The sequence below is a fragment of the Ziziphus jujuba genome, chromosome 3, assembly GCF_031755915.1.
Source record: "Ziziphus jujuba cultivar Dongzao chromosome 3, ASM3175591v1".
Taxonomy (NCBI): Eukaryota; Viridiplantae; Streptophyta; class Magnoliopsida; order Rosales; family Rhamnaceae; genus Ziziphus; species Ziziphus jujuba.
Genome location: NC_083381.1, coordinates 8,550,521 through 8,622,609, shown reverse-complemented (window position 1 = coordinate 8,622,609; position 72,089 = coordinate 8,550,521). Strand labels below are relative to the sequence as shown.

The window sequence follows — 72,089 nt, the reverse complement described above, 5'->3', positions numbered from 1 at the left end:
GCCATACAAGCAAACATATATGTATAACTCACACTCCCTATGGCATATTAATAAATATTTAAGATCAGGAAAAATATATATCAAGGTTCATCAGCATGAACAATATGCTCATTACCTTGCAAATAAAAAGTAATTTCATGTTTAGGGAGTACTCAAATTGATGCTACGAAAAAAAGAGTATTAGCCACAATGAAGGCCGTAACTAGATTGTGGCCAATGCACCACACTCCTAGGAAAAAAATGGTTGCTGTTAAAGCTAATTATAGTGGCTAAAAGCTATTTAATGTTGCCAAAAATATTTTCAACAATGATTCATAGTGGCTAATTATACCGTGACTTATGCTCTTTTTATTTATTTATTATTTTTTTTTTTGGGGAAATGCTAGTTGTATATAAAAAAAGCTTGTAATTTTGTGTTTGCCTGCTTATAAAGAGAGGAATAAAGTTGTGCACTCATTTCAAAGTTTCTCAGAAGTCCCAAGAGAAAGCAAAACACCCATTTGATGCACAATCAACAAATTTCTGGAAAACTGCTAGAAAAAAAAAAAAGAAAAAAAAAAGGACCTATTTTGACCCTTTTTTGTCAAATAATTTTTATTCATTTTTATCCCATTTACTATATCTCTTTCACTGCCTTTACCTGTGATGAGTCAATTAATTTTGCTTTGAGAATTCATAATTTATGTTTTAAAGAATTAATTACTTTGTAGTATTCTCTAGTATGGGAAAGATGTGGTTTTCAAATTCAAAACATCACAGTTTAGGCTTATAAATTTCAACTTTTTGCATTTGGTCCAATTTGATTTTGTGGCCAACATTGATTAATCTATCCGGCATTTATTAAAAAAAAAAAAAAAAAAGCGTACACTAGGATAAAAGAAAAACAAATAGAAAATCCAGACCCCTATAAATGACCAGTTATTTAGTTTTGAATTTTTCTAAACCAATCACTAAATGCCGACCTTGTGTCAATATCTATTAATCTTTCGAACAAATCGTGAATCTGTATGATGCAAAATTTAATGTGGAGAAACAAATCACGAGTAATAATAATGATAGTGATGATGTCCATGGAATGCCTGAGAATAAAGTATTAAAATTGGAGATATACAAGTGTAATATTTATGTTTGGCTGTAGAGGAAAAGATGCGTCGGATAATATAATTCTAAGAAGTTTAGAGAAAACCGAAATTGCATTTTATGAACAAATGCAACTTTGATAAAATTTGCTTGCCCTCATGAAGTACTAATGTTGCCAGCGAACTTTAGATTGCAAAAAATTAAAATAGAAGGAAATCTGCCAATGATTTTGCCAACGTGATCAAAACATAATTTGACTAGAAGTTTACATTAAAAAAAAAAAAATACAAATAAATGTTTTTTATTTTGGCAATACTAATCCATGTGGGAAGATTAAAACTCAGATCATTTGGTAGAAAAAATAATAGTTTTAATTGTTGATGGAGTAAACCAAAATTTGCATTTTATGAACAAATGCAACTGTGACAAAATTTGCTTGACCTCATGATAAACTATTGTTGCCAGCGAATTTTAGATTGCGAAAAATTAAAATAAAATGAATCTGCTAATGATTTTACCAATGTGATCAAAACATAATTTGATTAGAAGTTTGCATTTAAAAAATACCAAGAAGTGATTTTTTTTTGTTTTTTTTTGGGTAATATTAATAAGTATGGGGAGGTTGGAACTACAGAAGTTGATGGAGAAAACAATAGTTTTTTTTATCTTTGGGTTATTCACATACCAACCTTGAAGATAAGTCTTATGTCATTGTATTTGTTGTTTTATCAAAGGATAAATAATTGAACTCCTTTATGTCTTTTTTACTTTTTATGTCCCAAAGGATATTTAATGTGACTGCTTGGAAGCTCCAACACGTGCTCCATAAGGGAAGAATCTGAGGGACAAATTAATCAATTTTGAAAAAGAAATTTAATCCTTAATTTCTTATTTAACAAATACTCACCTTTGAATCGAATAAGACAAACATTATAAAAACTTTCTACTGTTCTCTTCTCAAAAAAGTTTGCCGCTGGGAGCATTTTAAAGACTCTTTATTTGTCCAAATTTTTTTAATTTCTATAAAAGCTAGTGTTTTTAGAAAAGATCTCTAAAAGACTCTTTGCATTAACTTTTAAATATGTAAAGTTGGTTTTGGTTTTTCAAATACAGAGAGGTAAATTATTTTATTTCAAAATTATATGAATTTAGTTCAACGTAGCATAAGTTCCTATTTAAAATATTTAAAAGATAATTTATATAAAAATAAAGAGAAACTATAAGAACAAAAATGAGTATTCACTTAAGAATAGATGTTGTTTTGAATTATAATATCTATCATTTAAGGATAAGAATGCATTCATAAGTTGAAAACCTTAACATGCATATGTCTTTACCATAGAAACACCATTATATATCTTGATTGTGGAAAATAATTTTTATTCATTCTTATTCGCATTTACACTATCTCTTCTACGGCATTTAGCCTGTCATGAGTCAATGGCTTTGAGAATTCATAATTTATGTTAAAGTGTTTATTACATTCTAGTATTCTCCAGTGGGAAAATTACATTTTCAATTTTCAAATTTAAAACATTCCAATTTAAATAATAGACTTCTAGCATTTTAATCCAATTAGACCATTTTTTTTTCTGGCGGTGATTATTCTATTAATGAACAGTTATTTAATTATTTAGTATTGAATTTTTCTTAACCAACCGCTATCTACCGACCTTGTGTCAATCTATTAATCTCAAACAATTCGTGTATCTATATGATGCAAATGTAAAGAAGCAAATAACAAGTAATGGTGCACGCGCATCCTTGGAACCTGAAATTAAAATATTAAAATTGGAGATATTAGTAATATTTATGCTTGGTTGAGATGCATCTAATAATTCTAAGACGTTTTAGAGAAACCGAAATTGCATGTGAACAAATGCAAAAAACTACTTATAAATGTGAACAAATGCATGTAATAACATCTTTCATATGCAATTCCCTTTATTTTCCCTACATTTTCTATTTCTATACATTTTCATTTAACTATTCTTTTATTAATTTTCTTTATTTTAACATAAGTTTTTTTATTTTCTGTTTACTCAAGCATTTTTATTTTTTTTAGCTAGTATTTTCATTTTCATTTTCTTCTTTCTTATTATTTTTTCAAATCATGTTCTTTTTGTTTTCTTTTCATTTTTTTTTTTAATTATATCTTGGACTAGTCAAATGGGACCAAGTAAAATTAAGAATATCTGATTTATCAAAAATATAAAAGAAGTGTTTGTTACAAAAATATACAAATATAAAGTTAAGAATATCCAATTTATATATATATATAAATAAATTGAGTAAAATTAAGAATATCTGATTTTATAAATATATATATGTATTAACTTAAAAAAAAAAAAAAAGCTTGTGATTGAAAAATAATGATTAAATTGGTCTAACAATTAAAGTTTTATTTCCTTACATTTCTCCCTTCTATACAAAACAAACGATGCAAAGTTACTTTCATCATGCCAAACCAAACAAGAAGAAGGATAAGTATAAACTTTTTCCATCCCTTTGCTTTTTCATCGATCCTTCTTTTTCTACCCTTCCTATTTCCCATCATCTCTGTCAAATGAAGGAGGGATAAGTGTTATATGTGTTGTTTTATCAGGATATCTACAGGGATTGCCAAAAAGCTCCAACATGTGCTCCACAAGGAGAGAATCTAAGGACAAATTAGTCTAATTTTGAAAAAGAAATATAATTGTGGTTATTAAACATATACTTCTTTATATTCACCTTTGAATCAAGACAAACAATAGAAAACCTTTTATTGTTTTCTTTTCAAAAACTTTGCCGCTATTTGGGTCATAAAAGAAGTGTTTGTTACAAAAATATATAAATATAAAGTTAAGAATGTAACACCCCGTTCCGAACCATGTCGGAATTTTTGCACGTTGACCGAGGTTGACTGTTGACCGTTGACCAAGGGGTTAAAAGTTGACTTTTTGATCCAGTTGGAATTCTAGGTTGACTGAGGTACCGTTACGAAGTACATGTTGGCACGAGTTCGTAGACTGGTAGCACATTGAAAACGGAGCTACGGTTTGAAAGTTTTGAGCAAAACAAGTTGAGGTCCCAACTGTACAAGGGGTGCCAGAGTTGACTTTTTATTCATGCAAGGTTGAGCTTTGACTCATGCATAGTTGTGAAGTGCTCGTCGATACGAGTTCGTAGACTAGCGGCACGTCCGATTTGGACAGGTGGTTTGAAAGTTATGGACTTGTAAAATTTTTCAAATACCGTATTATTTTAATATTATTATTTTTACACGCATAACGATGTACCACGTGTGACTCAATGAAGGTGACTATGTGTCACCATGGTGAAATACCACATGTCAACCATGTTTAAAAATCAAATTATTTTTATTATTATTTTAAATAAGAATATTATTATTAATATTATTTAATTATTTCTTTCTTTATTTCTTTTTCTTTTCCTTTTTCTTTTTCTTTTTCTTTTCTTTTCCCCACGTGGGAAAACACCTGTTTTTCTTTTTTTCTTTTTTTTTCTTTTCCTTTTCTTTTCTTTTTTCCCTTCTTCTTCCCCGAAACACACACACACGCACAGTACCTTTCTTTTTCTCTCCCACCGGCCGTCTCTCTCTCCCCCGTGTTTTCTTTTTCCGGCCACCCATACTGTACATGCGCCGGCCAGTGACGTGCGGAAGGAGGAGGTGAGCTCGGCCACCAAGTTTCACGGCCAGCCGCCGCCGGACGCGCGCCGATCGGGCCGGAGAAGCCGCCGGCCGCCAGATTTTCTCTCTCCTCTTTTCTTGTGTTTTCCGACCAGCCCACTCCCAATTGAGCCTCCTATCCCCCTATTTTGGGTCCTCTGAATTCAAAAATGGCCTCCAATCTCAAAAATCCGAAGCGGTTTGCGAGATACGAGGAATTGAAAACCGGCCGAAACTTCCCGACCAAATTCCAGCCACCTCCGGCGGAATTGGGGTCGATGGAGACCGGATTAGTGATCCTCATTCCACGAGCTTCGATTCGGTATATCATTCGCCTATTTTGGTTAACGTTTGTGTTTGAGCCCCGGGTACCGGGTATTATTTACCCAAATAAAATATTAATTTATTTGACTGTCTGTGAATTTTGTTCTAGGAGCACCGGTGAGTCGTAGAATTGATCCCGTGGTGGATCATGGGTTAATTGCGTGCTCCACGGTAGTTTTTGGAAAAACGGTATGATTGGTTATTATTGTTTATTTTTAGATGCACTCATACAGTATTGGTGTTCTGGTGTATGGTGTATGGACACGTGGTTTAGCACGCGGTTATTATATGGTTTAGCGTGCGGTTATTACTTCACCCGTGAGTTGCCATTGGACCGTGGGCAGGCAAGGTTATTGTTGTGCACAGCCGCCCCCCTCCTTGGCCGGGTGATGGTTGTAGCAGCGGTACTGTCGGGACGCCGAAGTGGCCGTTGCAGGTTTCTCTCTTTAACCCCCCGCCAGTCGGTGCTCAGGACACTGGGTATCGGAGGGCATCACCGGTATATGGTGTGGTGCGTCGGTGTAAATTGCAATTAAAGTTTAAAACCCCAAAGGTGTTCAAAAAATTATTTATTATAATTTATTACATTTTATTTATATTTGGGGTATTTATTTATTTGTTTATTTGTTGTTTATTAATTTGTTTGGTTCCTTGATTCTCGGGGATTACGAACAAGGGTTTTGTGAAAAAGTTTTAAAAGGGGAACTTTTCCAACTGAGAGAATTGTAAGGGTTTTGAGAGAAATTATTATTTCCAATTAATTAATTATTTATATATCTATTACCGTGGTATTATATTGTATAGTAGTAGGGTCGCTCACTGAGATGATTAGCATCTCACACTCTTAAATTCCGTTCCCCTAGGTCCAGGTTGGAGATGTTGATTGTCCGGGGCGAGCCCAATGTCTCAGTTCGTTACCGAAGGTTCAAGAAGTTTTTCTTCCCTTTTTCCTCTTGAACTTGTATTGTTTCTTTATCTGTTATTTTATAAATTCCACAGTTAATTGTATGATGCTCTGTATACTGTATTGGACGTGTTGTTTTTATTTATGCACTAGGTTGCTGCTGTTGTTTTTCTTTTGAAGTGCTGCAATTTGTGGAACAATTTGTAGTTTGTGGGAGGAATAAGGGGATGTTTTTAGAAGTGTATTTCAGTGCAGATAGTTGTGGTAATTAAATCCCTTAGGGAAGGCTCTGTCGGATTTTCCGTTGGAAAGTTCGGTAGGATTTTCCTGGGATCAGGACTGTCTAGGATTCCGGGGAAGGAATTCTGGACGGGTCCTGACAAAGAATATCCAATTCATATATATAAAAAAATAAATTAAGTAAAATTAAGAATATTTGATTTTATAAATATATATATATATATATATATATATGTATATATATTAACTTAAAAAAAAAAAAAAGCTTGTGTTTGAAAAATAATGATTAAATTGGTCTAACAATTAAAGTTTTATTTCCTTACATTTCTTCCTTCTATACAAAACAAATGACGCAAAGTTACTTTCGTCATGCCAAACCAAACAAGAAGGATAAGTACAAACTTTTCCATCCCTTTACTTTTTCATCCATCCTTCTTTTTCCACCCTTCCTATTTCCCATCATCTCTGTCAATTGAAGGAGGGATAAGTGTTATATGTGTTATTTTATCAAAGGATATCTACAGGGATTGCCAAAAAGCTCAAAATGTGCTCCACAAGGAGAGAATCTAAGGACAAATTAGTCTAATTTTGAAAAAGAAATATAATCCTGGTTATCAAACAAATACTTCTTTATAGTCACCTTTGAATCAAGACAAACAATAGAAAAACTTTTATTGTTTTCTTTTCAAAATGTTCGCCACTATTTGGGTCACACAATCTGGTGTTTAATTTTCTCTATGAGTGGAATAGCTAATTATTTTGGTAGAAAAATGTTTATATCTCCAATTATATGTATTATCTTTTAATTGTCTCGAAGTTTTTATTTATTTATTTTTTATTTTGTATCTCATCAACATAAATATTATGTGTAATTTTAGATGTGGTTCAATATTAAATTACAAGAAGTACACCTACATGTTCATCCCCCAAAGTTGTAATTAAAAAAAAAAAAAAAAAAGAACAGACAATTATTATGTGTACTCTTTTAGATCTCTAAACATCCGTTTTACACTCACCCAACAACCTTTTTCCTTTTTTTTTTTTTTTTTTTTTCCTCTCTCTCTATTAAGCAACCCTAACAACCTTTATTAGCCAGTAAGAGTTTGGCATATGTTCATGTATTCTAGCTACGGTTATAAGCGTTCAATGCCTGAATCTTCACAAAGGTCAACTCAATTTCTTCCCATCCATAATACGTGCCATACAAAAAAGAAAACCAAATGTCGTTATATTCTTTTGGGTGAAATGTACTTTTATACCTTAGTTTGGAAAAGTTGCATTTTATGTCTTATATTTAATAATTTGCAGTTGAAATCTTCAAACAATTTTTTGTATTTTTGATGTAATGAAGTTTCTTTGGCAACGATGGATATAACGGTATTAAGAGCCGGTATCAAGAGCCTTGCCTTGGTTTCGTGTATCATTATGCCACATACGTAGCAAATGAGTTAGTAAACAACTTGGTGCCAATAATATTACTGTTTTTCTTTTTTTGAAATATTAAAAAATCTATCAAGATATTTGCTAAGTGATAATTTATCGTTAGCTTATATTTAGTTACATTTTTTTTTCATAAAAAATTCAATATGCATATATAAGTTATATTAATATTTCAATAATGCTATAAGTATCAAAATGCTTATAGAAGACAATTAAAATGATATGTGTTAATATATTATTGGTTAATATAATTATACAACTAAAATATGGATAAGTGAATCTTTAAATTAATGTCAAACAATTCATGTATCTATATGATGCAAATGTAAAGAAGCAAATAACAAATAATGGTGCACGCACATCCTCGGAACCTGAAATTAAAATATTAAAATTGGAGATATTAGTAATATTTATGCTTGGTTGAGATGCATCTAATAATTCTAAGACGTTTTAGAGAAACCGAAATTGCATGTGAACAAATGCAAAAAACTACTTATAAATGTGAACAAATGCATGTAATAACATCTTTCATATGCAATTCCCTTTATTTTCCCTACATTTTCTATTTTTATACATTTTCATTTAACTATTCTTTTATTAATTTTCTTTATTTTAACATAAGTTTTTTTATTTTCTGTTTACTCGTGCATTTTTATTTTTTTAGCTAGTATTTTCATTTTCATTTTCTTCTTTCTTATTAGTTTTTCAAATCAAGTTCTTGTTGTTATCTTTTCATTATTTTTTTTAATTATATCTTGGACTAGTCAAATGGGACCAAGTAAAATTAAGAATATCTAATTTATCAAAAATATAAAAGAAGTGTTTGTTACAAAAATATATAAATATAAAGTTAAGAATATCCAATTTATATATATAAAAAAAATAAATTAAGTAAAATTAAGAATATCTGATTTTATAAATATATATATGTTAACTTTAAAAAAAAAAAAAAGTTTGTGTTTGAAAAATAATGATTAAATTGATCTAATAATTAAAATTTTATTTCCTTACATTTCTCCCTTCTATACAAAACAAAGGATGCAAAGTTACTTTCATCATGCCAAACCAAACGAGAAGAAGGATAAGTATAAACGTTTTCCATCCCTTTGCTTTTTCATCCATCCTTCTTTTTCTACCCTTCCTATTTCCCATCATCTCTGTCAAATGAAAGAGGGATAAGTGTTATATGTGTTGTTTTATCAGAGGATATCTACAGGGATTGCCAAAAAGCTCCAACATGTGCTCCACAAGGAGAGAATCTAAGGACACATTAGTCTAATTTTGAAAAAGAAATATAATCTTGGTTATTAAACAAATACTTCTTTATATTCACCTTTGAATCAAGACAAACAATAGAAAAACTTTTATTGTTTTCTTTTCAAAAAGTTCGCCGCTATCTGAGCCACACAATCTGGCGTTTAATTTTCTCTATGAGTGGAATAGCTAATTATTTCGGTAGAAAAATGTTTATATCTCCAATTATATGTATTATCTTTTAATTGTCTCAAAGTTTTTATTTATTTATTTTTTATTTTATATCTCATCAACATAAATATTATGTGTAATTTTAGCTTTGGTTCAATATTAATTTACAAGAAGTACACCCACATGTCCTCCCCCAAAGTTGTAATTAAAAAAAAAAAAAAAAAAAAAAAAAAAAAAAAAAAGAAGAACAGACAATTATTATGTGTACTCTTTTAGATCTCTAAACATCCGTTTTACACTCCCCCAACAACCTTTTTCTTTTTTTTTTTTTTTCCTCTCTCTCTATTAAGCAACCCTAACAACCGTTGTTAGCCAGTAAGAGTTTGGCATATGTTCATGTATTCTAGCTACGGTTATAAGCGTTCAATGCCTGAATCTTCACAAAGGTCAACTCAATTTCTTCCCATGCTTAATATGTGCCATACAAAAAAGAAAACCAAATGTCGTTATATTCGTTTGGGTGATATGTACTTTTATACCTTAGTTTGGAAAAGTTGCATTTTATGTCTTGAGTTTAATAATTTGCAATTGAAGTCTTCAAACAATTTTTTGTATTTTTGATGGAATCAAGTTTCTTTAGCAACGATGGATATAACGGTATTAAGAGCCGGTATTGAGAGCCTTGCCTTTGTTTCGTGTATCATTATGCCACATACGTAGCAAATGAGTTAGTAAACAACTTAGTGCCAATAATCGTTTTTTTTTTTTTATTATTTGAAACATTAAAAAATCTGGCAAGATATTTGCTAAGTATTAAGGCGTCATTATTACCAAAATAATAATATGTCATTGTCTTATATTTAGTTACACTTTTTTTTAATAAAAAATTCACTATTCATATATAGATTATATTAATATTTCAATAATGTTATATGTAACACCCCGTTCCAAATCGCACCGGAATCCGTACACGTTGACCGAGGTTGACCGTTGACCGAAAGGGTCAAAAGTTGACTTTTTGACTCGGTGGGAATTTCGAGTTGACCAGGGTACCGTGGCGAAGTACACGTTGGCATGAGTTCGTAGATTGGTAGCACGTTGAAAACGGGGCTATGGTTTGAAAGTTATGGACGAAACAAGTTGCGGTCCAAATTGTCCAGGGGGTGCCGGAGTTGACTTTTTGTTTATGGGGAATTGAGCTTTGACTCATGCATGGTTGTGAAGTGCTCGTCGATACAAGTTCACAGACTAGCAGCACGCTCGAAACGGACATCCGGTTAAAAAATTATGGATGTTTGAAGTTTACCGGATACTGTCAGCTTCTGATTGGTCCACGTGGCATGAACAGTGTCACACAGGAGTTTTTATTTGTTAAAAGTCTCGGGGAAGAGAGAGAAAGAGAGAGAGGAGAGAGAAAGAGAGAGAGAGAGGACTGCCGGCCACCGGAATTTTTGCACTGTTCCGGCCGACCTACAGTACACGTGCGGGCCAGGAAGCTTGCCCTCCCCATTTCTGGCAAAACCTCCAAGTTTCACGGCGAACGACCGCCGGACGTGCCCGGAGCGGACCTCCGAAGTTCCGGTGAGTTTTTCCCCTCCACCGTCGGCCACCGCAAATCGACCCTTTTCCGGCCATTTTCCGGCCACACGCGCCAGCTAGCCTTGATCCTCTCCTCAAGTCCGGCCGACCCACCAAAAATCACGGCCATCGGACCACCAACGTGCCGGGATCGGAGCGTTTTCCGGCGATGGGCCGGAAATCTTCAAACGGTGATTTCTCCGCCTTCCGACCTCCGTTTTGCTCACCGCCGGTCCCGTTGGGTTGCTCTCCTCAAGATCTACAAGTCTGCAAAATTTCACGACCAACGGCCACCGCACGCGCCGCCGCCGGCGACGGTTGCCAGTGACCGTGGTGGCTCGCCGGAAAGTACTGTTCCGGCGAGTACCCAGTTTTTCGGCCAGCTCCAGTCCGCAGTGTTCGATCTCCTGAATCCGAATTCGGCTTCCGTTTCCGCCAATTCGCGACAGTTTGGGAGAATTGTGGAGCCGAAACTCGAAAAACTTTCCGACGAGATTCCGACCCCGTCGAGTCCGATCACCGGAAAGTAAGACCGAATCCGTGATCCTCATCACGTGAGCTTCGATTCGGTATATAACTCGTAACCCTTTAGATGTCGTTTGGTGTTCGCTCCCCGGGTATCCATTTGGGAATTACCTGAATAAAATATTAATATTTTTGGTTTGTGCACTGTGGTTGTTTAGGTGCACGCGCGAGTAGTGGAGTTGATCCCGAGGAGGATCTTAGTTGATTTGCGCTCTCCAGGTGAGTGACCCACCTTCAAAAATTATTTTGGGCAATTAATTAAATTTAATTGGTATTTAATTTAGTATTTAAATTATGCTCATGTGGTGTGGTTTAATTATGGTTTTAATGCGGTTTAATTTAATTTATTTGTTATGCATGAGCAAGGTATGTTTCGGTATTAATTTTACGTGGTTTCAAATGTGATTTCTCGAGCATAGTTGGGTTAAATATTTTATGAAAATATTTGGTTAAATTTTATAAATTATGCCCGCGGTATTTTTATGGTTGCATCTCGTATTTCGAGAAAAATTGTGGTTTGTTGATTATCGCTGTTTCGTACCGGGTTATTGAATAAAAATATGTGGGATGGTGTTTTGTGAAAATTTGGTATACTTCCCACGGTGGTTTTTGGAAAAAAGGTACGGTTGTTTATTAATGTTTATTTTTAGACGCACTCATACAGTATTGGTGTTCTGGTGTATGGTGTATGGACACGTGGTTTAGCACGCGGTTATTATATGGTTTAGCGTGCGGTTTTTACTTCACCCGTGAGTTGCCATTGGACCGTGGGCAGGCAAGTTGTTATTGGCCACAGCCGCCCCCCTCCTTGGCCGGGTGATGGTTTTTTAGCAGTTGGTACTGTCGGGACGCCGAAGTGACCGCTGCAGGTTTCTCTCTTTAACCTCCCGCCAGTCGGTGCTCGGGACGCTGGGTATCGGAGGGCATCACCGGTATATGGTGTGGTACGTCAGGTGTAATTGTCGGTGTAAATTGTAAATTGCAAATAATGGTTTAAACCCCAAAGGTGTTCAAAATTATTTATTATAATTTATTACATTTTAATTATATATTTGGGGTATGCATTTATTTAATTGTTGTTGTTAAATTATTTAATCCCTTGATTTTTGGGAGGTATGTACATTGGGTTTTGCGAAAATGTTTTAAAAATGGAACATTTCAAACGGAGCGATTGGTGAGAGTTTTGAGGGAAATCATTATTTTTCAAAAGTTATTATTATTTATTTATTAATTGTTGGTATTTGTTCTATTCTTTAATTGCTATTACTATTATTTTTATTATCACAAAAAGGTGTTCAGTAGTTCGGGTTACTCACGGAGATGATTAGCATCTCACACTCTTAAATTCCGTTCCCTTAGGTGCAAGTAGTGGTAGACGTTCTCCTGGAGCGAACCAAGTTTCCGCTGCTGTTGTGTTTCGAGAAGTTTCTTTGTACTCTTTCATTTCAGTGTATTATTTCTTTCAGCTTTGTTGTATTTCTGTTGTTTAGCACTTCTTAAAGCTCTGTATACTATTGGGATATTCTGTTTTATTTATGCACTGGACTGTTGTTGCTTTTGAGAAGTGCTGAAATTTGTGGAATCAGTTTGTAGTTTGTGGGAGGAATAAGGGGATGAGTATAGAAGTGTGTTTTCTGTGCAGGTAATTTGTGGTAAGTAAATCCCTTAGGGGAGGCTCTGTCGGATTTTCCGTTTGAGGGTCCAGTAGGGTTTCCCTGGGATCAGGGCTGTCTAGGGTTCCGGGGAAGGAATTCTGGACAGGTCCTGACATTATAGGCATCAAAATGTTTATAGAAAACAATTAAACTGATACGTATTGATATCTTATTGATTGATATAATCATATAACTAAACTATGGATAAATAAACTTTTAAATTGATAAATAAATAAATTAATTAAATAATCAAATATTAGAACATTATTTGCCAAATTTTTTGGTGAATATAGATTTGATAACTTTGGCATTATTATACTGTAAATGTTTTAACCAATAAAATAATAATTGATCACTTGTCATTGCTAAATAACTTGGTAGAATTCTTAGTACCTATAGCATTACTCTCATATCCCATTTGGTAAATAGAAAAGTTAGTAAGAATCTTTTTTTTTTTATTTTTTGAGAAAAGTGACAATTTTTCTGTATTTAGATATTTATTTAAGATGGAAAGTGTGAGCTCAAGCAATTAAATTCCTACCTATATATGAGAGCTCTTCCTATTTATGGAGATACATTTTAAGAATAATTGAAAATTAAACTATTTTAAAGATTTTATTTATAAAAAAAAACTACTAATTTTTCCTTAACTTATAACACAAAATTAATTTTAATTACTTGTAAATCATAATTTTCTTAGAATAAGAAGAAAATTAATTCATAGAAAATTAATTTTTGAAAAGTAAAATCCTAAAAATTAATTTTCCTCTAAATTTTGATATTTTTCAAATAGGACTTACAACTGAAAAGTTAAAGAGTTTTTTTTTTTCTGTTTATTTTACTGATGGTGGATTCAATATAATTTTTGGTTTCTCTATAATTGATTTGTTATTATATGTTTTTGAAAATCTTACATCCAAACAAAGTGAAAAGGTCTAGGAATAGGAAGTTGAAAAGAAGATAGAGAAATGCAAATATTTGCACTCATGATTTAAAATTCTTAATTAATATCAGTAAAACATGATATGCTCTATTTATAGAACTTTACAAAAACATGCCCCATAATTTTGGGAACAATTGTAGGATTATCAATACAACCTCATATGCTATATTTATAATCTTTTGCTTGTTTATTTTTGTCCTTGTTTATGGGTTTGTAACTTTTACACTGCAACATATGTAACAGATGTTTACTATTTTGGATTTCGATAGTCCCCTGTTTGTTTTTATTGTCTGTTTTGTTTATGCTAATCTTTATTGGTTGATAATTAGATAACTCATTTTCACAAACAAATTCTTATAAATTTCTTTGTCGTTAGCAAAAGAATAGAGCGACGTGTCACGTCCGGTTTGTCTGTAGCACTACTACCTGATGTGGGCAAAAGTAATAATCCAACAACTGTACATGGGATAGTGATTGGGCAAAAATATGTACGTTAGAGGCTGAAGGTTCACTAATCAATATGAAAAATCAATTATTTAGAGCCAAAAAAATGAAAATCAGCAGTAATTTGCAATTAAATTGGATCATGTTTTTTGACTAACAATGATTAACAACCGTATCATGAATAAATAGGTCACATGACGGATATTTAAATGCATTAATTTTCAAATTAAACAGTACAAAAGTGCAAAATTTTAAATTATAAGTTATTTATACGTATTTATCCCAACACACATAAACTCTAGTTTTAAAATTTTGGACTTTAATAATACTCTTTGTTTAAGAAATTACACTTTAATATCGCATATACAATTTACGTAACATAATTGTTACTACCTAATTAGTCAACAGTGTAAATGATCCAACTTACAATAAATTATAAATTCACAATTTAATTTGTAATTATTAGAAAATGAGAGCCTACATTACAAAATTGCAAAAATTAAAAGTACTAAAATATAATGAACACTAAAAAAGTAGCAAAACCGACAATCGAAGAAAAAGAAAGAGAGAGAGAGAGAGAGATAGAAAGAGAGAGAGTCAAATATGAAAGAAAAACATTAAAAACAAAAAGTTAAAAAAATAAAATAAAAGAACTAGTTTTTTTTTTCTTTTTTCATTTTCTTGGTGGGTAAAATTAAATTATTTATTATTATTTTTTTCATATCGGGTTCACTTTCACCAGAACAAAACTTTTGAAGAAACTATTTGACATGATAAAATTTTCCAAAATATATAAAAATAAAAATATATATAGGAACTAAAAATCAGATTAAATTGTCCATTGGTGCAAAAGAACCTTTTAACTAAATAAATTAATTTATCAATAAATAAATAAATAAATGAATAAGAGCATCTATTATATTTAATATAATTTTTTTAGATAAAATATCTCTTAATAATTATTTACATTCCTTATGGAATAATGGGCATTTCATATAGTAAAGTTTTTAACCTGTATAATCACAAACTCTATATATATATACACGAAACAAAGGCAAGGCTTTCCAAGCCGATCTTTTCTAGTTTATCAAAGTGCAAACTCTAACTCGTGATCAACTCCATGGCAACCGTTCTTGGAAAACATCTCTTTGACAAGGTTGTTGTACGGCAACTAAACTTTTTCTTCTTTACCATCATCATCACTCTACTGTTTCTTTGCTCCTCTAACTCTTCTTCAGATACAAGTAGAGAAGCTGAGGCCCTTATGAAATGGAAGGAGAGCCTTCATATTAACCCATCTCATTCTCTTCTCCCCTCGTGGCGTCTCAATTCCACCTCTGCTTTCGCTAATTCTTCTCGTAGCCCCTGCAAGTGGGTTGGGATCGTTTGCAACAAGTTTGGAAGTATCATCGAGATTGACCTTCCAAGCTCTAATCTTAAAGGTACGCTTCGAAACTTCAACTTCTCCTCGTTTCCCAACTTACTCAAGTTTAATATATCTAACAACTCCCTTTATGGAAGTATTCCCTCCCACATAAGCAACCTTTCCAAACTCATTTACCTTGATATGGGGTCCAATCATCTCTCTGGTAACCTTCCATCAGCAATAAGGCTTTTGACAAGTTTACGTTACCTTGCAGTGCCTAAAAATTATTTGAATGGCGCTATACCACCTGAAATAGGCATGTTGGAGTCTCTTGAGGAGTTGCATGCATATAATAACAACTTTTCAGGTTCAATTCCTTTGTCCATTGTAAACTTGACCAACTTAACAAAGTTGGATCTTAGTAGCAACTATCTCACCGGATCCATCCCTCCTGAGATTGGACATCTTCAATCTCTCACTTTGCTCAGTGTGGCTAATAACTACCTTATTGGCTCAATTCCTATGTCCATTGGACAATCTAAATCTCTCGTTAATCTTTTTCTGGATAGAAATCATCTTTCTGGGAACATTCCATACCAAATATGCCATTTGAAAAATTTACGTTTCCTTGCTATTTCTGACAATTACTTAAACGGCTTTATACCACCTGAAATAGGCATGTTGGTGTCTCTTGAGGTGCTCTATGCATATAATAACAATTTTTCAGGTTCAATTCCTTTGTCCATTGGAAACTTGAGCAACTTAATCGATTTGACTCTTTCTAGAAACAAAATAACTGGATCTATCCCCCATGAGATTGGAAAGCTTAAATCTCTTGTTAATCTTACTTTGTTTGATAACCATCTCACTGGCTCAGTTCCTGTATCCATTGGACAACTTAAATCTCTTGCTTGTCTTCATTTGTATTTAAATCATCTTAGTGGCTCAATTCCTGCATCCATTGGTAACCTTACATCCCTTGTCAACATCAGTCTTTTCAATAACAGCTTTACAGGATCGATTCCTCCTGAGCTAAACAACCTTACAAATTTGGATTTCTTCCAAATAAGCTACAATTTCTTGTCAGGATATCTTCCAGATAATATTTGTCTTGGTGGAAGGCTTAGATGGCTCGCAGCAAGTTATAATCAATTTAGAGGTTCCATTCCAAAAAGCTTGAGAAACTGTAGTTCATTAATCTTTCTTTCACTTAAAAGGAATCAACTAGCTGGAAATATGTTCGAAGTGCTGGGAACATACCCAAACTTGTATTACATGGACTTAAGCATGAACAAGTTTTTTGGGAAACTTCCAAGAAACTGGGGACAGTATCCAAAGCTCACTACTCTCAACATCTCTAACAATAACGTTACTGGTGGGCTGCCTCATGAACTTGGGAAAGCTACTCAGTTGCATAAACTTGACATTTCCTCCAATCTTCTAGTAGGGAAGATTCCTAAGGAATTAGGACAATTGAAAAAGTTATTCATTCTCAAGCTCAGCAATAATTCCCTTTCGAGCACTGTTCCTGAAGAAATTGGAATGTTAGCTGACCTTCAAATGCTTGACCTTGCTTCCAACAAATTGAATGGGCCAATTCCTAGACATATGGAACAGTGTTCAAAACTACTCCATTTGAACTTGAGCTATAACATATTCAATGGAAATATTCCCTTTCAAATTGGGAATCTGCACTTCCTTCAAAATCTTGATCTGAGTAGCAATATGCTTTTTGGAGAGTTGCCTTTAAAGCTTGGACATTTGGATAAGCTAGAAACATTTAACCTTTCTCACAACAAGCTGTCAGGCTCAATACCATCCACATTCAAAGACATGATAAGCTTGACATCTGTGGATATATCCTACAATTTGTTGGAAGGTCCTCTCCCAAACATCAAAGCCTTCAATGAGGCCCCAGTTGAAGCATTGCAACATAATAAAGGTTTGTGTGGCAGCAACACTAGTTTGAAGCCTTGCCCCGTGCATAAGAGGAATAACAGTGGAGCTACAATATTTTTAGTCATAGTATGTATATCTTGCACTCTATTTCTATTAGTTATCGTTGTTGGAATATTGTTTATTCGCAAAAAAAGAGAAAGGAATTTGGATGAGCAACCACAAGCACAAATGACTGCAACTTTCTTTCAAGCATGTAGCCATAATGGGAGAAAAGTACATGAAGAAATAGTTGAAGCCACGGAGAATTTTAGCTCTGAATATTGCATTGGAGTTGGAAGATTTGGAAGTGTCTATAAAGCATTGCTGTCAACAGGTCAAGTTGTTGCCGTGAAGAAATTCCATGAGAATGGAGGAGTGGCTGGTAAGGAAGCATTCAATAGTGAGACTAATGTGTTGACAGGAGCACGCCACCGAAATATCATTAAGCTTTATGGATTTTGTTCACATACAAGACACTCATATTTGGTGTATGAATTCATGGATAGGGGGAGCTTAGCCAATATATTAAGCGATAATGTTAAGGCATTGGAGTTGAAGTGGACCAAGAGGTTAAATGTTGTGAAAGATTTAGCCAATGCCTTGTCCTATATGCACTATGAATGTTGTCCTGCTTTAATTCATAGAGACATATCAAGTAAGAATGTTCTCTTTATGATGAATATGAAGCTCACATTTCTGACTTTGGTTCTGCTGTAACTTTAGATCCAGAGTCGTCAAATTGGACTCCATTTGAAGGAACCTTTGGATACTCAGCCCCAGGTAATTCTTCTATCAAAGTGGCTTTCATTTTATAATTTAGAATGCACGTATGGTGATATTTAGTAACCAGATAATCATTACATTTAACCCAAAAAAAAAAAAAAAAAAAAAAAAAAAAAACAAAACAAAACAAAACAAAAAGCATTTTAATCATTATGCTATATTTTTTTGCAAGTCAATGTACATAAGCCAATCAAATTTAGACTTTCTTCTATTCTGGAATGGATAGATGCATTCTGCAGCTTTACTACTTGTCAATCTATAGCTGAATTATTTGTTATACAAATCAATTTCGAAGCTAATATATTCTTATCCTTTTTGTTTAAAACAAAGTTTCACCTATTATTTCATCTATTGAAGAAAGATTTACTTGATGAGACCAGGAGAAGTTGAGAACATAATAAGTTCTTTTCCTATACTTGACCTGAAATGATAATTAATTGAACGAGAGAAGACAAAGTTTAATATAGAAATATATTACTGAATATAATATTAACTTAAATGTGTTTCTTTGGATCAGAGCTTGCTTACACAATGGAAGTAAATGAAAAGTGCGACGTCTACAGCTTTGGAGTTTTAACACTGGAACTGATCATGGGAAAACATCCAGGAGATCTCATATTGTCTTTGTCAGCATCAGCATCCTCATCATCAACACCAGCTGTTCATCAAATTCTGCTCAAGGATTTATTGGATGAGCGCCTCTCACCTCCAACAGGGCAAGTGGCTGAGAAAGTTGTCTCCATTGTGAACATAGCATTTGCATGTCTGCAACCAAGTCCACAGGCTCGGCCAACTATGAAGCAAGTAGCTGATAAGCTAACAACTCCGCTACCATCTTTATCAGAGCCTCTTGATGTTATAACATTGAAGCAGCTGCTTGATCCCCCAACTTGGACATCCTGAACGCTTGCAATCCTTCCTTGTTTCTTGTTGTGTGTAGTTTAACTTTCACTCTGTCACTATGTTCAATGTCTCTTGCTTTCTGTTATACCTTTTGCTTAAAATCCTCACTTTCTTGTTCTATTCTGAAGAATTCATAATGTGTCTTTCTTTTTCTTTTTTCTTTTTTTCTTTGATTGATTTGAATATAGGAAAGCATCCAAGGGACCTGATCTTGTCTCTATCAACATCATCATCTTCATCATCACCAGCTGTTATTGAATCACCTCCAATCTACCAGCCAAGTGCACGATCTTAGCCAACTTCTGTAACATCCAAGTTTGAGCCCCTCTGTACAATAATATTGTTGTAGTACCTTTTGAACCCTTAAACTTATTAGACTTCGAGATTATTTGCAATATTTAATGTTTCCTTTTGTCATATTTATCTACGTGTTTGTTATAATTTAGGATTTTTTTCTCTGTTAAGCTAGTCATGTCTTAGTGAGTCAACAAATTTAGTTTTTAATTGTTCCCTGGAGAAACTACATTAGTATGTTTTCTTTCTAGTGAACTATGCTTGTGTATTCCATATTTTTGCTTAGTGCTAATCCTCAAGCATTTTCATCCCTTTGTCAAAGCACTGGTTGTCTTGTTTTTCTTTTACTTTTACCTTTCATAGATGCGGATTCTTAAATTTATTATCAATATCTTTAACAGAAAATTTGTTAGTTTACCAAACTAAATTAATAATTTTAGATTTTAAATCAGATGACAGCTAGACAATACAAGGCAGTGCTTTCTTTGCAGCACAGAACGATGATAGGAAAAAGGTGCATGAGAACTTCGATAGCAAATTTGTTAGTTTCCTATAGCACATTTTCAGTTGAGAGTATGCATATATGTATTCTAAACTCAATTAATAATTTGAGATTTTATATCAAATGACGGCTAGACAGTTATAGGCAATGCTTAAGAATAGTCTGATATTGACCTTATCACTTTCGCTTTTCTTTTTTTTATTTGCATGGTAAATTGTTTTTAGACACATATTAGGTTGTTTAATATACCTAGATTTGTCATTATATTATTCCTAGAGTTTCTGAAGCTGCATTAGAATGGAAATAAATAAATAAATAAGATCTATCATTCTGTAATCTCTACAAAATTTGCTCAGAGACCCCAAATTTTGAGGGGGCACAATGGCTCATAACGGATTCTATTCTCACACATATCTGTGACAACCTATGCGTAGCTTTATTATTTTTATGCTTATATGCTGTACCTGACTTTATGTATTTATATGATGATTCAATACATCAATAAGATATACAGTTCTTACTACCATTGCTGCTCTCCTTTACTTCCTGTTTGTGTTCTTTATGATAAAAAAATGTCAGAACACTCTTGACTCCTACAAGATCATTTCTGTATCACACTAGAGTTCGATCTAATAACCTTTGCTAGCTATCCTTCAACTGGAGCAGCATTCCCTTATACAGCACAGTTGTCTAGAAAATGTCGAAAAAGGGGTGATCAAAACTCAAAACACAAGAAGAAAAATTCGCGTTCAGGATGGAACAAGCACCTCTTAAATATTCATATTAGACTCATCAAATTGGACTTTGTTTGCAGGAATCGGGTAATCAAATTGGTATGTATTCCATAACAGTTATTAACAGATATCTTGATGAGGTATGAGAAACTAGTAGGCAGATACTTTGTGCATATTTAGTAGACATAAAGAGATTAACCTTAACTATTATCCCATCTTTTGTATGCACTTTAAGGCCTCTAAATACATAAATAGAAGAGGATGTATACAGTTTAATTTAATGAGAGTGACCAGAAAAATATAATTGATTTATTAACAATTGGCATATATTACCTTAGTTTTTATCTCATAGTTGGAAAATATTAAGTCAAACTCATATTTCTTTGAAGATCAATGGAAGTAAAACAGAAAAGTGATCTCTGTTATAACATAGGAAGTGACTGGGGGAAAGCATGTTGGAGACCTCATATCATCTGTGTTCCCATCATCATTACTGGCTGCTGTTGCTGTACTTATGGATGTACTGTATAGGCGTCTCTCCCCTCCAAGTAGTAAAATACCAAACTGAGTGGCCCCCATTGCATAGCTAGCATTTGCATGCCTGCAGCCAATTCCAGAGTCTTGACCAGCTATGAAGCAAGTATCTTAGAAGCTGTCAGCTCCATTACCTTCCTTATCGGAGCCTCCAACATGGGCATCCTAAACAGCGGCAATGTCTCCTTGTTTTTATTGTCCATAAAACAATATAAATTGTTTTCAACTCTGTTATTCTTCATTAGTCAAAATGTTGTTTTTCATTTCTTGCTCGGTAAGATATACAATGACTTGGTCATATTATGTCTTAATAGTCGGCAAAACTGATCTCATTATTGAAACATATTAACTTAAATGCATTATGTTTCATCAGAGCTTGCTTACACGATGGAGGTAAACGAGAAGTGTGATGTGTACAGCTTTGAAGTTGTAATATTAGAACTGATTTTGTGAAAGCATCCAGCAGATCTCATACTATATCTATCAGCACCATCGTCAATACCAGCTGTTCATCACCTCTCACCTCCAGAGAACGAAGTAGCAGAGAAAGTTGTCTCCGTTGTCAACTTGGCATTTACATGTGTTCAACCAAGACCTCAATCTCGGCCAACTATGAAGCGTCTATGAACCTATCAACTTAGCATTTACATCATTATCAAAGCCTCTTAGTACAATTACATTGAAGCAGCTGTTTGATCTCCCGACTTAGACGCCCTGAATGGTTGCAATTTTTCCTCGTTTCATGTTGTGTGTTAGCAATTGCATGACTTTTCTTTCCCTCTGTCATTGTGTTGAAGATTCCTTATCTCTTTCTTTTAGCTTTATATGTGTCATGGTTTAATGATTTGTTTGGATATAGGAAAGCATCCAGGGGATCTGATGTTCATCAGTTTCTTCTTACGGGTTTATTGAATCACCGCTTCTCACCTTGGATACCTCAAATAGCAGAAAAAGTTGTCTTCTCAAAGCTAACATTTGGTTTTCTGCAGCCAAGTCCACTATCTCAGCCAACTTTGTTATCATGCCTCTCTCTACCATCACATTGCTGCAGTACCTTTTGAACCCCTCTCATCTTATTAGACTTCAAAATTGTTGGAATGTTTCCGTGTACCATATTCTCCATGTTTTTATGTTAATTTAGGAACTTTTTCTCCGCTGTGTCATGTCTTAGTGAGTCTTTTAAATAGTTTATTCGAAAAACTACAGTAAAAAGTATTTTGTATATACTATCCTAAAGCCCCATGCATGGTACCCTTTTCCCCTCATGTTTTCTTTACCTGTTTTAGACCATTACTATCTAATTCTTAAATTAATTATCAACATCTTTAATAGCAAATTGTTAGTTTCTTATATAGCACATTTATACTTGAGTATATTTGAATATTTTAAATTGAATTAATAATTTGAGATTTTGAACCAAACAATAATAGGCAGTACTTAAGAATTGACTCATATTGAGCAAAATAGACATTCACCCTGCCACTTTTACTTTTTATTTTTTTATTTGCGTGGCTATCAATTAAAATCAGCATTAATCCACAATAGCTGATAGCTTAGAACTAAAAGACAACCAGAGTTTTGGCATATAATGACATAACTACATAAAGCTGCAAAAATACATATCACAATCAAAGGCAGAAATATTAAACTAGATAAATATATAACAGTTGATATTATGGGGGTAAAAAGAGAAAGAAAAAGCCAAACAGACCGTTTCACTCGTGACTATAATTCACTCTAGATTATTATAAAGCAAAATAACACTGTTTCAAGTATTAATTCACAAGTGTATAATTACTATAACTCTAGACAAACCTCCAATAAGAGGTTATCTAATGGAACAAATATCCCTCAAGCTATTGCAAGTTTATAAAGTTATGGCCAGAAGTAGTAAATCAAAGCCCTACAAGAATAAAATTTGCATCAAAACAGAGCATTGATAGTCTACCACTAGCAGTCAAATGTGGTAATATGCCATCATATTCTTCATATATGTTTATCATTATTGCAATCCAAAAATATATGTTTATCATTATTGCAATCCAAAAATATATGTATATTATCAATACTTCTGTTTTTTGTTTATTATTTTTAATTTTTAATTTTTTGATTTTTTAATTTTTATATTTTGCATGTATATTATCTCTATTTTTGGTGTAGAATACTCCTTGTGTTATTTGGAACATGCAAGTCGAGTTTAGGATGTAGCTTTGGACGGAAGTATTTCAAGTTTAGCAGAACAAATGTGTGTTAAACTTATTGCAGTTCAATGTTTTTGGACTAGAAATTCAAAAAGAAAGCTTAAACAAACCCATCAATTCGATCATTTGAACACGGTGTGACTTGTCATTACTCATTGCCTTGTAGATCACTCTTACTGTAAAATGTTTATCGATCGGGTAAAAGGATTTTACTAGAATTGGTTTTATACATGTTTTGCAGTGAAAAATAAAAATAAAAAAAGTAAAAATAAAAACGGTAAAAGAATAAAATAAAATAAAAATGATAATTGTGGTATAGCAGAGACTCTTTGTTTTGCTAAAACAGGATAATACAGAGCTTTTAACTTGCATAGCAGTCAAATCTGCTAGTGACAATTTAACAACATAAATGTATGAAATTTATGCAATAAGATTAAAGATTCACAATAGGTTTGCACACTCAGCGTCAAGTAAATTTTGCAACAAAGTAGGTTTAATTGTATGGTAAACTACAATGCATATCTGTTGGTGATTTTCGATAGTCAGGGAATCTCATGCTCATGTTTTGTTAAATCCTAAAGTTTTAGAAATGGAAATGACACTTCTACTTTAGCAAACAATAACTGAACCATTCCTTCGGGAAAGTAAAAACCGTAAACAGAAACCAGAGAAGAGAGAGAGAGAGAGAGAGAGAGAGAGAGAGAGAGAGAGAGAGAGAGAGAGAGAGCAAAAGCAAAAAATAGCTATGCCCCTTTATTCAATCCTTGAAAATCTGTACTTAAAATATTTAATGTTTCTTCTATTCAGAATGAATTAAGAGAACCACAGTGGGCATACTCTGTAGCTGCACTGCTTTCCTAGTTACAATGGTCAAGTTGTTATCATACACTAATTTCCAAAGCAAGAAGTCTCTAATCCTATATTTCATTTATTTCAGTCAAGTTTGGAAGAGATCATGGCAAAGCATCTAGGAGATCTCCTTTTATCTCTGCCAACTTCACCGTACCCTAATGCTGATGATCAAGTTCTGCTTATGAATAAATTGGACCAACGTCTCTCACTTCCAAGAAAGCAAATAGCAGACCAAGTGGTCTTTATCACAAAGCTAGCATTTTCATGTCTAAATCCAAATCCAAAGTCTCAGCCAATTATGAAGTACGCTTTTGAAAAGCTATCAACTTCATCATTACTAAGGAAATATCTTCCACTAGTCCTAATCCCATCAGTAATGAGCAGTATCAAATTGTCAGCTCCTGCTTTATAGCTTCTTACCTTATGTACAAAGATTGTATAGAATATTTTATTTTCCCCACATTTTCTATTTTTATGCATTTTTATTTAACTCTTTTTTTAATAATTTTTTTTATTTTAACTTAAGTTTTTTTATTTTTTGTTTACTCATGCATTTTTATCTTTTTATCTAGTACTTTCATTTTGGTTTTCTTCTCATTATCATTTTTTAAAATCAAGTTCTTTTTGTTTTCTTTTCATTTTTTTAAATTATATCTTTGGACTGGTGAAATGGAACCAAGTAAAATTAATATTATCTAATTTATCAAAAATATAAAACAGGTGTTTGTTACAAAAAAAATTTCAATATAAAGTTAAGAATATCCAATTTATATATAAAAAAAAGAATTTGAATAAAATTAAGAATGTCTAATTTTATAAATATATATGTATATATATTAGTTTAAAAAAAAAAAAAAAGCTTGTGTTTGTAAAATAATGATTAAATTGGTCTAACAATTAAAGTTTTCTTTCCTTACATTTCTCCCATCTTTACAAAACAAAGGATGCAAAGTTACTTTCATCATGCCAAACCAAACAAGAAGGAGGATAAATATAAACTTTTCCACCCCTTTACTTTTTCATCCATCCTTATTTTTTCCATCATCTCTGTTAAATGAAGGAGGGATAAGTGTTATATGTGTTGTTTTATGTCCAGAGGATATCTAAAGGGATTGCCAAAAAGCTCCAACATGTGCTCCAACAGAAGTATATATCAATACTTCTGTTTTTTGTTTATTATTTATTATTTTTTTATTTTTATTTTTGCATGTATATTATCTCTATTTTTGGTGTGTAATACTTCATGTGTTATTTGGAACATGCAAGTTGAGTTTAGAATGTAGCTTTGGACCGGAGTATTTCAAGTTTAGTAGAACAAATATGTGTTAAACTTAATGCAGTTCAATGTTTTTGGACTAGACATTCAAAAAGAAAGCTTAAACAAACCCATCAATTCGATCATTTGAACATGGTGTGACTGGTCATTACTCGTTGCCTAATAGATCACTCTTACTGTAAAATGTTTATCAATTGGGTACAAGGATTTTTCTACAGTTTTGTTTTATACATGCTCTGAAGTGAAAAAAATAAAAATAAAAAAAAAAGTAAAAAATACAAACAGTAATAGAATAAAATAAAATAAAAATTGTAATTGTGGTAAATCAGAGACTCTTTGTTTTGCTAAAACAGGACAAAACAGAGCGTTTAACTTGCATAGCAGTCAAATCTGGTAGTGACAATTTAACAACATAAATTTAAGAAATTTATGTAATAAGATTAAAGATTCACAATAGATTTGCACACTCAGCGCCAAGTAAATTTTGCAACAAAGTAGGTTTAATTGTGTGGTAAACTACAATGCATATCTGTTGGTAATTTTTGATAGTCAGGGAATCTCATGCTCATGTTTTGTTAAATCCTAAAGCTTTAGAAATGGAAATTACACTTCTACTTTAGCAAACAATAACTGAACCGTTCCTTAGGGAAAGTAAAAACCATAAACAAAAACCAAAGAGAGAGAATCAAACCAAAAAAAAAAAAAAGAGCAAAAGCAAAAACTAACTATGCCCCTTTATTCAATCCATATGATTTTTATGCTAAGGTATGGCAGAGATTTGTGCAATTCATATTCGCTTGCAAATCTGTACTTAAAATATTTAATGTTTCTTCTATTAAGAACGAATTAAGAGAACCACAGTAGGCATGCTCTACACTGCTTTCCTAGTTAGAATGGTCAAGTTGTTATCATACACTAATTTCCAAAGCAAGAGTCTTTGTTTTCTCTAATCCTATATTTCATTTATTTCAGTCTTTAACCACTTTACATGCATGTACTTGACAAAAAGCATTGGCATATGTAGCTTATTTATTTCAATCTCTGACCATTAATTTCGTTTGAAGTTGCATACAAGTAGATCATGGCAAAGCATCCAGGAGATCTCCTTTCATCTCTGCTAACTTTGCCATCCCCTGCTGCTGATGATCAAGTTCTGCTTATGGATATACTGGACCAACGTCTCTCACTTCCAAAAAGGCAAATAGCAGACCAAGTGGTCTGCATTGCAAAGCTAGCATTTTCATGTCTAAATCCAAATCTAGAGTCTTGGGCAACTATGAAGTATGCTTTTGAGAAGCTATCAGCTACGTCTCTACTAATGAAATAACTTCAAGCAATTCCAATCCCATCAGTCATGAGCAATATCAGATTGCCTCCTCCTACTTTATAGCTTCTTACCTTATGTACAAAGACTCTATAGAATATGTTGTTTACGACTCTAAATTCATGGATACAGGCTTGATGGAATGCTATGAGATGTGCAATGAATTGAAGGAGGAAGCGAAAGGAGTTGGAAAGCATTGGAATGAACTGAAGAAGGCTTAAAAGATAGAACCTCAAAAGCAGGGGCTCTCTATCTAGAGAGCTGGGGTGCTATCCTCAAAGCTAGGGCTCTCTATCTAGAGAGTTGAGGCTTTTTAATGTTGGCTGGTCAAAGTTGTGGTACTATTCATTGAGGGTCACAGCTCTATCCCCTATCTAATGTTGAACTTTTTGCTTTCAGAGACAAAAGCTTGAGAGTCATGGTACTTGTCGTGTAGGTGCTGCTCTACTGCGTTCACTGTGTTTGTTCCTTTCTCTCTTTATTTGTGTTTATTGTCTCTTTTTCTAGATTTTAGTTGGTAGTGTGCTTGGGTTCCATTTATGTTGCAATCTCTCCTTTATGTTTGGTTAATTTGGTTGGATTAAGATTTATTCATAACTACATATGGTATTTTCCCAATAGAACATTTTTTTTATTATTAAAATCCTATGCTATGGTATATATATCCTTTGTAAACATGTATAGCTATACGAATAAAATTATTCTTTTTCAATGGATATCACAATAAGCAATAATCTTCTTATGGTATCAAAGCATCTCTTATTCCAATGAGTCTAGATTTAGAACTTTTTTTTTAGTTTTCTTTCTCTTCTTTATGTTTAAATCATGGTTGAAAGTGATAGCTCTTCTTCCATCTAATCAACCCCAGTGGTAACTTTTGTTTCATCTGCCACAGTCACAAATGGTAACCAGCTCATATCTTTTAATGCTTCTCAACTTCCTATCAAACTCAGAAATCAAATTTCCTTACCTGGAAGGTACAATTTGATTCTCTTTCTCACTTCTATGATATGCTTGGATATCTTGATGTGGTTCCAAGCCATGCTAATCACCAACAATCATCGTTAATGGAACTACTATTTGAAATGCTGATTATCTTTTCTAGATGCACCAAGACAAGTTATTGTTTCATGGAATAATTTCCTCTCTTCATCCATCTATGTCAAGCTTCAGGCCTCCATTAAAACTTCTTGTGAGGCCTAAAGTCGGCTTAGTATATGAGCTACCTATTATTGTGTATCCCATTGGGGATGATGAAAATGTTTCATATTTCATTAATGGTCTTAGATCCAAGTTTAAAAAGATTGTAGCTCCTGTTTGTTAAAGAGTGTACGAACACATTCCCCAAGTCCCACACTCGTAAATCATAGGGATCCTAAATGGTATATAAGAGGGTTGTATTATTCACCGTATTAGGTTAATCTTTTAAGTACAACCGTAAGCCTTAACAGATGTAATCAAAGCCATGGCCTAGGCAAAACCATTTGTATGCACATGATAAACCTCGAGATGAATTGAATGGTGGATGGGCACCATTCGGTGGACTTTGATGGAAACTTGATGATAGAAATTACATGTCGAGGTTGGCCTCCTCCATGAAAGCTCCATGGTAATGCAGTGAGTGCCTCCTATGGTGGAGACCTATGAAATGGCATGAAAGGATTGTCAATATAAAGGGGTTGGTCTTTAATTCAAGGAGATGATTATTAGAGAGTGCGCTAAGAAAGTCCCAAATCACTCATATAATATGTTAGGGTTACTCCTCATATTGAGTTCTGCATGAGATGAATCTTGAGGTAAATCGAACAATGGATGGGCCCGCTGTAACACCCGATCCAAGAAAATGCCTCTAATTTGAATTTTTGACTAGGGTTGATCAAGGTTGACCAAATAGGTCCATGGTTGACTTTTTACTGTGAGAGGAATTTTGTGTTGATTGAGGAACCATGGTAAAATACTCATCGACATGAGTTCATGCACTATAGTATGCCAAAGGAATTAAGAGTAGAAAGTTATGGTTAAAACAAGTTGCGATCCGGATTGATTGGCAAGCTCGGAGTTGACTTTTTATTTATATGGATTTTGACATTGACTCCTATACTATGTAGTGTTCGTCGATACGAGTCTATGGATAGATGGCACTCTTAATTTGGACCTATAGTTAAAAAGTTAATAATTAATGCTACCCCATCTGGATTATGTAATTCACTGCCTCCCATCTATTACATTAGACATGAATAATCTCTCTATTTCTCAACCCTACGAGGGTCTTAATAAGCTTGGATATTTTGTCTAACAATGTTATGTTGAAGGAGATTCTTCTTCTTTTCACTAATGGAAAATTACACTACCAAGAGAAATAATTAGTGCTCATCTGACTAGCTCATGGAATCCATTGCATCCCATCTTTTACCATTGACATCAATAATTTTTCAATTTCTCAACCCTACAAAGGTTCTAATGATACTATTATTATGGCATAGGTTTTGTTATTACACACTGGAAACTCCACCCTTCCTTCTCATTGTCAATCTTTTTCTCTTTCTTATGTCTAATATATGCCTACTATGCAATAAAATTTAATATAATCTTTCTTAGTTTTATAAAACTAATGAGACCTTTATTGAATTTTTTTTCCCTCCTGTTTTGTGTTGGAGGATCTTAACCACAATGGTACATCTAGTGCAAGGGTGAAACAAGAATAACATGTACGAATGGCTGACCATAAAGAAATTTATCGTGGGGGAAAAACTTAATGAGAATCTGCCTATACGCGCACAACCTACAACCCACTAGGGTGCTAATCCTGTGCAATTGAAGACCAGACCAATTACTAGAGTACAAGCTAAGAAGTTTAAGGATAATCTGGTTAGATTTATTCAAGGTGTTATTAAATCTCAAGAAGGTATGGTTATACCCAAAGATTCTAAGGCCATGTTAAGTATCCAAGTTGTGAAGGCAGAAATGGACCCAGGAAGCTATTTTGAAGCATCTATAGACTTTGGGCAGCAAGGGACGGGTTTGTTAGCTTATGAATGAGATTGAGCTCATCAAGAGGCCATGAAATCATGCCAAGACAGAAGCAAAGGTTCTCAAGCATGACCAAATGCACACAAGCTTCAACATGGCCGGTTTCGGTGGTTTTGGCTTTTGAAAGGACTTTATTTGCATTTCAAGCAAGTTTTGATCATTCCAATCAATGGTAACATGTGGGAACCAGTTATAATCCTATTTGGAATCCTACATAACATATTGGATCTGATTTGGAGCCTAAACTAACTACTTTTTCTAAAAATTTGAACCAGTTACAATCCTATTTGAAATCCTACATAGCATATTGGCAGACTAATCAACTATTTTCCAAATTTAAAATTTGACTTTTGTTTTAGGAAATAATATTTTATTTTGGTTTTTATTTAATTATTTGCTGGACAAATTAATTTAGAAAGGTTGATATTATAATATTTTGATCATAAATTAATTAATTCCTATTTCAAAATTAAAAAATTAATTAATACAAATTAGATTAGGAAAAGGACATAAAATTCAGCCACATCATTGTTATTTTTCTATTGGCCAGTTTTAACCTAATTGATTTAAGGTTTGAATTCTTATAAATTTAGCATATTTAAAGGCTTATTTTTTAATGGAACAGTAGCTTAGATTAATATACAAAAATTTATTTGTGAGAAAGAATTCTCTTTGCCCTCTTTAAACACCTAAAACACCGAATAGAGATTGAGTGTTTTAGTTTGACTTATCAATAGGAGATCCATCACCTACTGCATCGTCTTCATCATATACCAAGGTTTCTAATAACAAGTTGATTAGGGATCAAGGTGACCATTATAATTTAAACTTAATTTCGATTCGGATTAGTATAATATGGGTTTAGAAGCAAATCAACTAGGTTTCTGGAAAACTATCGGGGAAAAAAAAAAAAGAAAAGAAAAGAAAAGCGGCCTAGTTTGGCCATTTTTTGTCAAATAATTTTTATTCATTTTTATCCCATTTACTATGATAGGACTCGCTCCGGGAACACTCCTAGGATCTTCCGAGTGGTCCTACCTAGTGAAGTTCCACCGGATAATCTGTAGAGAATATCCAATGGAACCTCACCTTAAAACGTGGACAACGAACACATGCATTACTAATAATACCTCAATATATAAATATAAATAAATCCATAACAGCACAAAGTCCACAATCGACCTATTGTACCATAAGCCATAACTACTCCCATAGTAATATGGTCTCTATTGAGTCCAATATTTAAATCAGAGCATTCTAAGAGTGTTAACAAAGTTTAGTAGTATAAATAAGAAATAAACGATGTCCAGAAAGATAAAGGTACAATAAAAAAAAAGATAATATTGCTGCTATTGTGGAAGGAACAAAGTAATAGGCTGTGCGCGAGGTAGACTGCTACTAATTGCCTGAAACTAGGGGAACAGATTAAAAACAATAAAATGTGAGATAAAGAAATCTCAGTGAGTGACATAATATAATAGAAATATAATAATTTATTTCCATAAAATCTTTCTCTTAACACCTTTCATTCCACTCGTTTGAAAAGTTCTCTGTTTAAAAATCATTTCACAAAACCCAAACTTGTACCTCAATTCAATATCATGAAATGGATACTCAAAAGGTATAAAGTGAATAATCAATATAATATTATAAAATACCTTAATCAAGATGTAAAAATTAAGCGTAAATATTATAAACGCAATTCCATAAAATTATTATGAAAGTGCAGTAATAACCACAATATTTGAAAACCATCAATGTATTCAAAACATATATAATGTACAATTTGATATACCAAACTGTACCATGGGATATACCCACCTCACGATCGTTAATATACGAAGGCATCGTGGAAAATAATAAACCGTCGGGACGTACCCAACCTCACGATCCATGGTAATAAATAACCTATGGGATGAACCCAACCTCACGGTATCGTGGTAATAACAAACTATCGAATAAACCCGACCTCACAGTCTGTGGCAATAATAAACCGTTGGGTGAATCCAACCTCACGGCACCGTGGCAATATTAAACCGTCACTTAAACCCAACCTCACAGTCCATGGCAATAATAAATCATTGGATGAAACCAACATCATGGTATTGTGGCAAACCTAGCATGCTATAATATGATACTAAACCGAAACTCTGACACTATATGGTACATCAATTAAAAATAACTAATACCGTATCCTTAAAACAATCTTGTAAGATTATATATACTTTTCCAACAATACTGTATCATAAATAATAATTTAATATTCAAATTTAACCGCTTATTTAAATATTTCAAAAAATTTCAAATCATCATTTCATGCTAAACCAGAAATACCACGATGAAATATATTCACTATAAACCAATTTTAAGCACATAAAATTATAAAATATTTGAACATGGTTAAAATCATATGATGTTCAATCTGTTTTCTCATTCAAATAACTTCCAAAATGATTTAAAACCTCAATTTAATTTCTAAGATATTTAAATACCAAAGTCCATTTATGAACTCATTAGAATTAAAAACTATTTAAAATAATGTTAAACGTCACATAAAATGATAACACATATATAAACAAAAATCAAATATTTATATATGCATAAACCAAACATATCAATCAAATTGTATACATATAAAATATTCGAAGCACATATATATTATACTATATACCCAAAACATTTAAAAAATAATATAACCATCACAATACTACAGATGCTCGCTCCTGCTCCCCTACAGGACCGTCTTCAGACTCAATACGAGTGTTTGTAATATAAATAAAATATTTCTCAAACTCCAATAACCAAATTAAAGACACTTGTATGATTCAAATGTCTTAAAATAATTTATACCGCTAAAAAAATTTCATAAATTGGACACCGAACGGTCCAATTATACTGCGTACCTTTAGAACCCGATATCCAAAATTGGGGCTTTTCACTCAAAGACTAATCCTTCAAAATTGAACCTTCTAATGGGTCCTAATAATATCTAATTTTACTAATCCAATTCCAATTTAACCAATTTTGTCCAAACACAGTCCAAATTTATCCGAAAATTAACTAATTGACCCAAACATGGAAAATTTATCAAACAACCTTCAAAATTCACAAACTTTATATCTACGGAAAGCCCAAGAGACAAGGAACCCATCAATATGCTCATCTCGGTCCAAAGGATCCTCCGGTCGTCGAAAAAACTCGGTTGAAGTTTCGGCCGAACTCCCCGTTATTGTATCTCTCAAACGGTGAGAAATCTGGACAAATAACTATGGAAATGAGCTCAGATGGTCCAAAAATGGTGGGAAAGGTCTATGAGCTGGCCTGAAATGGCCAAAAAACTGCAAACAGCAGGAGAACGCCAAACGACCGCCACCTGCTTCAAACGGCTTATCCAGGTGCGTCCACCAGCAGTTTGGCCTGCAAGGTTGTCTCAAGGTGGGTAAGGAGGTTGTCCAATGCATGCATAAGAAGGGTGGCCGGAGGGAAAAATGGCAATGAACCAATTAGGCGTAAAAGGGTTTTGAAACGACCCAGTTCGAGTCTGTGGGTCTGGAGAGAAATTTTTTTGTATTTGGGTGAGAAAATGGGTATTTTGGAACTTATTTCTAGCTAGGCACACTTTCTCGCATTTATATAAAGTCTTGGGTCACTAACAGATGAAATTTTGGGACTGGTTTAGATACTAACATAAAACTGATATTTAAAACTTTACAAAACCATAATTTTTTATTTGTAACCCAAAAGTTAGCATGCCGCCAATCTATGAACTTGTATCGAAGAGCTCTACACAATGGTATATCAGTCAAACCAAAAATCTTATCCATAGAAAAAGTCAACTTAGCTCCACATACTGTTCACTTGGTCAAACTTGGTCATACCTGGTCAAACTTGGTCAAACCTTGTCAAATTGTATAACAGGGGTATTTTGGTGCAAGTTGTTACACACTATATCTCTTTCACAGCATTTACCTATGATGAGTCGATTAATTTGGCTTTGGGAACTCATAATTTATGTTTTAAAGAATTAATTACTTTGTAGTATTCTCTAGTATGGGAAGTTGTAGTTGTGATTTTCAAATTCAAAGCATCCCAATTTAGGATTATAAATTTCAACTTTTTGCATTTGGTCCAATTAGATTTTTTGGCCAACATTGATTAATCTATCCAGTATTAAAACAAACAAGCATACACAAGGATAAAAGAAAAACAAATAGAAGATCTAGGCCCCTATTAATGACCAGTTATTTAGTTATTTAGTTTTGAATTTTTCTAAATCAATAACTAAATACCGACCTTGTGTCAGTATCTATTAATCTTTCGAGCAAATGGTGAATCTGTATGATGCAAAATTTAATGTGGAGAAACAAATCACAAGTAATAATAATGATAGTGATGATATCCATGGAATACCTGAAAATAAAGTATTAAAATTGGAGACATACAAGCGTAATATTTATGTTTGGTTGTACAGGAAAAGATGCGTGGGATAATTCTAAGAAGTTTAGAGAAAACCGAAATTGCATTTTGTGAACAAATGCAACTTTGATAAAATTTGCTTGACCTCACGAACTATTAATGTTGCCAACGAATTTTAGATTGCAAAAAATTAAAATAAAATGAAATCTGCCAATGATTTTGCCAATGTGATCAAAACATAATTTGACTAGAAATTTACATTAAAAAAATACAAATAAATGTTTTTTATTTTGGTAATACTAGTAGATGTGGGAAGATTAAAACTCAGATCATTTGATACAGAAAATAATGGTTTTTATTGTTGATGGAGTAAACCAAAATTGCATTTTATGAACAGATGCAACTATGACAGAATTTGCTTGACCTCATGATCAACTATTGTTGCCAGCGAATTTTAGATTGCAAAAAATAAAAATAAAAAAATGAATCTGCTAATGATTTTACCAATGTGATCAAAACATAATTTGATTAGAAGTTTGCATTTGAAAAATATGAAGCAGCGTTTTTTTTTTTTTTTTTTTGGGTAATATTAATAAATGTGGGGAGATTGGAACTAGAGAAGTTGATGGAGAAAACAATAGTTTTGTATCGTTGGGTTATCCACATACCAACCTTGAAGATAAGTGTTATATCATTATATTTGTTGTTTTATCAAAGGATAAATAATTGAACTCTTTTTTGTCTTCTTTTTATTTTTTATTTTTTATTTTTTTATTTTTTTATTTTTTTATTTTTTTAATGTCCCAAAGGATATTGAATGTCATCGCTAGGAAGCTCCAACGCGTGGTCCATAAGGGAAGAATCTAAGGGACAAATTAATCAATTTTGAAAAAGAAATTTAATCCTTAATTTGTTATTTAACAAATACTTATTTTATATTCACCTTTGAATCGAATAAGACAAACATTATAAAAACTTTCTACTGTTTTCTTTTCAAAAAAGTTTGCCGCTGGGAGCATTTTAAAGACTCTTTATTTGTCCCTTTTTTTTTTTTTTTTTTTCTATAAAAGCTAGTGTTTTTAGACAAGATCTTTAATAGACTCTTTGCATTAACTTTTAAATATTTAAAGTTGGTTTTGGTTTTTTAAATACAGCGAGGTCAATTTACTTTTATTGCAAAATTATATGAATTTAATTCAATGTATCACAAGTTCCTATTCAAAATATTTAAAAGATAATTTATATAAAAATAAAGAGAGACTATAAGTACAAAAATAAATATTCTACTTAAGGAAAGATGTTGTTTTGAATTATAATACCGATCATTTAAGGACAAGAATGCATTCATAATTTTGATAGTGGCATTAGTTTGTCCTTTTTGTCAAATAATTTTTATGCATTCTTATTCCCATTTACTATGTCTCTTCTATGGCATTTAGTCTGTCATGTTACTATGTCTCTTCTATGGCATTTAGTCTGTCATGTTACATTCTAGTATTTTCTAGTGAGAAAATTACATTTTCAACTTTCAAATTTAAAACATTTCAATTTAAATAATAAATTTCTAAAATTTTAATCCAATTAGGTTTTTTTATTTTTTATTTTTGCTGGCGGTGATTATTCTATTAATGAACAGTTACTTAATTATTTAGTATTGAATTTTTCTTAACCAACCGATATCTAGCGACCTTGTGTCAATCTATTAATCTCAAACAATTCGTGTATCTATTAGATGCAAAATGTAAAGAAGCAAATAACAAGTAATAATAATTCTATTCATGTTAAAATTGGAGATATTAGTACTGTTCATGTTTGACTCTAGAGGAAAGGATGCATGTAATAATTCTAAGACGTTTTAAAGAAACGGAAATTGCATGTGAACAAATGCAAAAAACTACTTATAAATGTGAACAAATGCATGTAATAACATCTTTCATATGCAATTCCCTTTATTTTCCCTACATTTTCTATTTTTATACATTTTCATTTAACTATTCTTTTATTAATTTTCTTTATTTTAACATAAGTTTTTTTATTTTCTGTTTACTCATGCATTTTTATTTTTTTACCTAGTATTTTCATTTTCATTTTCTTCTTTCTTATTATTTTTTCAAATCAAGTTCTTTTTGTTTTCTTTTCGTTTTAGTTTTTTAATTATATCTTGGACTAGTCAAATGGGACCAAGTAAAATTAAGAATATCTAATTTATCAAAAATATATAAATATAAAATTAAGAATATCCAATTTATATATATAAAAAAACAAATTGAGTAAAATTAAGAATATCTGATTTTATAAATATATATATATATATATATATATATATATATTAACTTAAAAAAAAAAAAAAAGCTTGTGTTTGAAAAATAATAATTAAATTGGTCTAACAATTAAAGTTTTATTTCCTTACATTTCTCCCTTCTATACAAAACAAAGGATGCAAAATCACTTTCATCATGCCAAACCAAACAACAAGAAGGATAAGTACAAACTTTTCCATCCCTTTACTTTTTCATCCATCCTTCTTTTTCCACCCTTCCTATTTCCCATCATCTCTGTCAATTGAAGGAGGGATAAGTGTTATATGTGTTATTTTATCAAAGGATATCTACAGGGATTGCCAAAAAGCTCAAAATGTGCTCCACAAGGAGAGAATCTAAGGACAAATTAGTCTAATTTTGAAAAAGAAATATAATCCTGGTTATCAAACAAATACTTCTTTATAGTCACCTTTGAATCAAGACAAACAATAGAAAAACTTTTATTGTTTTCTTTTCAAAATGTTCGCCACTATTTGGGTCACACAATCTGGTGTTTAATTTTCTCTATGAGTGGAATAGCTAATTATTTTGGTAGAAAAATGTTTATATCTCCAATTATATGTATTATCTTTTAATTGTCTCGAAGTTTTTATTTATTTATTTTTTATTTTGTATCTCATCAACATAAATATTATGTGTAATTTTAGATGTGGTTCAATATTAAATTACAAGAAGTACACCTACATGTTCATCCCCCAAAGTTGTAATTAAAAAAAAAAAAAAAAAAGAACAGACAATTATTATGTGTACTCTTTTAGATCTCTAAACATCCGTTTTACACTCACCCAACAACCTTTTTCCTTTTTTTTTTTTTTTTTTTCCTCTCTCTCTATTAAGCAACCCTAACAACCTTTATTAGCCAGTAAGAGTTTGGTATATGTTCATGTATTCTAGCTACGGTTATAAGCGTTCAATGCCTGAATCTTCACAAAAGTCAACTTAATTTCTTCCCATGCATAATAGGTGCCATACAAAAAAGAAAACCAAATGTCGTTATATTCATTTGGGTGAAATGTACTTTTATACCTTAGTTTGGAAAAGTTGCATTTCACGTCTTATATTTAATAATTTGCAATTGAAATCTTCAAACAATTTTTTGTATTTTTGATCTAATGAAGTTTCTTTGGCAACGATCGATATAACGGTATTAAGAGCCAGTATCAAGAGCCTTGCCTTGGTTTCATGTATCATTATGCCACATACGTAGCAAATGAGTTAGTAAACAACTTGGTGCCAATAATATTACTGTTTTTCTCTTTTTGAAATATTAAAAAATCTATCAAGATATTTGCTAAGTAATAATATATCATTAGCTTATATTTGGTTACATTTTTTTTCATAAAAAATTCAATACTCATATATAGGTTATATTAATATTTCAATAATGTTATACGTATCAAAATGCTTATAGAAGACAATTAAAATGATATGTATTAATATATTATTGGTTAATATAATCATACAACTAAAATATGGGTTAGTGAATCTTTAAATTGATAAATAAATAAATTAATTAATGAATCAAATATTACAACACTATTTGCCAAATTTTCTGGTAAATATATATTTGATAGCTTTGGCATTATTATATTGTTAATATTTTAATCAATAAAATAATAATAGATCACTTGGCATTGCTAAAATATCTTGGTAGAATTCTTAGTACCTACAACATTACTCTCAAATCCTATTTGATAAATAGAAAATTTAGTAAAAATCTAATTTTATTATATCTTTGGACTGGTCAAATGGAACCAAGTAAAATTAATATTATCTAATTTATCAAAATATAAAAAAGGTGTATGTTAAAAAAAAAATTTTAGATATAAAGTTAAGAATATCCAATTTGTATTAAAAAAAAAAGAATTTGAGTAAAATTAAGAATATCTGATTTTATAAAAATATATATATATATATATGTTATATATATCAGTTTAAAAAAAAAAAAAGAAAAAAAAAAGCTTGTGTTCGTAAAATAATGATTAAATTGGTCTACCAATTAAAGTTTTCGTTCCTTGCATTTCTTCCATCTATACAAAACAAAGGATGTATAGTTATTTTCATCATGCCAAACCAAACAAGAACGAGGATAAAATAAACTTTTCCATCCCTTTACTTTTTCATCCATCCTTATATTTTCCATCATCTTTGTCAAATGAAGGACGGATAAGTGTTATATGTGTTGTTTTATCAAAGGATAAATAATTGAACTCCTTTTGCCTTTTTTCCTTCTTATGTCCAGAGGATATCTAAAGGGATTGCCAAAAAGCTCCAACATGTGATCCACGAGGAGAGAATCTAAGGACAAATTAGTCTACTTTTGAAAAAGAAACGTAATCCTTTTGAATCAAGACAAACAATAGAAAACCTTTTACATTTTTCTTTTCAAAAAGTTTGCCGCTATTTGGATCACACAATCTGGCGTTTAATTTTCTCTATGAGTGAAATAGCTAATTATTTCGGTAGAAAAATGTTTATATCTCCAATTATATGTATTATCTTTTAATTGTCTCAAAGTTTTATTTATTTATTTTTTATTTTTTATCTCATCAACATAAATATTATGTGTATTGATTTGGTTCAATAATAAATTACTAGAACTATACCTGCATGTCCATCCCCCAAAGTTGTAATATTAAAAAAAATAAAAAACACTCACACACACACACACAATTATTATGTGTACTCTTTTAGATCTCTAAACATCCATTTTACATGCCCCCAACAACCTTTTTTTCTTTCTCTCTCTCTCTCTCTCTCTCTCTCTCTCCCTCTCTCTCTCTCTCTCTCTTAAGCAACCTCAAAAACCTATTAGCTAGTAAGATTCTGGCATATGTTCATGTTTCTATCTACAGCATATGTTACAAGCGTTCAATGCCTGAATCTTCACGAAGGTCAACTCAATTTCTTCCCATGCTTAATACGTGCCATACAAAAAAGAAAACCAAATGTTATTCTATTCATTTGGGTGAAATGCACTTTTAGTCGTTAGTTTGAAAAAGTCGCATTTTATGTCTTGAGTTTAATAGTTTGCAATTGAAATGTTCAAACAACTTTTTGTATTTTTGATGCAATCAAGTTTCTTTAGCAAAGATGGATATAACAGTGTTAAAAGCCGGTATTGAGAGCCTTGCCTTTGTTTCGTGTATCATTATGCCACATACGTAGCAAATGAGTTAGTAAACAACTTAGTGCCAATAATGGCTTTTTTTTTTTTTTTTTTAATATCTGAAACATTAAAAAATCTGGCAAGATATTTGCTAAGTATTAAGGTGTCATTATTACCAAAATAATAATGTGTCATTTTCTTATATTTAGTTACATTTTTTTTTAATAAAAAATTCACTATTCATATATAGATTATATTAATATTTAAATAATGTTATAGGTATCAAAATGTTTATAGAAAACAATTAAAATGATACGTATTGATATCTTATTGATTGATATAATCATATAACTAAGCTATGGATAAATGAACTTTTAAATTGATAAATAAATAAATTAATTAAATAATCAAATATTAAAACATTATTTGCCAAATTTTTTGGTGAATATAGATTTGATAACTTTGGTATTATTATACTGTTAATGTTTTAACCAATAAAATAATAATTGATCACTTGTCATTGCTAAATAACTTGGTAGAATTCTTAGTACCTATAGCATTACTCTCATATCCCATTTGGTAAATAGAAAAGTTAGCAAGAATCTTTTTTTTTTTTTTTTTTTTTGAGAAAAGTGACAATTTTTCTGTGTTTAGATATTTATTTAAGATGGAAAATGTGAGCTCAAGCAATGAAATTCCTACCTATATATGAGAGTTCTTCCTATATATGGAGATACATTTTAAGAATAATTGAAAATTAAACTATTTTAAAGATTTTATTTTAAAAAAAAAACTACTAATTTTCCCTTAACTTATAACACAAAATTAATTTTAATTACTTGTAAATCATAATTTTCTTATTACTTACCAAATAGAATAAGGAGAAAATTAATTCGTAGAAAATTAATTTTTGAAAAGTAAAATCCTAAAAATTAACTTTCCTCTAAATTTTGATATTTTTCAAATAGGACTTACAACTGAAAAGGTAAAGAGTTTTATTTTTTATTATTTTTTTTTTCTGTTTATTTTACTGATGGTGGATTCAATATAGTTTTTGGTTTCTCTATAATTGATTTGTTATTATATGTTTTTGAAAATCTTACATCCAAACAAAGCGAAAAGATCTAGGAATAGGAAGTTGAAAAGAAGATAGAGAAATGCAAATATTTACACTCATGATTTAAAATTCTTAATTAATATCCGTAAAACATGATATGCTCTATTTATAGAACCTTACAAAAACATGCCCCCATAATTTTGGGAACAATTGTAGGATTATCAAAAAAACCTCATATGCTATATTTATAATCTTTTGCTTGTTTATTTTTGTCCTTGTTTATGGGTTTGAAACTTTTACACTTCAACATATGTAACACATGTTTACCATTTTGGATTTAGATACTCCTCTGTTTGTTTTTATTGTCTGTTTTTTTTATGCTAATCTTTATTGGTTGATAATTAGACAACTCATTTTCACAAACGAATTCTTATAAATTTCTTTGTCGTTAGCAAAAGAATAGAGCGACGTGTCACGTCCGGTTTGTCTGTAGTACTACTACCTGATGTGGGCGAAAATAATAATCCAACAACTGTATATGGGATAGTGCTTGGGCAAAAATATGTACGGTAGAGGCTGAAGGTTCACTAATCAATACGAAAAATCAATTATTTAGAGCAAATAATTTTAAATTATAAGTTATTTATACGTATTTATCCCAACACACATAAACTCTAGTTTTAAAATTTTGGACTTTACTGCTCTTTGTTTAAGAAATTACACTTTAATATCGCATATACAATTTACACGACATAATTGTTACTACCTAATTAGTCAACAGTGTAATATGATCCAACTTACAATAAATTATAAATCCAAAATTTAATTTGTAATTATTAGAAAATGAGAGCCTACATTACAAAATTGCAAAAATTAAAAGTACTAAATATAATAAACACTAAAAAAGTAGCAAAACCAACAATCGAAGAAAAAGAAAGAGAGAGAGAGAGAGAGAGAGAGAGAGAGATAGAAAGAGAGAGAGTCAACTATGAAAGAAAAACATTAAAAACATAAAGTTAAAAAATAAAAAATAAAAGAACTATTTTTTTTTTTTTCATTTTCATGGTGGGTAAAATTAAATTATTTATTATTATTTTTTTCATATCGGGTTCACTTTCACCAAAACAAAACTTTTGAAGAAACTATTTGACATAATAAAAATTTCCAAAAGATATAAAAAAAAAAAATATATATATATATATATATATATATAGGAACTAAAAATCAGATTAAATTGTCCATTGGTGCAAAAGAACCCTTTAACTAAATAAATTAATTTATCAATAAATAAATAAATAAATGAATAAGAGCATCTATTATATTTAATATAATTTTTTTGGATAAAATATCTCTTAATAATTATTTACATTCCTTATGGAATAATGGGCATTTCATATAGTAAAGTTTTCAACCTATATAATCACAAACTCTATATATATATACACGAAACAAAGGCAAGGCTTTCCAAGCCGATCTTTTCTAGTTTATCAAAGTGCAAACTCTAACTCGTGATCAACTCCATGGCAACCGTTCTTGGAAAACATCTCTTTGACAAGGTTGTTGTACGGCAACTAAACTTTTTCTTCTTTACCATCATCATCACTCTACTGTTTGTTTCTTTGCTCCTCTAACTCTTCTTCAGATACAAGTAGAGAAGCTGAGGCCCTTATGAAATGGAAGGAGAGCCTTGATATTAACCCATCTCATTCTCTTCTCCCCTTTTGGCGTCTCAATTCCACCTCTGCTTTCGCTAATTCTTCTCGTAGCCCCTGCAAGTGGGTTGGGATCGTTTGTAACAAGTTTGGAAGCATCATCGAGATTGACCTTCCAAGATCTAATCTTAAAGGTACGCTTCGAAACTTCAACTTCTCCTCGTTTCCCAACTTACTCAAGTTTAATATATCTAACAACTCCCTTTATGGAAGTATTCCCTCCCACATAAGCAACCTTTGCAAACTCATTTACCTTGATATGGGGTCCAATCATCTCTCTGGTAACCTTCCATCAGCAATAAGGCTTTTGACAAGTTTACGTTACCTTGCAGTGCCTAAAAATTATTTGAATGGCGCTATACCACCTGAAATAGGCGTGTTGGAGTCTCTTGAGGAGTTGCATGCATATAATAACAACTTTTCAGGTTCAATTCCTTTGTCCATTGTAAACTTGACCAACTCAACAAAGTTGGATCTTAGTAGCAACTATCTCACTGGATCCATCCCTCCTGAGATTGGACATCTTCAATCTCTCACTTTGCTCAGTGTGGCTAATAACTACCTTATTGGCTCAACTCCTATGTCCATTGGAGAACCTAAACCACTCGTTAATCTTTTTCTGGATAGAAATCATCTTTCTGGGAACATTCCATCCCAAATATGCCATTTGACAAATTTACGCTTCCTCGCTGTTTCTGACAATTATTTAAACGGCTTTATACCACCTGAAATAGGCATGCTGGTGTCTCTTGAGGTATTGTATGCATATAAAAACAAATTTTCAGGTTCAATTCCTTTGTCAATTGGAAACTTGAGCAACCTAATTGACTTGAATCTTTCTGAAAACAAAATAATTGGATCTATCCCCTATGAGATTGGAATGCTTAAATCTGTTGTTAATCTTTGTTTGTTTGATAACCATCTCAGCGGAACAATTCCTATGTCCATTGGAAATTTGAGCAACTTAATTGATCTTTGTCTTGCTGAAAATAAAATATTTGGATCCATTCCCCATGAGATTGGAAAGCTTAAATCTCTTGTTTATCTTTCTTTGTTTGAAAACCATCTCACTGGCTCAGTTCCTGTATCCATTGGACAACTTAAATCTCTTGCTCGTCTTAGTTTGTATTCAAATAATCTTAGTGGTTCAATGTCAGGACCCGTCCAGAATTCCTCCTCCGGAACCCTAGACAGCCCTGATCCCAGGGAAATACCACCGAACCTTCCAACGGAAAATCCGGCAGCACCTCCCCTAAGGGATTTACTTACCACAAATTTACCTGCACTGAAAACACACTTCAAAAATATCCCCTTATTCCTCCCACAAACTACAAATTGGTTCCACAAATTCCAGCACTTCAAAATACAGTAATCCAGTGCAAAATAAATACAACAAGAATGAAAGAAATAGTACAACCGCAATAAAGAAGAACAGGGTACTTCACGAAGTAAAACAGCGAGGAAAATCAAGTCCGCTCCGAGTGAACACCGACAACCTGGTACCTAGAGGAACGGAATTTAAGAGTGTGAGATGCTAATCATCTCAGTGAGCGACCCTACTACTCTACACTATCATACCACGGTAATAGGTATATAAATAATAATTATTTGGAAATAATAATGTCTCTCAAAACCCTTACAATTCTCTCAGTTGGAAAGGTTCCCCTTTTAAAACATTTTCACAAAATCCTTTATTCATATTTCCCGAAAACCAAGACATCAATTAAATACCAGAAGCGGTAACAATTATATTTTTAATTCCAATTCAGTTTCCAAACATTTTATTTTTAAAACACAGTTCTGAAAATCATTTGATGCACCCACTATATACCAGTGGCGCCAACAGTACCCAGCGTCCCAAGGTACCGCCAGACAGGAGGTTATAGAAAGAAACCGGCATACGGTCGCGTGGCGTCCCACTGCGCCGCTGCTAACCTGGTGTCCCGGCCAATGGGGGGTGGCCACCCTCTCCGATGGCATCCACAGGACACCCTCATAATATCAACCGCGCGCTACTCACACCCACCTGCGCGCTAATCACATCACCTGCGCGCTAATCACACCCACCTGCGCGCTAATCACAACCGTGTGCACACTAACCATATCACATATACCATATCACATAATCAGAACACCAGTACGTGCACGGTGCATCTAAAAATTATAAAATCCATAAATTTAAATCATAAAACAAATTTCACATTTTTCATAAGCATAGCGGGCATAATCCATCCGCTTGAACCGGGAAATTCTCCACAATTTCCTTATAATCCATACCATAAATTCCATGATTTTCAAATCCACCAACTTCCAAATCCATCAATTCAAATATCCACATTTTCCCAATAGCATAAATAATTTCTCGAAATATCATAATCAAATCTCATAATATTCCATGGGCATATTTTATAAAAATTGAAATCACCAATATAACCAAATATTTTCTTTGAAATATTTGAAAATCAAATCATGCCCAATTTACCATTAAAACCACACCAATTTCAAATCCTCAAAACCATAAAATAATTCCACATGGCATAAATTTGTAGAATTCGCATTTTCTTAAATCCAATAAATTCATAAATAATTCTACAATAAATCCAATAAATATTTGGCACATAGATATTAAATTCCAAATATTTAATTCACACATAATATATTCATCAATTAAATTCCCCAAAATTAATTTGAAGGTGGGTCACTCACCTGGAGCACGCAATTAACCCATGATCCACTACGGGATCAATTCTACGACTCACCGGTGCTCCGAATCGAAGCTCGAGTGATGCTAATCACAGATCCGGTCTTAATTTTCGATGATCGTACCCGACGGGGTTTGAATTTTATCGGGAAGCTTTTCGGGTTTCGGCTCCGCAATTCTCCCAAACCGTCGCGAATTGGTGGAAACGGAAGTCGGATTTGGGTTCAGGAGGTCGAACACTGCGGACTGGAGCTGGCCGGAATTTTCGGGTACTCGCCGGAACAGTATTTTCCGGCGGGCCGCCACGTCACCGGCAACCGTCACCGGAACAGTAATTTCCGACGGTGGCCGTTTGCTGTGAAATTTTGCAGATTTGTAGATCGTGAGGAGAGCAATCCAACGGGACCGACGGTGAGCAAAACGGAGGTCGGACGGCGGAGAAATCACCGTTTGAAGATTTTCGACCCCTCGCCGGAAAACACTCTGATCCCGGCGCGTCGGTGGTCCGATGGCCGTGATTTTTGGTGGGTAGGCCGGACTTGAGGAGAGGATGCTGGGTGTATGGCGCGTGTACTGTTTATCGGCCGGAATAGTGCCGATTCGCGGTGGCCGGCGGTGGAGGGGGAAAAATCGCCGCCAAACTTCGGACGTCCGATCCGGGCGCGTCCGGCGGCCGTTCGCCGTGAAATTTGGAGGTTTTGCCGGAAATGAGGTGGGCAATCTGGCTGGCCGGCGCGTGTACAGTAACTAGGCCGGAAAAACGTGAAAATGACCGGCGGCCGGCGGGTCCTCTCTCTCTCTTTCTCTCTCCTCTCTCTCTTTCTCTCTCTTCTCTCTCTTTCTCTCTCTTCCCCGAGAGTTTTTCAAAATTAAAACCCTGCGTGACACTGTTCATGCCACGTGGACCAATCAGAAACTGACACGTGGCATTTCACTGTTCACGACCCAAAAACATTAAAATAATACGGTATCCGGTAAACTTCAAACGTCCATAACTTTTTAACCACATGTCCGATTTAAGCGTGCCGCTAGTCTATGAACTCGTATCGACGAGTACTTTACAACCATACAAGAGTCAACTCACAATTACATCACAAGAAAAAGTCAACTCCCGGCACCTTTTAGACAGTTTACACTTCAACTTGTTTTGCCCATAACTTTCAAACCGTAGCTCCGTTTTCGACGTGCTACTAGTCTACGAACTCAGGGCGTCATGCACTTCGCCACCGTACCCTAGTCAACTCAAAATTCTCACCGAGTCAAAAAGTCAACTTTTGACCCCCTTCGATCAACGGTCAACGGTCAACCTAGGTCAACGTGCACGGATTCCGGTGCGATTTGGGACGGGGTGTTACAGCCTTCCCCCCTTACAAAAATTTCGTCCTCGAAATTTCCGCACGTCACTGGAACAGATACGGGTACTGCTCACGCATCTGTGTTTCGGGTTCCCACGTTGCTTCCTGGACTAAGTAGTTCCTTGCCAACCAATCCATGCCCAACACTACTTCAAGTCCGGATAGATCCAACAGGATCAGGTCTGTTTCCATCCCTTGATCTGTGAAATCGTCGGGCGTAGTCCTGGCTCCCTGCTGCGTCATAGCAAACACCCAGCCTTGACTTGTCTGCTGGGTTCTCCTTCCTCTACCTCGACTCGATCCTGCAGACGGCTGTACTGATCCCGAAGAAACTCCTACTGGCTGACTCCCCTGGGAACTCTATCCTGGAAATACCCTTGTATGCTGTGTCCGTCGACCTGCTTCTAGCACACTGCCACTACCATAAGGGCAATCCCTCCTTATGTGACCTGGCTGCCCACACCGAAAGCATAAACCATCCATCTGACACTGCCCAGAATGATTCCCCCTACAAAGTGGACAAATCCGCGGAGAACCAATGCGTGACTGCTGATACGAGCTTGCATCCACAATGATCGAATGGCGAGCTGGCTGGGGCATGCGATAACTATCTCTCCTCTGGAATCTGCCTCGTGGGCTTAACCCATCACTGTCTGAGCCTGAGCTATGGCTCTTCTTAGCTGCCCCCTGTCGAGGTACTCCGCTATACGATCCTTCGAATGATCTGCGCCTCGAGGGTCTGTGTATCTCCTCCTGTCTCTCTAGCTCGAGCGCTGCATCCCTGGCGGACTGATAGGTGGGATGTACTGATCCAGAAAGGGTGTAGCCGATGCTCTCTTTTAATCCGTCTATGAACCTCACCTTCTTCGTGTGATCGTCGGGAATCAGGTGCATGCAGAATCCTGATAGTTCTCGGAATCTCCTCTCGTACTCTGTCACCGTCATGTTCCCCTGTCGTAGTTCCTCGAACTCTCTCCTTCTTGCTTCACGGTAGGCAGGAGGACAAAACTCAGTAGAGAAGGCCATCTTGAACTGATCCCACGTATGCCTTGCACGAACAACTGGGCTAACTTCTCGGGTGAAAAACGTTCTCGCACCGGTAGGAAGTGTGCCGACTTGGTGAGACGATCAATGATTACCCAAATGCCGTCGTACCTTCTAGGTGTGGAAGGAAGCTTGAATACGAAGTCCATGTTGAGTTCTTCCCACTTCCACACAGGAATCGGTAAAGATTGGAGTAGTCCCAAAGGCTTCTGTCTTTCTGCTTTCACTTGTTGACAAATCAAACACTTTGATACGAAGTCTGCCACTTCTCTCTTCATACCAATCCACCAATAATACTTAACAAGCGTCCGGTACATCTTGGTACTTCCCGGATGCATCGCATACATCGAGCTGTGCGCCTCCTCCAAAATCTCCTTCTTGAGTCCTGGGATATCCGGAACGCAAAGTCGTCCTTTATACACGAGGGCTCCATCCCTCCTTATGGAAAATTCCGGATCAAGACCTTCTTGTACCTTGCCCTTAATTGTCCTCAACTTAGGATCTTCCATTTGGGTCTCTACTATACGATCCACCAACACCGGTCGTACCTGGAAGCTAGCCATGAGAACTCCTGAAGGATGCATATGCATTAACACCCCCATCTTCTTCAACTCCACCATGAGAGGTAGTTGGATGACTTGGATGTGAGCAAGGGATCCAGTAGCCTTCCTACTCAAAGCATCTGCCACTACATTCGCCTAATAGTGACTTTAACTTCCCTCTTGTGCAACTTTCCTTCTCATGCCCACTAATTAGGTCCACGAGAACACGATCTACAAGTCTTGGTCATAGTCGAACGCTAACCATAAGGTGCTTCTAAAGCATGCATCCTTAAACCAACAACCAACTCTCGTGACTCGATCAGCACTTTAAAAGGTTAGATTAGAACTTAAGTCTAATTTCCTCAAATACTAGTATCACCAAGTTAAGGTTGAGATTAATTCACTTGTCCTTGATTACCCTCCTAGTACTTACAATTATAAAACCCTTGCTCCTCATTGATTAACCAATAGTCTTAACCTCGACAAACATCAATCTTTCTTTTAACTAAATTCATCAAGGTCATGAATAAAATTCTCAACATCCAAATACCATTCTTGAAAACCCTAAGTTTCCCCCATTTCAAATAAATTCCATGAATCCACACCTCAAGCAATAAGAAATTTAAATCTTAATTCTAGCATCACCACCAATACTATGAACAAATCACTAGATCCTTAACCCAATAAAGTATTCCACACTCCTTAAATTCTAACTCCGTCCCAAAAATCATACTCCTTATCATTGTAAATTATCACCAACAATATCAACCACCTTGAATCGATAAAGCACCACCAATACGAACCTTAAATCTCCAAGGAAATAAGATATCAAGATCTTAGCTTCTAGAATGAAAAATAACCATGCTTAAACATCCAACCATGCCTAAGGAATCATCCTCATCTCATTAACCTCATCAACCACCAAGTAGAACTTTAGTCGCTATCCGGAGCTTGCTTGATTCTCTAAACGCTGTCGTACCTTCTCTTTGTGAACGATAGTTTAAGCACGAAATCCATGTTTACATCTCCCTACTCTTACTTATCGGTGACCTAAGTACCTTTATTCGGATCTTGCAACTTCCTTTATCGTGCCAAACCACAATGTTACCTAGTGAGCATTCCATACGTCTTGGTACCCTTGGGGTGTATCGCATACTTTGAATCGCGTGCTTCCTTTAAGATCTCCTTTTTGAACTCAACGATACCCTGCTTTGGATTCTCGACTGGCGATACTTAACCTTAAGTCGCTTTTGGAAAAACCATAACAATAAACAAATAATAAAATATATTTTTCAAATATACCTAACTTGCATAGGCAATTGTTAAAACTCCACATTGAAATTCATATCTTAAAATCCATAGCATAAAATAAAATATGCACGCTTGTAATGGAGGTACGTACGACACCTTCTACATGTTACGTAATCCATGATTCCAACTGTCGCCGACACTCTGCTACCAATACAAACCAGGGTGGTTGCCTATATTGGCCGTCCAATCCCCTGGACTCGTAGGCAACATGATCATGGGGCTAGCTCTACATGGACCACATTGGTTCGCCGCCTCCATATGGTGCAGTATAATATTCAAACAACATACATAAAAATACATGTATGAACACAAACCAAAAATACTTGAATAAAACACCTTTAATTTCAAATACCACTTTGAAAAGCATTTAAATTTTGATAATCGATCGGGAAAATATTTTGACGCCTTGAAATCGATCAACACACATCCTTAGGCAATCATCATTCTTCTCCATGAACGAAACGGATACCATTCACGATGATAAGCTTGACCTTCAAAAAGAAAAGGCATCCTCGACCATCGACTAGGCCATAGGAATTCCCCGTTAGGCTAGATGATCCTAATTGACACCCTCGAAGATTAGAGTTATTCAAACTCGGGCAACGAATTTACTTCGAGACAAACAGAAAGAACGCTTTCACACGGGTAAAACGAGAGATTAAACACGGATAGGATGCACAACAATGCACAGTCCCCTAGGAATACTAGAACCTAGAGCTCTGATACCAACTGTCAGGACCCGTCCAGAATTCCTCCTCCGGAACCCTAGACAGCCCTGATCCCAGGGAAATACCACCGAACCTTCCAACAGAAAATCCGGCAGCACCTCCCCTAAGGGATTTACTTACCACAAATTTACCTGCACTGAAAACACACTTCAAAAATATCCCCTTATTCCTCCCACAAACTACAAATTGGTTCCACAAATTCCAGCACTTCAAAATACAGTAATCCAGTGCAAAATAAATACAACAAGAATGAAAGAAATAGTACAACCGCAATAAAGAAGAACAGGGTACTTCACGAAGTAAAACAGCGAGGAAAATCAAGTCCGCTCCGAGTGAACACCGACAACCTGGTACCTAGAGGAACGGAATTTAAGAGTGTGAGATGCTAATCATCTCAGTGAGCGACCCTACTACTCTACACTATCATACCACGGTAATAGGTATATAAATAATAATTATTTGGAAATAATAATGTCTCTCAAAACCCTTACAATTCTCTCAGTTGGAAAGGTTCCCCTTTTAAAACATTTTCACAAAACCCTTTATTCATATTTCCCGAAAACCAAGACATCAATTAAATACCAGAAGCGGTAACAATTATATTTTTAATTCCAATTCAGTTTCCAAACATTTTATTTTTAAAACACAGTTCTGAAAATCATTTGATGCACCCACTATATACCAGTGGCGCCAACAGTACCCAGCGTCCCAAGGTACCGCCAGACAGGAGGTTATAGAAAGAAATCGGCATACGGTCGCGTGGCGTCCCACTGCGCCGCTGCTAACCTGGTGTCCCGGCCAATGGGGGGTGGCCACCCTCTCCGATGGCATCCACAGGACACCCTCATAATATCAACCGCGCGCTACTCACACCCACCTGCGCGCTAATCACATCACCTGCGCGCTAATCACACCCACCTGCGCGCTAATCACAACCGTGTGCACACTAACCATATCACATAATCAGAACACCAGTACGTGCACGGTGCATCTAAAAATTATAAAATCCATAAATTTAAATCATAAAACAAATTTCACATTTTTCATAAGCATAGCGGGCATAATCCATCCGCTTGAACCGGGAAATTCTCCACAATTTCCTTATAATCCATACCATAAATTCCATGATTTTCAAATCCACCAACTTCCAAATCCATCAATTCAAATATCCACATTTTCCCAATAGCATAAATAATTTCTCGAAATATCATAATCAAATCTCATAATATTCCATGGGCATATTTTATAAAAATTGAAATCACCAATATAACCAAATATTTTCTTTGAAATATTTGAAAATCAAATCATGCCCAATTTACCATTAAAACCACACCAATTTCAAATCCTCAAAACCATAAAATAATTCCACATGGCATAAATTTGTAGAATTCGCATTTTCTTAAATCCAATAAATTCATAAATAATTCTACAATAAATCCAATAAATATTTGGCACATAGATATTAAATTCCAAATATTTAATTCACACATAATATATTCATCAATTAAATTCCCCAAAATTAATTTGAAGGTGGGTCACTCACCTGGAGCACGCAATTAACCCATGATCCACTACGGGATCAATTCTACGACTCACCGGTGCTCCGAATCGAAGCTCGAGTGATGCTAATCACAGATCCGGTCTTAATTTCCGATGATCGTACCCGACGGGGTTTGAATTTTATCGGGAAGCTTTTCGGGTTTCGGCTCCGCAATTCTCCCAAACCGTCGCGAATTGGTGGAAACGGAAGTCGGATTTGGGTTCAGGAGGTCGAACACTGCGGACTGGAGCTGGCCGGAATTTTCGGGTACTCGCCGGAACAGTATTTTCCGGCGGGCCGCCACATCACCGGCAACCGTCACCGGAACAGTAATTTCCGACGGTGGCCGTTTGCTGTGAAATTTTGCAGATTTGTAGATCGTGAGGAGAGCAATCCAACGGGACCGACGGTGAGCAAAACGGAGGTCGGACGGCGGAGAAATCACCGTTTGAAGATTTTCGACCCCTCGCCGGAAAACACTCTGATCCCGGCGCGTCGGTGGTCCGATGGCCGTGATTTTTGGTGGGTAGGCCGGACTTGAGGAGAGGATGCTGGGTGTATGGCGCGTGTACTGTTTATCGGCCGGAATAGTGCCGATTCGCGGTGGCCGGCGGTGGAGGGGGAAAAATCGCCGCCAAACTTCGGACGTCCGATCCGGGCGCGTCCGGCGTCCGTTCGCCGTGAAATTTGGAGGTTTTGCCGGAAATGAGGTGGGCAATCTGGCTGGCCGGCGCGTGTACAGTAACTAGGCCGGAAAAATGTGAAAATGACCGGCGGCCGGCGGGTCCTCTCTCTCTCTTTCTCTCTCCTCTCTCTCTTTCTCTCTCTTCTCTCTCTTTCTCTCTCTTCCCCGAGAGTTTTTCAAAATTAAAACCCTGCGTGACACTGTTCATGCCACGTGGACCAATCAGAAACTGACACGTGGCATTTCACTGTTCACGACCCAAAAACATTAAAATAATACGGTATCTGGTAAACTTCAAACGTCCATAACTTTTTAACCACATGTCCGATTTAAGCGTGCCGCTAGTCTATGAACTCGTATCGACGAGTACTTTACAACCATACAAGAGTCAACTCACAATTACATCACAAGAAAAAGTCAACTCCCGGCACCTTTTAGACAGTTTAAACTTCAACTTGTTTTGCCCATAACTTTCAAACCGTAGCTCCGTTTTCGACGTGCTACTAGTCTACGAACTCAGGGCGTCATGCACTTCGCCACCGTACCCTAGTCAACTCAAAATTCTCACCGAGTCAAAAAGTGAACTTTTGACCCCCTTCGGTCAACGGTCAACGGTCAACCTCGGTCAACGTGCACGGATTCCGGTGCGATTTGGGACGGGGTGTTACATTCAATTCCTACATCCATTGGAAATCTTACATCCCTTGTCAACATCAGTGTTTACAATAACAGCTTTATAGGATCGATTCCTTCTCAATTGAACAACCTTACAAATCTGGACTTCTTCCAAATAGGCCACAATTTCTTGTCTGGATATCTTCCAGAAAATATTTGTCTTGGTGGAAGGCTTAGATGGCTTGGAGCAAATGGCAATTGCTTCACAGGTTCCATTCCAAAACGCTTGAGAAACTGCAGTTCATTAATGATTGTTTTACTTGATGATAATCAACTAGTTGGAAATATATCTGAAGTATTGGGATTATACCCAAACTTGTATATCATGGGATTAAGCAAGAATAAGTTTTTCGGTAAACTCCCTGGAAATTGGGGAGAATATCCAAAGCTCAATGTTGTCAACCTCTCTAACAATAAAATTATTGGTGGGCTACCACATGAACTTGGGAAAGCTACTCAATTGCATCAAGTTGACCTTTCCTCCAATCTTCTAGTAGGGAAAATTCCTAAGGAATTGGGACAATTGAAATCGTTGTTCATTCTTAAGCTCAGCAATAATTCCCTTTCGAGCACTGTTCCCGAAGAAATTGGAATGTTAGCTGACCTTCAAATGCTTAACCTTGCTTCCAACAAATTGAGTGGACCAATTCCCGGACATTTGGAACAGTGTTCAAAACTAATCCATTTGGACTTGAGCTATAACATATTCAGTGGAAATATTCCCTTCCAAATTGAAATTTGCACTTCCTTGAAAATCTTGATCTGAGTGGCAATATGCTTTCAGGAGAGTTGCCTTTAAAGTGGACATTTGGATAAGCTAGAAACATTTAACGTTTCTCACAACAAGCTGTCGGGATCAATACCATCCACATTCCAGGACATGATAAGCTTGACATCTGTGGATATATCCTACAATCTGTTGGAAGGTCCTCTCCCAAACGTCAAAGCCTTCAATGAGGCTCCAGTTAAAGCATTGCAACATAATAAAGGTTTGTGCGGCAGCAACACTAGTTTGAAGCCTTGCCCCGTGCATAAGAGGAATAACAGTGGAGCTACAATATTTTTAGTCATAGTGTGTATATCTTGCACTCTATTTCTATTAGTTATCGTTTGTGGAATATTGTTTATTTCTCAAAAAAAGAGAAAGGAATATAGATGAGCAACCACAAGCACAAATGACTGAAACTTTCTTTCAAGCATGCAGCCATAATGGGAGAAAAGTACATGAAGAAATAGTTGAAGCCACAGAGAATTTTAGCTCTGAATATTGCATTGGAGTTGGAAGATTTGGAAGTGTCTATAAAGCATTGCTGTCAACAGGTCAAGTTGTTGCCGTGAAGAAATTCCATGAGAATGGAGGAGTGGCTGGTAAGGAAGCATTCAATAGTGAGACTAATGTGTTGACAGGAGCACGCCACCGAAATATCATTAAGCTTTATGGATTTTGTTCACATGCAAGACACTCATATTTGGTGTATGAATTCATGGATAGGGGGAGCTTAGCCAGTATATTAAGTGATAATGTTAAGGCATTGGAGTTGAAGTGGACCAAGAGGTTAACTGTTGTGAAAGATTTGGCCAATGCCTTGTCCTATATGCACTATGAATGTTGTCCTGCTATAATTCATAGAGACATATCAAGTAAGAATGTTCTCTTTCATGATGAATATGAAGCCCACATTTCTGACTTTGGTTCTGCTGTAACTTTAGATCCGGAGTCGTCAAATTGGACTCCATTTGAAGGAACCTTTGGATACTCAGCCCCAGGTAATTCTTCTACCAAAGTGGCTTTCATTTTATAATTTAGAATGCATCTTATGGTGATCTTTAGTAACCATATAATCATTTCATTAAAAAAAAAAAAGCATTTTAATCATTATGCTATATTTTTTTGCAAGTCAATGTACATTACCCAATCAAATTTAGACTTTCTTCGATTTTGGAATGGATAGATACATTTTACAGCTTCACTACTTGTCAATCTATAGCTGAATTATTTGTTATACAAATCAATTTCGAAGCTAATGTATTCTTATCCTTTTTGTTTAAAACATAGTTTCACCTATTATTTCATCTTTGAAGAAAGATTTACTTGATGAGACTAGGAGAAGTTGAGAACATAATAAGTTCTTTTCCTGTATTTGACCTGAAATGATAATTAATTGAACGAGAGAAGACAAAGTTTCATATAGAAATACATTACTGATATGATATTAACTTAAATGTGTTTCTTTCGATTAGAGCTTGCTTACACAATGGAAGTAAATGAAAAGTGAGACGTGTACAGCTTTGGAGTTGTAACACTGGAACTGATCATGGGAAAACATCCAGGAGATCTCATATTGTCTTTGTCAGCATCAACATCCTCATCATCAACACCAGCTGTTCATCAAATTCTGCTCAAGGATTTATTGGATGAGCGCCTCTCACCTCCAACAGGGCAAGTGGCTGAGAAAGTTGTCTCCATTGTGAACATAGCATTTGCATGTCTACAACCAAGTCCACAGTCTCGGCCAACTATGAAGCAAGTAGCTGATAAGCTATCAACTCCGCTACCATCTTTATCAGAGCCTCTTCATGTTATAACATTGAAGCAGCTGCTTGATCCCCCAACTTGGACGTCCTGAATGTAACACCCCGTCCCAAATTCGCACCGGAATCCGTGCACGTTGACCGTTGACCGAAGGGAGTCAAAAGTTGACTTTTTGACTCGGTGGGAATTTCGAGTTGACCAGGGTACCGTGGCGAAGTGCACGATGTCACGAGTTCGTAGACTGGTAGCACGTCGAAAACGGAGCTACGGTTTGAAAGTTATGGACAAAACAAGTTGCAGTCTAAACAGTCCAAGGGGTACCGAAGTTGACTTTTTGTTTATGGGGAATTGAGCTTTGACTCGCGCGTGGTTGTGAAGTGCTCGTCGATACGAGTTCACAGACTAGTGGCACGCTCAAAACGGACATCCGGTTAAAAAGTTATGGACGTTTGAAGTTTACCGGATACCGTAATATTTTAATGTTTTTGGGTCGGTGAACAGTGAACACCACGTGTCAGCTTCTGATTGGTCCACGTGGCATGAACAGTGTCACACAGGGGTTTTTATTTGTTAAAATTCTCGGGGAAGAGAGAGAAAGAGAGAGAAGGAGAGAGAGAGTCCGCCGGCCGCAGGAATTTTTCAACTTTTCCAGCCGATCTACAGTACACGCGCTGGCCAAAAAGTTTCGCCTCCTCATTTCCGGCAAAACCTCCAAGTTTCACGGCGAACGGCCGCCGGACGCGCCCGGATCGAACCTCCGAAGATCGGCGACGAGTTTTTCCCCTCCACCGCCGGCCACAGCAAATCGACCCATTTCCAGCCACACGCGCCGTACACCCTTGATCCTCTCCTCAAGTCCGGCCGACCCACCAAAAATCACGGCCATTGGACCACCGACGCGCCGGGATCGGAGCGTTTTCCGGCGAGGGGCCGGATATCTTCAATCGGTGATTTCTCCGCCATCCGACCTCCGTTTTGCTCACCGCCGGTCCCGTTGGGTTGCTCTCCTCACGATCTACAAGTCTGCAAAATTTCACGACCAACGGCCACCGCACGCGCCGCCGCCGGCGACGGTTGCCGGTGACCGCGGCGGCTCGCCAGAAAGTACTGTTCCGGCAAGTACCCAGTTTTCCAGCCAGCTCCAGTCCGTTGTGTTCGATCTCCTGAATCCGAATCCGGCTTCTGTTTCCACCAATTCGTGACGGTTTGGGAGAATTGCGGAACCGAAACCCGAAAAGCTTTCCGGCGAGATTCCGACCCCGTCGGGTCCGATCACCGGAAAGTAAGACCGAATCCGTGATCCTCATCACTCGAGCTTCGATTTGGTATATAACTCGTAACCTTTAGATATCGCTTGGTGTTCGCTCCCCGGGTATCCATTTGGGAATTACCCGAATAAAATATTAATATTTTTGGTTGGTGCACTGTGGTTGTTTAGGTGCACGTACGAGTGGCGGAGTTGATCCCGAGGAGGATCTTAGTTGATTTGCGTGCTCCAGGTGAGTGACCCACCTTCAAAAATTATTTTGGGCAATTAACTATATTTAATTGGTATTTAAATTGGTATTTAAATTATGCTTATGTGGTGTGATTTAATTATGGTTTTATTGTGGTTTAATTAATTTATTATGCATGAGCAAGGTGTATTTTGGTAGTATTTGTACGTGGTTTTAAATTTGATTTTTCCGGGCATAGTTGGGTTAAATATTTTACAAAAATATTGGTTTAAATTTTATAAATTATGCCCGCGGTATTTTTATGGTTGCATTTCGTATTTCGAGAAAATTGTGGTTTGTTGGTTATCAATGTTTCGTACCGGATTATTAAATAAAAATATGTGAGATGGTGTTTTGTGAAAATTTGGTATACTTCCCACGGTGGTTTTGGAAAAACGGTACGGTTGGTTACTTATGTTTATTTTTAGACGCACTCATACAGTATTGGTGTTCTGGTGTATGGTGTATGGACACGTGGTAGCACGCGGTTATTATATGGTTTAGCGTGCGGTTATTACTTCACCCGTGAGTTGCCATTGGACCGTGGGCAGGCAAGGTTATTGTTGCGCATAGCCGCCCCTCTCCTTGGTCGGGTGATGGTTTTTTAGCAGCAGTACTGTCGGGACGCCGAAGTGACCGTTGCAGGTTTCTCTCTTTAACCCCTCGCCAGTCAGTGCTCAGGACGCTGGGTATCGGAGGGCATCACCGGTATATTGTGTGGTGCGTCGGTGTAAATTGCAAATAATGGTTTAAACCCCAAAGGTGTTCAAAGTGATTTACTATAATTTATTATATTTTTATTATATTTGGGGTATGTATTTATTTATTTAATTGTTGTTTATCAAATGGTTTAATCCCTTGGTTTTCGGGAGGTATGCACACTGGGTTTTGCGAAAATGTTATAAAAAGGGAACATTTCAAACAGAGCGATTGGTGAGAGTTTTGAGGGAAATTATTATTTTCCAACAGTTATTATTATTTATTTATTAATTGTTGGTATTTGTTCTATTCCTTAATTGTTATTACTATTATTTTTATTATCACAAAAGGTGTTCAGTAGTTCGGGTTACTCACGGAGATGATTAGCATCTCACACTCTTAAATCCCGTTCCCTTAGGTGCAAGTGGTGGTAGACGTTCTTCCGGAGCGAACCAAGTTTTCCCCTGCTGTTGTGTTTCGAGCCGTACTTCTGTACTCTTTCATTTCGGTGTATTATTTCTTTTCAGCCCTGTTGTATTTCTATTGTTTAGCACTTCCTAAAGCTCTGTATACTATTGGGATACTTCTGTTTTTATTTATGCACTGGACTGTTGTTGCTTTTGAGAAGTGCTGAAATTTGTGGAAAGTTTGTAGTTTGTGGGAGGAATAAGGGGATGTTTTTTTTGAAGTGTGTTTTCAGTGCAGGTGGTTTGTGGTAAGTAAATCCCTTAGGGGAGGCTCTGTCGGATTTTCCGTTGGAAGGTCCGGTAGGGTTTCCCTGGGATCAGGGCTGTCTAGGGTTTCGGGGAAGGAATTCTGGACGGGTCCTGACACTGAACGCCTGCAATCCTTCCTTGTTTCTTGTTGTGTGTAATTTAACTTTCACTCTGTCACTATGTTCAATATTTCTTGCTTTCTATTATACCTTTTACTTAAAATCCTCACTTTCTTGTTCTACTCCTAAGAATTTATAATGTGTCTTTCTTTTTTATTTGTTTTTTTTTTCTTTGATCGATTTGAATACAGGAAAGCATCCAAGGGACCCGATATTCTCTCTATCAACATCATCATCTTCATCATCACCAGCTGTTATTGAATCACCTCCAATCTACCAGCCAAGTGCACGATCTTAGCCAACTTCTGTAGCATCCAAGTTTGAGCCCCTCTGTACAATAATATTGTTGTAGTATCTTTTGAACCCTTAAACTTATTAGACTTCGAGATTATTTGCAATATTTAATGTTTCCTTTGGTCATATTTATCTACGTGGTTGTTATAATTTAGGATCTTTTTCTCTGTTTAACTAGTCATGTCTCAGTGAGTTAACAAATTTAGTTTTTAATTGTTCCCTGGTGAAACTACATTAGTAGTCTGTTTTCTTTCTAGTGAACTATGCTTGTGTATTCAATATATTTGCTTAGCACTAATCCTCAAGCATTTTCTTTCCTTTTGTCAAAGCATTTGTTGCCTTGTTTTTCTTTTACTTTTACCTTTCGTAGATGCGGATTCTTAAATTTATTATCAATATCTTTAACCGAAAATTTGTTAGTTTACCAAACTAAATTAATAATTTGAGATTTTAAATCAAATGACAGCTAGACAATACAAGGCTGTGCTTTCTTTGCAGCACGGAACGATGATAGGAAAAAGGTGCATGAGAACTTCGATAGCAAATTTGTTAGTTTCCTATAGCACATTTTCAGTTGAGAGTATGCATATATGTATTCTAAACTCAATTAATAATTTGAGATTTTATATCAAATGACGGCTAGATAGTAATAGGCAATGCTTAAGAATAGTCTGATATTGACCTTATCACTTTCGCTTTTCTTTTTTTTATTTGCATGGTAAATTGTTTTGAGACACATATTAGGTTGTTTAATATACCTAGATTTGTCATCATATTATTCCTAGAGTTTCTGAAGTTGCATTAGAATGGAAATAAATAAATAAATAAGATCTATCATTCCGTAATCTTTACAAAATTTGCTCACAGACCACAAATTTTGAGGGGGCACAATGGCTCATAACAGATTCTATTCTCACACTTATCTGTAACAACCTATGTGTAGCTTTATTATTTTTATGCTTATATGTTGTACCTGACTTTATGTATTTATATGATGATTCAATACATCAATAAGATATACAGTTCTTACTACCATTGCTGCTCTCCTTTACCTGTTTATGATAAAAAAATGTCAGAACACTCTCAACTCCTAAAAGATCATTTCTGTATGAAACTAGTGTTCGATCTAATAACCTTTGCTAGCTATCTTTCAACTGGAGCTGCATTCCCTCATACAGCACAGTTGTCTAGAAAATGTCGAAAATGGGGTGATCAGAACTCAAAAGACAACCAGAAAATTTGACGTACAGGATGGAACAAGCACCTCTTAAATATTCATATTAGACTCATCAAATTGGACTTGGTTTGCAGGAACCAGGTAATCAAATTGGTATGTATTCCATAACAGTTATTAACTGATATACTGATGAGGTATGAGAAACTAGTAGGCAGGTACTTTGTGCATATTTACTAGACATAAAGAGATTAACCTTAACTGTTATACCATCTTTAGTATGCACTTTTAAGGCCTCTAAATACATAAATAGAAGAAGATAGATACAGTTTAATTTAATGAGAGTGACCAGAAAAATATAATTGATTTATTAACAATTGGCATATATTACCTTAGTTTTTATCTCATAGTTGGAAAATATTCACTCAAATTGGAAAATATTAACTCAAACTCATATTTCTTTGAAGATCAATGGAAGTAAAACAGAAAAGTGATCTCTGTTATAACATTGGAAGTGACAGGGGGAAAGCATGTTGGAGACCTCATATCATCTGTGTTGCCATCATCATTATTGGCTGCCATTGCTGTACTTATGGATGTACTGTATCAGCGTCTCTCCCCTCCAAGTAGAAAAATACCAAACCAAGTGGTCTCCATTGCAGAGCTAGCATTTGAATGCCTGCAGCCAATTCCAGAGTCTTGACCAGCTATGAAGCAAGTATCTTGGAAGCTGTCAGCTCCATTACCTTCCTTATCGGAGCTTCCAACATGGGCATCCTAAATAGCGGCAATTTCTCCTTGTTTTTATTGTCTATAAAACAATATAAATTGTTTTCCACTCTGTTATTCTTCATTAGTCAAAATGTTGTTTTTCATTACTTGCTCGGTAAGATATACAATGACTTGGTCATGTTATGTCTTAACAGTTGGCAATTGGCAAAACTTATCTCATTATGGAAACATATTAACTTAAATGCATTATGTTTCATTAGAGCTTGCTTACACGATGGAAGTAAACGAGAAGTGTGATGTGTACAGCTTTGAGGTTGTAATATTAGAATTGATCTTGTGAAATCATCCAGCAGATCTCATACTGTATCTATCAGCACCATCATCAATGGTAGCTGTTCATCCCCTCTCACCTCCAGAGAATGAAGTAGCAGAGAAAGTTGTCTCCGTTTTCAACTTGGCATTTACATGTGTTCAACGAAGAGCTCAATCTCGGGGAACTGTGAAGCGTCTATGAACCTATCAACTTAGCATTTGCATCATTATCAAAGCCTCTTTGTACAATTACATTGAAGAAGCTGTTTGATCTCCCGACTTAGAGACCCTGAATGGTTGCAATCTTTCCTCGTTTCATGTTGTGTGTTAGCAATTGCATGACTTGTCTTTCCCTCTGTCATTGTGTTGAAGATTCCTTATCTTTTTCTTGTAGCTTTGTATGTGTCATGGTTTAATGATTCGTTTGGATATAGGAATGCATCCAGGGGATCTCACTCATCAGAATCAGATGTTCATCAGTTTGTTCTCAGGGGTTTATTGAATCACCGCTTCTCACCTTGGATACATCAAATAGCAGAAAAAGTTGTCTTCTCAAAGCTAACATTTGGTTTTCTGCAGCCAAGTCCACTGTCTCAGCCAACTCTGTTACCATGCCTCTCTCTACCATCACATTGTTGCAGTACCTTTTGATCCCCTCTGATCTTATTAGACTTCAAAATTAGTTGGAATGTTTCCTTGTACCATATTCTCCATGTTTTTATGTTAATTTAGGAACTTTTTCTCCACTGTGTCATGTCTTCGTAAGTCTTTTTAATTGTTTATTCGAAAAACTACAGTAAAAGTATTTTGTATAAACTATCCTAAAGCCCCATGCATGGTACCCTTTTCCCTCATGTCTTCTTTATGATCAAATATGTTTGTTTATGTTTTTTGCCTAATCCTATTCCCTGAACCACTTTCTATCACTTTATCATTGTAGGTGTGGCCTTGTATTCCTTTCACGTTTACCTGTTTTAGACCATGACTATCTAATTCTTAAATTAATTATCAACATCATTAATAGCAAATTGTTAGTTTCTTATAGCACATTTATACTTGGGTATATTTGAATATTTTAAATTGAATTAATAATTTGAGATTTTGAACCAAACAATAATAGGCAGTACTTAACAATTGACTGATATTGAGCAAAATAGACATTCACCCTGCCACTTTTGCTTCTTTTTTTTTTTTAATTTCCGTGACTATCAGCATTAATCCACAAAAGCTGATAGCTTAGAACTAAAAGACCACCAGAGTTTTGGCATATAATGACATAACTACATAAAGCAGCAAAATAAATATATAATATTTGATATTATGGGGTGAAAAAAGAAGAAAGAAAAAGCCAAACAGACCGTTTCACTCCTGACTATAATTCACTCTAGATTATTATAAAGCAAAATAACACTGTCTCAAGTATTAATTCACAAGTATATAATGACTATAACTCTAGACACACCTCCAATAAGAGGTTATCTAATGGAACAAATATCCCTAAAGCTATTGCAAGTCTATTAAGTTATGGCCAGAAGTGGAAATTTACTATGTAATCAAGGCCCTATAACAATAAAATTTGCATCAAAACAGGGCATTGATAGTCTAGCACTAGCAGTCAAATGTGGTAATACGCCATCATATTCTTCATATATGTTTATCATTATTGCAATCCAAAAATATGTATGTATATATATATATATATGTGGAAATTCTATGGTGAGGACGGTTCGCATGAAGACCGCAGTATTAGTGACGGTTTTTCATAGTATTGACGACGATTTCTTAGAAAATCATCACCAATACTATGAAAAACTGTTACTAATACTGTGGTTTGTATGAGGACTGTCCGCACCATAGACGGACTGTATATATATATATGTATATATATATATATCAATACTTCTGTTTTTTGTTTATTATTTTTTATTTTTTTATTTTTTTATTTTTATTTTTTGCGTGTATATTATCTCTATCTTTGGTGTGTAATACTTCATGTGTTATTTGGAACATGCAAGTCGAGTTTCGATGTAGCTTTGGATCGGAGTATTTCAAGTTTAGTAGAACAAATATGTGTTAAACTTAATGCAGCTCAATGTTTTTGGACTAGACATTCAAAAAGAAAGCTTAAACAAACCCATCAATCCGATCATTTGAACATGGTGTGACTGGTCGTTACTCGTTGCCTAATAGATCACTCTTACTGTAAAATGGTTATCAATTGGGTACAAGGATTTTGCTACAGTTTTGTTTTATACATGCTCTGAAGTGAAAAATAATAAAAAATAAAAAAAGGTAAAAAATACAAACAGTAACAGAATAAAATAAAATAAAAATTGTAATTGTGGTAAATCAGAGACTCTTTGTTTTGCTAAAACAGGACAAAGCAGAGCGTTTAACTTGCATAGCAGTCAAATCTGGTATTGACAATTTAACAACATAAATGTAAGAAATTTATGTAATAAGATTAAAGATTCACAATAGGTTTGCACACTCAGCGCCAAGTAAATTTTGCAACAAAGTAGGTTTAATTGTGTGGTAAACTACAATGCATATATGTTGGTAATTTTAATCGTCAGGGAATCTCATGCTTATGTTTTCTTAAATCCGAAAGTTTTAGAAATGGAAATGACACTTCTACTTTAGCAAACAATAACTGAACTATTCCTTAGGGAAAGTAAAACCCTAAAAAGAAAAAAAAAACCAAAGAGAGAGAGAGAGAGAGAGAGAGAAAACGAAAAGAGCAAAAGCAAAAACTAACCATGCCCCTTTATTCAATTCATATGATTTTTATGCTACCTTATGGCAGAGATTTGTGCAATTCATATTTGCTTGCAAATTTGTACTTCAAATATTTAATGTTTCTTCTATTCAAAACGAATTAAGAGAACCACAGTAGGCATAGTCTGTAGCTAGACTGCTTTCCTAGTTAGAATGGTCAAGTTGTTATCATACACTAATTTCTAAAGCAAGGAGTCTCTATTTTCTCTAATCCTATATTTCATTTATTTCAGTCTCTAACCATTTTACATGCATATACTTGACAAAAATGATTGGCATATGTAGCTTATTTATTTCAAACTCTAACCACTAATTTCGTTTGAAGAGCTTGCATACAAGTAGATCATGGCAAAGCATCCAGAAGATCTCCTTTTATCTCTGTTAACTTCGCCATCCCCTGCAGCCGACGATCAAGTTCTACTTATAGATATATTGGACTAACGTCTTTCACTTCCAAAAAGGCAAATAGCAGGTCAAGTGGTCTGTATTGCAAAGCTTGCATTTTCATTTCTCAATCCAAGTCCAGAGTCTCGAGCAACTATGAAGTATGCTTTTGAGAAGCTATCAGCTTCGTCACTACTAATGAAATAACTTCCAGCAATTCCAATCCCATCAGTCATGAGCAATATCAGATTGCCTCCTCCTACTTTAAAGGTTCTTACCTCATGTACAAAGACTCTATAGAATATGTTGTTTATGACTCTAAATTCATGGATACAGGCTTGATGGAATGCTGTGAGATGTGAAATGAATTGAAGTAGGAGGAAGCGAAAGGAGTTGGAAAGCATTGCAATGAACTGAAGAAAGCTTAAAAGATAGAACCTCAAAAGCTGGGGCACTCTATCTAGAGAGCTGGGGCACTATCCTCAGAGCTAGGGGTCTCTATCTAGAGAGTTGAGGCTTTTTAAGATTGGCTGGTCAAAACTGCGGTGCTATCTATTGAGGGTCGCAGCTCTATCCCCTATCTAATGTTGAACTTTTTGCTTTCAGAGACAAAAACTTGAGAGTCATGGTACTGGTTGTGTAGGTGCTGCTCTACTGCATTTTCTGTGTATGTTCCTTTCTCTTTTTATTTGTGTTTATTGTCTCTTTTTCTAGATTTTAGTTGGCAGTGTGCTTAGGTTCCATTTATGTTGCGATCTCTCCTTTATGTTTGGTTAATTTGGTTGGATTAAGATTTATTCATAACTACATATTGTAACACCCCGTCCCAAATCGCACCGGAATCCGTGCACGTTGACCGAGGTTGACCGTTGACCAAGGGGTCAAAGGTTGACTTTTTGACTTGGTGAGAATTTCGAGTAGACCAGGGTACCGTGCCGAAGTGCACGATGCCCCGAGTTCGTAGACTGGTAGCACATCGAAAACGGAGCTACGGTTTGGAAGTTATGGACGAAACAAGTTGCGGTCCAAACTGTCCAACGGGTGCCGAAGTTGACTTTTTGTTTATGGGGAAATGAGCTTTAACTCGTGCATGGTAGTGAAGTGCTCGTCGATACGAGTTCACAGACTAGCGGCACGCTCAAAACGGACATCCGGTTAAAAAGTTATGGACGTTTGAAGTTTACCGGATACCGTATTATTTTAATGTTTTTGGGTCGGTGAACAGTGAATGCCACGTGTCAGCTTCTGATTGGTCCACATGGCATGAACAGTGTCACACGGGGGTTTTTATTTGATAAAATTCTCGGGGAAGAGAGAGAAAGAGAAAGAGGAGAGAGAAAGAGAGAGAGAGAGGACCGCCGACCACCGGAGTTTTTCCACTGTTCCGGCCGAGTTACTGTGCATGCGCCGGCCAGCAAGCTTGCCCTCCTCATTTCCGACAAAATCTCCAAGTTTCACGGCGAACGGCCGCCGGACGCTCCCGGATCGGACGTCCGAAGATCGGCGGCGAGTTTTACCCCTCCACCGCCGGCCACCGCAAATCGACCCACTTCCGACCATTTTCCGGCCACACGCGCCGTACACCCTTGATCCTCTCCTCAAGTCCGGCCGACCCACCAAAAATCACGACCATCGGACCACCGACGCGCCGGGATCGGAGCGTTTTCCGGCGAGGGGCCGGAAATCTTCAAACGGTGATTTCTCCGCCGTCCGGCCTCCGTTTTGCTCACCGCCGGTCCCGTTGGTTTGCTCTCCTCACGATCTACAAGTCTGCAAAATTTCACGACCAACGGCCACCGCACGCGCCGCCGCTGGCGACGGTTGCCGGTGACTGCGGCGGCTCGCCGGAAAGTACTGTTCCGGCGAGTACCCAGTTTTCCGGCCAGCTCCAGTTCGCTGTGTTCGACCTCCTGAACCCCAATCAGGCATCCGTTTCCGCCAATTCGCAACGGTTTGGGAGAATTACGGAGCCGAAACCCGAAAAGCTTTCCGGCGAGATTCCGACCCCGTCGGGTCCGATCACCGGAAAGTAAGACCGAATCCGTGATCCTCATCACGCGAGCTTCGATTCGGTATATAACTCGTAATCTTTAGATATCGTTTGGTGTTCGCTCCCCGGGTACCCATTTGGGAATTACCCGAATAAAATATTAATATTTTTGGTTGGTGCACTGTGGTTGTTTAGGTGCACGCGCGAGTGGTGGAGTTGATCCCAAGGAGGATCTTAGTTTATTTGCGTGCTCCAGGTGAGTGACCCACTTTCAAAAATTATTTTGGGCAATTAATTATATTTAATTGATATTTAAATTATGCTCATGTGGTGTGATTTATTTATGGTTTAATGTAGTCTAATTTAATTTATTATGCATGAGCAAGGTGTATTTTGGTAGTATTTGTATGTGGTTTTAAATTTGATTTTCCGGGAATAATTGGGTTAAATATTTTACAAAAATATTGGTTTGAATTTTATAAATTATGCCCGCTGTATTTTTATGGTTGCATCTCGTACTTCGAGAAAATTGTGGTTTGTTGGTTATCAATGTTTCGTACCGGGTTGTTGAATAAAAATATGTGGGATGGTGTTTTGTGAAAATTTGGTATACTTCCCACGGTGGTTTTTGGAAAAACAGTACGGTTGGTTATTTATGTTTATTTTTAGACGCACTCATACAGTATTGGTGTTCTGGTGTATGCTGTATGGACACGTGGTAGTACGCGGTTATTATATGGTTTAGCGTGCGGTTATTACTTCACCCGTGAGTTGCCATTGGACCGTGGGCAGGCAAGGTTATTGTTGCGCATAGCCGCCCCCCTCCTTGGCCGGGTGATGGTTTTTAGCAGTCGGTACTGTCGGGACGCTGAAGTGACCGCTGCAAGTTTCTCTCTTTAACCCCCCCGCCAGTCGATGCTCGGGACGCTGGGTATCGGAGGGCATCACCGGTATATGGTGTGGTGCGTCGGTGTAAATTGCAAATAATGGTTTAAACCCCAAAGGTGTTCAAAATTATTTACTATAATTTATTATATTTTTAATTATATATTTGGGGTATGTATTTATTTAATTATTGTTTATCAAATGGTTTAATCCTTTGGTTTTTGGGAAGTATGTACATTGGGTTTGGCGAAAAGATTTTAAAAAGGGAACATTTCAAACGGAGCGATTGGTGAGAGTTTTGAGGGAAATTATTATTTTCCAACCGTTATTATTATTATTTATTTACTAATTGTTGGTATTTGTTCTATTCCTTAATTGCTATTACTATTATTTTTATTATCACAAAAGGTGTTCAGTAGTTCGGGTTACTCACGGAGATGATTAGCATCTCACACTCTTAAATTCCGTTCCCTTAGGTGCAAGTGGTGGTAGACGTTCTTCCGAAGCGAACCAAGTTTTCTGCTGCTGTTGTGTTTCGAGAAATACTTCTGTACTCTTTCATTTCAGTGTATTATTTCTTTCAGCCTTATTGTATTTCTGTTGTTTAGCACTTCTTAAAGCTCTGTATACTATTGGGATACTTCTGTTTTTATTTATACACTGGACTGTTGTTGCTTTTGAGAAGTGCTGAAGTTTGTGGAACAGTTTGTAGTTTGCGGGAGGAATAAGGGGATGAGTATAGAAGTGTGTTTTCAGTGCAGGTGGTTTGTGGTAAGTAAATCCCTTAGGGGAGGCTCTGCCGGATTTTCCGTTGGAGGGTCCGGTAGGGTTTCCCTGGGATCAGGGCTTGTCTAGGGTTCCGGGGAAGGAATTCTGGACGGGTCCTGACACATATGGTATTTTCCCACCAGAACATTTTTTTTATTATTAAAATCCTATGCTGTGGTATATATATCCTTTGTAAACATGTATAGTTATATGAATAAAATTATTCTTTTTCATTGCATATCACAATAAGCAATAATCTTCTTATGGTGTCAAAGCATCTCTTACTCCAATGAGTCTAGATTTAGAATTTTTTTTATTTTTCTCTCTTCTATATGTTTAAATCATGGTTGAAAGTGATAGCTCTGCTTCCTTCTAATCAACCCCAGTGGTAACTTTTGTTTCATCTGCCACAGTCACAAATGGTAACCAGCTCATATCTTTTAATGCTTCTCAACTTCTTATCAAGCTCACGAAATCAAATTTCCTTACCTGGAAGGTACAATTTCATTCTTTTTCTCACTTCTATGATATGCTTGGATATCTTGATGTGGTTCCAAGCCATACTAATCACCAACAATCATCGTTAATGGAACTACTATTTGAAATGCTTATTATCTTTTCTAGATGCTCCAAGACAAGTTATTGTTTCATGGAATTATTTCCTCTTTTCATCCGTCTATGTCAAGCTTCAGGCCTCCACTAAAACTTCTTGTGAGGCCTAAAGTCGGCTTAGTATATGAGTTACTTATTATTGGGTATCCCATTGGGGATGATGAAAATGTTTCGTATGTCATCTTCCTATGAAACTCACGAAATCAAATTTCCTTACCCGGAAGGTACAATTTGATTCTTTTTCTCACTTCTATGATATGCTTGGATACCTTGATGTGGTTCCAAGCCATGCTAATCACCAACAATCATCGTTAATGGAACTACTATTTGAAATGCTTATTATCTTTTCTAGATGCTCCAAGACAAGTTATTGTTTCATTGAATTATTTCCTCTCTTCATCTGTCTATGTCAAGCTTCAGGCCTCCACTAAAACTTCTTGTGAGGCCTAAAGTCGGCTTAGTATATGAGTTACTTATTATTGGGTATCCTATTGGGGATGATGAAAATGTTTCGTATGTCATTAATGGTCTCAGATCCAAGTTTAAAAAGATTGAAGCTCCTGTCTGTTAGAGAGTGTGCGAACAAATTCCCCAAGTCCCACATTCGTAAATCATAGGGATCCTAAATGGTATATAAGAGGGTTGAATTATTCCCCTTATTAGGTTAATCTTTTAAGTAGAACCCTAAGCCTTAAAAAATGTAATCAGATCCATGGCCTAGGCAAAACCATTTGTATGCACAAGATAAACCTCGAGATGAATTGAATGGCGGAAGGGCACCATTCGATGGACTTTGATGGAAACTTGATGATAGAAATTACATGTCGAGGTTGGCCTCCTCCATGAAAGCTCCATGGTAATGCAGTGAGTGCCTCCTATGGTGGAGACCTACGAAATGGCCTGAAAGGATTGTCAATATAAAGGGGTTGGTCTTTAATTCAAGGAGATGATTATTAGAGAGTGCACTAAGAAAGTCCCAAATCACTCATATAATATGTTAGGGTTACTCCTTATATTGAGTTATGCATGAGATGAACCTTGAGATAAATCGAACAATGGATGGGCCCGTTGTAACACCTGATCCAAGAAAATGCCTCTAATTCGAATTTTTGACAAAGGTTGATCAAGGTAGCTCAAATAGGTCCATGGTTGACTTTTTACTGTGAGAGAAATTTTGTGTTGACTGAGGAACCATGGTAAAATACTCATCGACTTGAGTTCATAAACTAGTAGTATGCCAAAATTGGAATTGAGAGTAGAAAGTTATGGTCAAAACAAGTTGCGATTCGGATTGATTAGCCAGCTCAGAGTTGACTTTTTATTTATATGGATTTTGATGTTGACTCCTGTACTATGTACTATTCATTGATACGAGTTCGTAGATTGATGTAACTCTTAATTTGGACCTACGGTTAAAAAGTTATGGGTTTGTAAAGTTGTGATTGTATTTTCCAAAACTTATTTTTATTGGGTGGTAAAATATTTTGAAGGGGTCTTTAATTTGCACTACATGTGAAGGTGCCACATGTCACAATGAAAGAGTGCCACGATTCACCTTGAATAAAAAATTATTTTTCTTTCTTTTTTTTTTCTTTCCTTTTTATTTTTCTTTTTCCTTCTTTCTTTCCTCCCACATGTCTAGAAAATAACCTTCCCCTCTCTCTCTCTCTTCGGTTCCCATCTTTTGGCTCTAGCCAATTGGCCATTGTTCTGACGACTATGGGCCACATGTATTGGCCATGAGGGAAGCCCACATTACTGCAATGTCAGCCCCCCGGTTTCCCGATCAACCACTACTGAATGCATCTAGATCGGGCTGGCGAAGTTGACGGTTACAAGTTTGCTTTTTCCGTCTGTTTCATCATTCCCTGGCAAACCCAACCAGTTTTCATACCTTACCCCCCTTATTTTGGACCTCCTGATCTTAAATATGACCTCCATTTGCCTATATTCTAGACCATTTGAGAGATACACGAAATTGAAATTCGACAAATGTTTTTCGATCATTTTCCAACCATCGGCAGTGAGATTGGGGTCTTTAAGCTAAGTATCATCAACCCTTGTCTTACAAGCTTTCATTCGATATATGATTTGCTAATTATGGTTATATAATTAATATATCACCATTTTTTAGCTAAATTAGGAGCTCCTGGAAAAACTAGGTTGTATTGGGAGTAGTCTTTAAGAAAGATTATCACATGTAGACTTACGATGGGTATTAGAGATTAATGGAATAATTAATTTTATAAAAGAAATTATTTGTAAATAGGAAAACTCTGAATTCTGAATGATAGGCTAATTTGAGATTACTACATGGTCCGACTCTTAGAACCTAGCCTTGGAATTCTGAGTTAGAGAGAGTGAATTTTAGAATATTTAGAATATTCTAGTATCGCTGGAAGATATATATATATATATTAATTGGGTAATAATATTCTTGTGTATGTTGGACATCGATTGGACTCATGGTAAAACCTATAATAGAGCATGAATGGACAACATCATTAGAGTGAGTGGTCCTCTTCAAATTATTTTTGGATTATTGTTTGCATATACTTTGTGTTATTTAAGATTTTGAAAATATTATGTATGTTTAAAAATTAATTAATTAATTAAGTAAATTATTATTAAATTTTATTGTGCCATGTTATGTGATTTATTTATACTTGCTATATAAAATTTATTATATGGTTTTGGAGAAATTATTGATGATTAATTATTGTTAAATTTATTATTAAAATTTACTGTCATATTTAGTTTGTGTAATAAAATGTATTTATGTTAAATTAAATTATATGTAAATTTTATATGAGCTAATATAATTTTTTCATAAATAAATTTTAACTATTTAATAAGAATAATAATTTTTAGTGTATAAATATATTTGTGTATTTGAATATATGCGAAAGTGAAATGATTTTTGGCAATAATATATTTTATAAAATTATTGGATTTATGCGATAGGTTAAAAGGAAATATCGAATTTAATGGATTCTGTAAAAATATATAAATTCAGTTGTATTTCATCAAATTTCGGTATTTATAATGTTAAAAAAAATTATATTTTTTAGAGGCACTATACAGTACTGGTATTCTGTACTGTATTGTTGATTAACATTCAAGCTTGTACAGTCGTCCTATGGAAGCCACGGACATGAGGGTTGACGGATATAATGCATAGTGATCATCAGTTGCCCTCCTCCATGGTTAGGATGGTTGTTGTTAGCTTTGACGTCATTGGGATGCCAAACCATTTACAGATTCTCCTTTTAACCTCATTGCCAGAATGGTACTTGGAACGTTGGGTACCGCCTAACACCACTGATATATGTTATGGTGTATAAAGTTTTTATAGTTCTAAATGCTTTATGCAGTATTAGTATTCTATACTATATTTGTTGTTAGCGTGCAAATATGTAGGATCTTTTTGTGA

General features: G+C 35.1%; 2 protein-coding genes and 1 pseudogene across 2 annotated transcripts; all 3 read left to right on the top strand.

Moving 5' to 3' along the window:
• The first annotated feature begins 15,261 nt into the window (after positions 1-15,261).
• On the top strand, positions 15,262-22,524 carry LOC107422140 (MDIS1-interacting receptor like kinase 2-like; annotated as a pseudogene).
• A 4,171-nt stretch (positions 22,525-26,695) lies between these two features.
• On the top strand, positions 26,696-53,930 carry LOC125423169 (probable leucine-rich repeat receptor-like protein kinase At1g35710). The gene is made up of 4 exons (XM_048476786.2): positions 26,696-26,884; positions 27,338-27,398; positions 42,514-43,735; positions 53,222-53,930. The coding sequence occupies exons 1-4, from the start codon at positions 26,696-26,698 to the stop codon at positions 53,928-53,930; spliced, it is 2,181 nt and encodes a 726-aa protein (XP_048332743.2).
• On the top strand, positions 53,196-55,786 carry LOC107422139 (MDIS1-interacting receptor like kinase 2-like). Its single transcript, XM_060816034.1, has 2 exons — positions 53,196-54,931; positions 55,406-55,786. Exons 1-2 carry the CDS (start codon positions 54,340-54,342, stop codon positions 55,438-55,440), a joined length of 627 nt encoding a protein of 208 aa, XP_060672017.1. The 5' UTR covers positions 53,196-54,339; the 3' UTR covers positions 55,441-55,786.
• Positions 55,787-72,089: the final 16,303 nt, after the last annotated feature.

Bases quoted from the DNA above. Each gene is read 5' to 3' on its own strand.
- LOC125423169 (XM_048476786.2), top strand. From the start codon at position 26,696: ATGGCAAAGCATCCAGGAGATCTCCTTTCATCTCTGCTAACTTTGCCA. The intron at 26,885-27,337 runs GCAACTATGAAG...TTTTGCTTTCAG, and splicing joins ATCCAAATCTAGAGTCTTGG to AGACAAAAGCTTGAGAGTCA. The intron at 27,399-42,513 runs GTTTGTTCCTTT...ACTCTTCTTCAG, and splicing joins TGCTCTACTGCGTTCACTGT to ATACAAGTAGAGAAGCTGAG.
- LOC107422139 (XM_060816034.1), top strand. From the start codon at position 54,340: ATGACTGAAACTTTCTTTCAAGCATGCAGCCATAATGGGAGAAAAGTA. The intron at 54,932-55,405 runs GTAATTCTTCTA...TCTTTCGATTAG, and splicing joins CTTTGGATACTCAGCCCCAG to AGCTTGCTTACACAATGGAA.